Here is a 59,408-nt window from a genome sequence, read left to right on the forward strand (position 1 = left end):
ACACAGGGAAAAATGTTTTTCTTTTATTATAAGTCAGTCTCAGGAGGGAAGGAAATACAGTAAAATTTGCCGTAAGCAGTCTCTCGGGGGAACAAGAAAAATTGGCTGCTTAATGGACACAGTCTTCTAATAAATTTGGAGAAGAATTTATTGGATTTTTTTAGGGATATTCAGAGGCTGTTGGTAGACAGAGCTGTCTGATAAAGTTTGTATTTTGTGTAGGTCTCGTGTAATTTTATTAAGGAGAATGTTTGTTCATAAAAGAAGTCTCTTAATAATCAACACTTTGATTTACTAATTGTTCTGCAACAAAAAATCTTGCATAGAGTAACATGCTGAAATATGTGGTTTCCCATGTGATTAGTTGCTGTTTTCTAAATATGTTTGCTATTAAACCTTCAGTATACTTTCCCCTTGAGCTGTATTTCACAGTAAGGCTACTTGAAGGGACTACTAGGTCCCTGCAGGTCTCTGCTTGTACTTTGAACAGCCAAGCATTTTCCAAAAAGGAAAATGTTTTATTAAGCAATAGTGAGGTCAGGCATAAAATGACAGTGGCTTCTGACTGACTGGCTTTATGTGGCTGGGGGAAACTGGACCCTATTCTTGATGAGAAGAAGATGTGGAAGTGATAACCTATACAAAAGTTTTCCTGTGGAGTATTGCTAGGAACTACCATACTGCACTATGTAAGATAAATGACTCAAAGATACTGAGTATAATCAATCTTACACTGTGGATTTTGATCTGTTAATAATATGGAATATGTTTGTAAATAAAACTCTCCGTAGTTACACTGTATATGTCAGGTTCCCCCATGATGCATGGGAGGATTAGGCTTCCAGAGGACCTGTGGTGCATCAAAGTGACTCCAGATTTCATTAATTTAGTCAGGCAGACAATTGCACAGAAGGTTAGTCCTTACTGATAGCCATTTAATATTTTACTAATGGCAGCATATCACTACCATTGGCAAGTCTCAACTGAGGAATAGGTCCCTGTATTCCCTGGTCATAGCAGAGAGAAAACTTGCCCTGTCAGGATTACAGTTCAGGTGTGTAATTAGAGACAAAAGGTACAAGCTGAGAATTCTTGTCAGAGATAGCGTTCTTAAAACTAAAACCCAAGCTATCCGAGTGTGTGAGGATCTCTGCTTTTATTGAAAAATTGAATAACTTCTGATCCTAGGACTCTGCTGAATCTGGCCTGTTGTGTTGCCATAGGCCTGCAAAATGCTGATGTAATAGGCAGTATGAAACACTGGCTGTGTCAAATTTACACCCCATGAATCTGGGACTACATTTGTACCTCCCCTTACCGGCCAGCAAGGAGTGCTTTTCCACTCAGAAGGCAAATAAGGAGATCTCAACACTGATACTTTGCTAGGGTTAAATCCCATTATTTTTAAACTATGGAGAGAAGTCATCACATTGAGATAACAAAAATGGCACTAACTAGAGTAAGAAGTTATTTTCAAATGCTTGCCACCAGCAAGGAGTAGTTGCCCTTTGTAAAAAGAATGAAGATGGTTTTGTGCAGCTTATTCTATAGGGAGGTTACACCTTACACAGACTCAACATTTAATAAATGCCATGTTTTATCTTTAGGCTTCAGACAGTTGTTGTATCTCAGGGGGTATATGAAAGGAGGAAAAAGGCAGTCATTTAACAAGAGCTGATTGGGAATGAGAGGAGGTAGGAGATAGCAAGTGGCAGGAAGTTACAGCCCAGTGTTGCTTTAGACAGTAATACAACATGTTCTTTACATTGTTTTTGACTTCAAGCAAGTTTTCTTGTCTGTATTTCACTAATTTGTTTGCAACCATGAAGCTGTAAGGTTACATATAGGAAAGCCAGACTGTGAAACAGCTTGACTTTCAGAAATCAACCGTGGAGAGATTATGAAAAGTGGATGTAATGCAAAACTGAAATAACACAAAAAAAATCTCCTAAGAAACAATGTGAAACCTGTGGTGCCATTACCCATGGTGGCTACACTGGAGCTGCAGCAGTTTGCCACATGGAGGATACAGCCCACAACTTTTAACTTGGTAATTTCCCTTTAAGGATCAGATAAACAAAAATGTCAATGACCTTGGCAACACGACATGAGTGTCTTAGTTTCACTAGGATGAACTGTTCTTGGAAAAAATTCTCCCCTGTCTGAGTCACAACCAGGTTTTTCCTTCTGGAGTAGGAATGTGTACTGTTCTTCCCTCTTCTCCCTCCCCAGTCAGCAACACAGGCAAATTCCAGCTTGCTAGTCTGGCATTTCAATTTCTGTAGGGTCTTCTCATGTTATGCCAGCATAGAAGGTTTCACATTTTTTGTAACATTATTTCAAAACAGAACTGCTCCAGAGCACCTTGCTGGAGTCCAGTGGCTAGGCTTTGAAAAGGATGGGGTTTTGCCTTTGTTCACAAAATGGATGAAAGTAAATTCTATTTGTTGTGTCGTAACATAAGGAGAGGCCTGTAAGCAATGACTGCAGAAGTCATTATATGTAGGCTTAAGAGTACAGTGGTAGGGGTATTCATGTGAGAAAAAAGATGACGGCTACCATGCCATTTAAATGTTGATTATATTGTGAATAATAGATGTTTTTACCTTCTGTTGAACAAAAGAAGTAAAAATGTATGTATTGTTCAGATCAAACTGCATTTAGTGACTTTCTGTTTGTTTCTTTCTGTCTTTTTTTCCGCAGGCATATAAACTCCCCCCCAGGAAAGAAATCATGCAGGCATTTCACATACTTTTGAGACAGTGAATGCAGATGGCACTGCTTTTTAACCAATGGTGAAGTGTCCAGAGCAGTCAGTGACATGGAGGATGCAGATCTGATGCCTCCCTCAGGTCATAGGAGCTGTGGTTTGAACATTCTGAAGCAAAGATGAGCTCCCTGCTCACGCAGGCTAGGAAGTATTGAGATGGATCTGTTCTCAAGCCCTTGGCCTGACGCTGCTTTGTTATGGAAGCTGGTCATGTTCACCACTAGGTTGGAAAGTCTTTCTGTCCCCGTAGCTGTCAATGCATTTTGAGCAGAGTAGGTTAAGCGTGAATAAACAGAGGTCCTTCCTTCGAATTTGCCTGCCCCAGTGGTAGGACACTGATGCGACAGGTATGTAACGTTTGTTCAAGCCTTTGCCCTGCGTCAGGCTGAAAGGATTTTTGCTAGGGTTTCTGATCTTTTAGTCTGACCTTCAGTAACACCATTTTCCCCAGAACAAAGGAACCATACGCTGGCATGAGCCTATTCTGTATTACACCATTCTGAAATAGCTCTTAGCAGCAGTACACCAGCCAAAAATAATTACGGTGAATTCTCCATTATTTGACAGAAAGAAACAAGCACTTTCCCAGTAGTAGAAAAACATGGATGATGCAAGTACTGGGAGCAGCCATGGAACCAGTTCTCATAAGACTGGCCAGGCCTAGGAGTATCTTTGCACTGCACCCCCTGACACTCCAAACTGGGGGAGGACTTACTCATTCAGACACAGCACCCAACCTGAGCTGATTCTCTGAGTGCACCACATTGCAACAGAGCTAACAAGCTTTCTAGGAATCCAGAGTGCTCTGTAGCATAGTGGGAGCCAGATGATGTTTGATATGGCATGAACACAAGTGCATAAAATCTGCTGGCCTTGTGCTGACAAAGAAGAGCCCCTTGGATGCACCTCCAGAGGGTTCCACAGTACCAGTTTGGCATGCATGGTGCGGAGACAACAGGTCTGGCTCTCCACTGAGATAATCCCAGTCCAAGCCTACGCTATATTCTGTGTAAAAACTGCCACACTACTCCTGCATTCTGCCCCAAGATAATAACTCAAGGAGTCTGGATAGGTTCTTGCAGAGCCAGCTGCACTGTCTTATCTTTTGTGGCACAGTTGATCAGCAGTACAGATCCACTACTCACAAACAGGCAAGTGAGGAATATATGGAGAAATGTGTTATGCTCATGCCACTTGGCTTCTTGATGCTTGCTGTCTTGCCACCTGCAAGGAGGATGTGGGAGTCAAACAGCACTATGTTGTCCATGAAACCTTGATACAATGCTATTGCTCTCTTTTTACCTTTTACAGCATCCTCAAGCACCTTGAAGGCAAAGCTGCAAGAGTCTGCCACTGGCAATCCATGCTCAAAGAGAAGTGGCAGAGGGAATGTTGGGAGATGAGAAGGAAAAAACACATGTGAAAGGAAGATAACATTAATCTAGCTTGAGTATATATCCAAAAGTGCCAGACCTATACACTGTCTTTAGCAGTCAAAGAACTTCCATGTTTTATTAATAGACTCAAAACTTTACATCATGGTATTGTACTTACAGTGTAACTGATGCCAAGCCAATAAGAACATGAGCCCCATTCTCACCTCTAAATAAATATTGAAGTTGAAAATGCAAATGAGTCACAGTCTTTTTACACTTGGCAGCTACCTATTACAAGGTGGTTGTTAATATTTTTGTTCTTTGTAATACAAGCAACCTCAAGATGAAGTAATAGTAGTGAGTTACAATGAGGTCTGAGCTACACTGCAAGCTTCTTTAGTAACGCAAAAAAACCCCAAACAAATGCAGTATTTGTCATTAAAAAAAATATAAAACAAACCACAGGGATATGATTTGCAAAATTTTCAGCTGGATTTCCAAACAATGTAGAGTAAACTTTTCTAAATTATTTGACCATGCAATGTTCTTTAAAAATAACCTCACATGCCCTGTTTAATCTGTATTGACAGCACTCAAATCACAGTGCACAGTGAAGCTAAAGGGAAATGGCTGAGCAAACAACTCATTCTCAGTTCTCAGAAGACAGTAGGATTGAGCATAGTCTTGCTTTTTCATGAATATGTGTAATTTAAAAAATAGGTTTAATTTATAGGCAGTATCTCACTTTTCCTTTCCGAAGCAGGTAACAAAAATTCCACTCTTCTAATGGCTCATGAAAGTTCCTGTTTAATTCTTTAATACCCAAAAGTACTGTTCATATACAGTCAGAAGCAGAGTATAGAAGTCTGTGTAGAATTAAGAATGAGAAAAACTATGAGGAGGTAGACACAGAAATGTGGTGTCCATACAGCTTGTGAACAATTCAACAAAAGGCAACTATGAATTCCTGCCTGGAGTATCTAGATAAAACTATAGGTCCCTGCAGCCAAGTACAGAAAAAAAGCAGAGCAAACAAACAAAATCCCAAACTGCCTGCAAAATGAAGTGAAATACTGTTCTAAATCCTTTATTTTTTGTTATTAATGTTACTGTTTGTGTCTCCCTCCTGCAGCTCTTGGCAAACACTGAACTTAAAATACTTGGAAAAGCAGTTGGTTCTTCCCACCTCATCCATGCTTTTTCTTAACCCCCAAAATCATTAAACATTGTGGTGCTCACCAAAATCCTGTTTACTAACACTGCTTTGTTATGTGGGTATTTTCAAGTTTTTAAAGGAACTCTTTGTTCCTACACAGCGAAGTCTCCTCGTGTCATGCTGCAGCCAAGTTAGCCAAGGTGCTGATAGCCCCCTGCAGTGAAGGAACGTAAGGAGAGAGAAAAACTGGGGGAAACAGAGCACTTTTTTCAACCGTCAACATTTATTTAAATGTAATCATGAAATTTGGCTGTTCCTTGGGCCATGTGGTGTCTGCCCATTCTGCAGGGTGGGGCTGGAATTACCGCTGGCATGAATTTGTTTGGCCTCTTATTTTCCTAACCCTTCAGAGCCACACAAGGGGAAAACAAGAGGCCACATAAGTACATTCAAGGGCTAAATGTTTGTCTGGCGTGCTTGCATCATACAGGACTTGGAAGGGCCGAGGAAATCCTCTGAGCTTAGGGAATGTGAAGTGAGCTGCTTAGTTTAAAATGCAGACAGAGGGCTGAAGAGGATACAGGAAGGGAAAATACTCATGCAGGTACTGAGAGGGGTCAATATGTGGGGATCACCTTCAGAGGAGAAAATGGGTAAAAGATTAACTTCATTGTCTTCCATTATTGTGGCTTTAAATCCACTTATAGCAAGAAGATTAATGGGGTTTTTTGTACCCTGAGGCTTCCCCTCCTACAGGAAAGGGATATGCCCCTTCATTTCATCTAGCTCTCTGATTTTCAGAAGCCTTTTGTGGCCGCTTTTATTCCCCTGCAGACCCTCTGGTTTCTCCTGTAGTATCTTGGCCCCTACCTTCTCAGAAACCTCATTGTACAGCCCTCACCTCATCCCTCTGCAGCTCCCCTCCTCGTGCTCAGCCAGATCAGTAGTGTTCCTCACTTCTCCAGATCAGGCTGTTAGGAAAAGAAGGGTGGAGCTGCTGCTCCTGCTTCTCAGCAGGCAGGAAAGATGACTTAAGCAGGTGATGCCAATTAGAAATGGCCCCCACGGTATGTCTTCAACTCCTCTGCTTCTCTCCAGCAGCAAAAAGCGAGCAGAAAATCATGAGAAGGATGGAAGATCCTAGACAACTTGTGGGCCATGGTGCTATCTAGAGAGGCTGAGAGAAACCTAGAAGATAACTGAAAGGATGTAGCAGAAATACTGAAGTGTTGGAAGTGTTTTTCGCAGGGGTGAATTACGAGTTCAACAAGGTTCTTCCAGTTACAGGTTACTCACATATATTGAATAGTAAATTAATACATGCCTGAAGAAAACAGGCATCTAGAAGAGTATCCCTGACAAAGAAGGATGGTAAGTGTAGATGTCTGAGAAAAGGAACGTATGACTGAAATAGATGACTAGCTGAGAAAGGAGAGAGAAAATGCTCAAACAGTACAGCCGGGCAATGAAGACAAAAGGGAGAGCATGCTGAAAAAGGAAATGAGATGAAAAGCAAACTGGGGGAAAAGACAAAAGAGGATGAAGAAGGAAGTTGGCACTGGCAGGTTTGCCACAAGAGAAGAAAACAGCATTAGGAGAGTCAAGTGTTAGGAGGATATAGAGTATAAATGGAAAGTGATAAAGAAAAAGTTGAGAGACAAAGAAAGATTACAAAATGGAAAAGGAAAGAGGAGACAGACAGAAGAAAGGGAGATAGTGACCAATGTGAGAGTGACAGATGCTTACACTTATTATTAATACAAAGGGACTGCTGATTTTGCAAACTAAGCACTCTCTGCTTCTCAGACGAGGGCTCTGCTTGGCCTCTTTCAGAATATAAATCCACGTTCTCAGGAAAGGCCTCGGCGGATGTTTTACATGTTTGGCATATGTTTACTTCGGTGCCTTGACAGACTGCACATTGGAGGCCTTCAAGTGTTTTCAGACCCATCTGAAGACTGGAGAATCTCTGACTTTCATCCCTGCTTGGTTGAGTGCAGAGAGATTTTAGATCCCATGTCACATTTATGATATGCAGCTGTTGTCTTAGTGACATCTTGGCTTAGAAGTACGGGATAAAAACTGGTCTGAGTGCAGTTCTTGTCTTTTTTGGCTGTAATTAAATTCTGGATCTTGCTTAAGAGGGATTTTTAAGGAAGAACTGGAAATCAGTCCTTTCTGCTGGCTTTACTCCTGGCTTATTTAATTTCCAATGCAGTTAATGGATGGAAAAAGGCAAAGGATAGGGAATCACTTGTAGCTGGTCTACCTGGAGACCCATTTTGGGGGGGATACTGTGAAGAAATTGGAAGTGAGAGGCTGGTAGTTAAAAAAAAAAAAAATCTTTAACATGTAACTGCAAATGGAAATGGCAGGGGTTTAAGTCACTGAGGCTTAAATCCCTGTGGGGACCACTTAGGAAGAATTACTTGACTCATAGATTTTAAAGCCAGAAGGGATCAACAGATTGTTAGTTTGACCTACTGTGTAACATGGACCATAGTATTTCATCCAGCTAATTTTGCAGCTAGCCTAAAGCTTTTCTTTCCTAAAGTCACGTGGACTTGATTTGAAGATTAGAGGGGATGAAGAATTCCATGCATCCGTTAACAGTTTGTCCTCTGGTAGTTTATTCCTTGTTGGTTTAAATCTGTTTGTTTTCTATTTAACTCCACTTTATACAGCTTCAGCCTCTTTTTTTGTTGTTGTTTTGTTAAGCTTTTTCTGCTGTATTGGAGGCCTTCATTACCTATTATTTTCTTGATGTGAAAAATGCTTATGAAGTGAAGGGTGTATGCTAGGTACAAAAGATATGTGAAAGAAAGGACATCCTCTGTCCAGACTGCAGTAATAGAAGTGACTGGAAGGGTGAACAGCTGTTCTCAAGAAAATTGCCTCATTCTGAAGTATACCACATGTAGCTGGGCTCCCCTGCAGCTGATGTGTTGCTGTTCCAGTTTGCATCTAGGTATCCAGCTAGCAGGCTGGGGACGCGGGCTCATCGACAGCTCTGCAGTACGGTAGGAGGGTAGAGCAGGCTGCCCTGGAGACAAGGTGATTCCAGCTCTTGGGACAGCTTTTGGCAACAATAGCTGCCTATGTGGGATGTAACGAGAAGTGAGAGAGAGTGAAATGGCAGACTGCATGAGGCCGCAATGAGTCAGCCACTCCGAGGGGGCTGGAAGAAATGTATAGTCTGTATAGATGAGCACTGGGCTGCCCTGAGCTAGAGGCGAGGAGTTTGGATTTCTGCAAATCCAATTCATCTGATGTTCTTGGCAGTCAGGAGAGGAAACTTGCAGCAGAGAGCTCTGGTGTGTGAGGAGTGATGACTCTCAGCCTGCCTTCTGGGAAGGCAGGCCAATAAACGTGGTTACCACGTACTGCAACAACAGTCCTGAAGAGGGAGTGTAAACTAATAGTAGTGTCCAGGGCAATATAAATTGCCTCCTTTGTTATGGAGTGAGCAGTGTATGACTAAAGGCTAAAGCACTGCACAACCATTCACAGGAAAAATTTACGTATAGATGTCTCTCATAACTAATGATTTTACCCCTTTTTGCCAAAAGAGATTTTCAATGCGTTAGTGAAATTCTTCTTCATGCAAGATTTTTTCTGGGAAGTTCATCATCTCACAATCTTCATGCTGCAATTTATTCTTCTGTTGCTTCTTCTAAATACTGGGTTTGTTCTTCTTCTGTCCAAACATGAGGATCCTTTCCACCCCCTTATTGTGTTTTGGAGTTTCAAAATTCAGTCTCAGAATTTCTCTTTCTCCTGTTAATGGTACTAATTCAGGGGATCTGACATTTCTCCTACCAATCTCTGTTACTAAGAAGTATTATCAGAGGTATTGTAGGAGCATAACTGTGAGGTAATAGAGTTTTGGGGAAAAAAAGCACTAGGTATTTTCAGGTGGTCACACAGTGAAATGTCATTAACGCTGTGTAATTTGCTTGGAGTAGTCCAGCCTTGGCATGTGTGGCAGTATTTCACTGTGTGAAAAATTATTGTTGCTTCAGCTGCAGCCATATCCATCTCCCCAGGAAGACTTCCAGCTTCAAAGGGAAATCTGGTTGTACATGTTTGAACTGTGTTTTTAGCTGCAACATAATCTTTTCTGTCTTCTGGCTGTCCATTAGAAATGGTAATGAAAACATGGCACATGGTCCTTTCAGCCTCAGTGTAACCTTTCTCTTTCTCGGGAAAGAAAAGTTCCTCAACCCAGAGGGTGATTCAGTTACTGACATCCTTTCAGATGCTTTAAAGGTATGCTTTGTTGGAGGGTCTGCATGCTAATCTGTAGAGTAAAGCAAAATGATGGCACCCACAAAGGCAATGTCAAAAAATAAATACGTTGGTCCCCTAACTAATGCCTTCACAACAACTGAATCACATGAAACATAGATAGATTTCATGGGCTGAATAGTCAAGTTCTTAAATCTTCAGTTAGCAAAATGTTGTCATAAGAAAGTCTTCAGTGAACCTAACATTGCTGCTTAACACACAGGAGAAAAGAAACACTGGTAATGGAAAAGCCATATAACAAACATTTCTGAACTTTCAGAAAGCAAGCTAGAATGTAAAAATAATGGACTTCCCTCATTTATTTTCTCTCCATGAGCAAATGAGCTGTAATAAACAGTAAAAATAAAGAAGTCCTAGCAATTGATGACCTCTCACCTCCACCCCATCCAAGTTGCTTTTTGAGGCATTTTTCATACTCTTGGTTTGTTTATTGTTCCTCTGCTGCTTCCAAATTGACCTTCAGATAGGATCCCACCCAGCGTTTTGCAGGAAGCGAAATAGGGCAACTGAAGCAAAAGAGTTATTAGCTGGAATGATGGTTACAAAAATATGTGCAAAGTAATTATATCAGGGCTGTTCCTGTCTTGCTCAGATACAAATATTTTGACTGATGTTTGTCTCAGACCCTTTGGGAAATTTTCAGACATATTGATATCCTATGATAAATTTCTGTATTATTTCTTATATTTTCTCATGGCTTTTCTATGACCCTTCCTGTTGCTCCAGGATGCCCTCTTTGAAAAACATTAAGTTTTATTATTATTGTTATTATTGATTAAGTAATAAGGAAAAATAATAATAAAAAAAGAGTAGACTATATTCTTCTCCGTATAAATTGTCCCTAATTGCATATATACATGAAATGTAAATTACTTCATATAATAAAGCCTGTTCTAGGGAGTGTCTTGTCCATTATGTGATTTAGTCTGGCTTAAAGAAGATACACAATGGAAAGCAATTTAATTCTGCTGTTTTTCCTTCTCTGGTATCCGGGGTTCGGCTGGGATAATTTTCACAAGAAGCTGGGACATGGGACACCCGGGACAGCTGATCTGAACTAGCCAGGGGGATATTCGATACCATATGATGTCATGCTCAGTATATAACTGGGGGAGCTGGCTAGGGGGGAGGAAGGAATGTGGCTCGGGAACAGGCTGAGCATTGGGTGCTGGGTGGTGAGCAATTGCATGGTGCATTACTCGCTTTATACATTCTTTTATGAGTATTATTATTACTTCCTCTCTCCTTGTGTTATCCCATTAAACTGTCCTTATCTCAGCCCATGAAGTTTTACCTTTTTCTTCCGATTCTCCTCCCCATCCCACCATGGGGGAGGAGGGAGCAAGTGGCCTCATGGTGCTTTGTTGCTGGCTGGGCTGAAACCACGGCATCTGGTAAAAGTAACTCCTGTGTGTTTTGTTTGTATTTTACCTAATCAGCAAGGGTTGATGATGGAGTACTGGAAAGATACAAACCAAAAGGGATTAAAGGCAATTTGGTACCATGCAATTTAAAATAGCACAAAGATCTGTACCAGTAAGCTGCAGTAAAACACATGTATGGCATATGTAATATAGCAAGCATTTTTCAGGGTTGTCCATTTCTGTTTTTCAAGTGTCTAAACATCTGCACACATGCAAGCATACATCCATACATCCATAAAATGCCAACCAGGAACTTAGCTGGAACACTGTCACCAATTTTTAATATATTGTTAGTATGAATGGATCTATGTAAAACTCTACCAAGTTTTATCTCCGTAGTAACTTATTCAAAGATTAGTCTATTTTATTGACTGTTTTTGTAACATAAATATATTCCATCACCTCGATGAGAACTTTTTTAAGGATTGGGGGGGGGGGGCGCTTTTAAATTGGAGTTGAATTATCATTTAGTTTGTTCCATATTTCTAATGATGTGAAGGCACTTTTGTTTTTTCAAAGGAAAAAATGGTGAGCTTTTCTTTTTTCTAATAATCTTGTACTGTGAATACTTCCCTTGCCATTTCCAGACATTTGCAGTGGTATCTGGGACAGCTCATGTGGAAACAACAGTCTCACCTGTCTACCACTCACACAGGTTCCACCTAAAATCTTACAATGGAGAAAAATACTTTTGTATCTTCTGAAGACAGTGAGGTGAATGTAAGTGGTCACAAAATGCAAGCATACTTTTATTTCTTCTTGTAACTTTTCTGTTAGATCTGTGAAGCAAAGGGTAACTTTAATCTTAGTAATTCCTGGATTTTGACCCTGTAACTGCAGTATTTAGTATTTATTTACCTGTCTGTCACATGTAGTCATCACGGTTTTGTATACCTCAAGTAACTTGAAGCTAACAGTCCTGGGTGACAGAATCAGTGCTGAAGGTGAAATAAATTTTTCATGTATTTTTTCTGGCATCAAAACATCCTGCAAATACTGGCAGAAAGCCAGTCTGTGACTAAATTGCATTAAAAGGTGGGAGCTCTGTGTCACGCTGACAATAAATTTTGTGCAATACAAATTGTGTTTAACCCCTAAGGCTAGGTGAAGGTTAAATGCCATTTCCTTGTAATCCAAGTGTTATTCTTTTGATAAACACCTTTTGCCATATGTAGCATAAAGTTGAATTAATTGTTTGGCATACCGGTACTGCAGTGTCAGAACGCCTAACCTACTATCTCTTTTCTCCATTACACACTGGTATTTTGCCATGCAACTCATTCAGATCAGATTTTACTTCTCTGAAAGACTTTTGTCATTTTCCTTTTTGCATCTCAGGCTTGGAAATTAATGTGATTTAGAGAACTTGATAAAACTGTCAGGGGAGACGGTCAAGGAATGTGATGTTGTAAAAACAGGTAGTTGATAGGTTTGCTTCATGTCAGCCTTAGCAGCATACCTGCCACACCAAAAATTTCAGTGTGAAACAGATACTAGAATTTACTTGCAGATCTCTGCTGCTTAACAGAATGCAAGACATGGCCCTTGCCAACACTATAAGCAAATGATGCCTGTTGTGCATTTTAAGGTTTTCAGGAACCAGCAACTGAAGTTTGTTAATGCAGAAAGGGGTCAAATGGAAGCAGCACCGTGGGCTCGTGCTTGGCGCTGCAGCAGAGAACACTTGCCGTGGGAATGTTTGAACCAGTGGTGTTTTCTTGTCGCAATTATTTGTCGTTGTTTCTGTGAGATTAATTTCCGTGGAAAATATGAAGCTTGCAGAAGTTAAATTTGGAAAAATGTTGAAACAATTTGGTCAAAAGCTGTGAAATTTTGAGTGAGAACAGTGCCTGTGTAGGAGATGGAATTGGGGATCCTTATGCTCTTCCTCTTCTCTGTCGCCTGGGCTTTCTGACGAGGCCATTCGTCCCTTTTCACCTGGTCAAGACGGGACGGGGTTTGTGAGAGCAGACCCTGCCCATGCACGCGGAGCCTGACCGGCGGCCCTTCCCATGGACCAACTTGCCGGTGTTAGGCTAACCGAGTAGACTTTCCCACCCCACACATACTTCTGCCGCTTGCCTGGCAGGACAACACGCGTTTTGCCCCAAAAGCTGGTGAGTCCAGGCCCATCCCCCCCGCCCCGCCCCAGCCGCGTCCTTCCAGCCAGAACCAGCGGGGGCGGGACCCGAGCGCCAGGGCCCCGGGGGCGGAGCTGCCTCCGCCCTGCCGAGCACGGGCTCCCCCCGCCTCCCTGTGACCGAACCATGGCGCCGGCCAATCGGCGCCCGGGCAGCCGGCAGGGAATTTGCATGCGTTGACGCGTTGCCGTGGCAACCGCGGAGCGCGGGAGCGGAGGGGAGCCGTCGCCCTGGGCCGCTCACCAGAGAGACCCCGCCAGGGCTCCGGCCGGAAGTAAAAACAAAGTAAAGCAGGGGTGGCGGGGGGGGGGGACCTAAAGCGTTCCAGGGGTGTTCGCCTAACTTTGCTGTTCGACCCTTTTCTTCCATACAGGGCAAACTGAACCGAGACGCAACATCAGAGATGCCCAGATCTTGTGAAAATTAGGAATTTTTTGAGCCACTCTTTGGAGCGAAGGTAATGTTTAGGAAGACATTACGGACGCGATGCCTGGAGCGTTGAGTCTGAATAAGGCTGGGGAGTTTTTGAGGGCAGGACGGGGGAGGAGTGGCCGGGAGAGGCGGCACTGTGGTCTTCCCAAGCCCAGGCAACGCTCCTGCTTCGCCAACCGGCACGGCCAGTTGGAGTCCTCTGAGCTCGGATCCCAGTTTTTCTGGTTTTCAGCTGATTTCCTTGTGAAACTCAGCTGACGGTACTGATAACGCGCCTGGCCTGAACCTCCGTAAGCCAAGGACTAAATAACACAGTCCTGTGTCCCCGACCTCATCCCATTGCATCAGTGCTTGACACCAAAGCACCCGATGGCCGGATTCCTACAGAGCTCAGAGGCCTGGTTATCTATAAGTAAAAAGGTCGGTGAGCAAAGATTTGAATGACTTTCTCCCCTCAGACCAGCTAGCTGCTAATAAATGGGTGTGTAATAGTGCTTACTGCAGGAATAATGCACTTATTCTCTGGAATGCACTTCTGCAGAGATTTGCCTGGCAAAACCAGTGTGTGAGTAAACAGCATTTGCCAGGTCAGATGTTCTGACTTCGCAATACCCCCCTTCACTTCTCTTGGGAAGTGGGCCAATTTCATTTATGTGTGTGTTTTAAGGGGCAGGAGAATACAATTAGAATCATCATGGGCAACCCTTTGGATGTTGAAAGCTAGAAATGTTACTCTGTGTGGAATATAACCCTACCTGGCACATAATTACCCATTGTCCTGTATAACAGAAATTACCTCTTTCAGTTCTATTCCTGGAAAATACGTGGTGCTCAACAATAATGAGAAGGTTTACTATAAAAGCTAGAATTTTTTTTTTTTTGCTTGGAAAGCACAAGTGAAACAGAGAACTTTGCTGTCATTTCCAATTGGTTTATCTTAAAGCGGATTACAAAATTTCTTCTTAAGATACTCTCAGTGAACTAATTGCTCAAGTTATAAATTAACACCATTGACTTCATTAAAATGATGGGGTTTTTTTTAAATTAAATTAACTTTTCTATTTACTTAATTCCTTAGGACATCGTTCGACAATAGGATGCACTGGTTTCTTCCAACCAGGTGAAATTAGGGTTACACAATAAAAAGCTCAGACATACATGGGTTTTTATATGTCTCTTCATTTAACCCACATTATCTGGGGAAGTTTCAGGTTTCTCTTCCACATGTATTTCTACTGGTTTGTGGAATTTAATAATATTCTGTTAACTAAAGAATTATAAAACAGGAATCAGGACAATATAGAGAGGTACATAGATAACAGCTTCAAATATAAATTGAGAAAAAGACCACCACTGAACATAACAAATTACAGAATCACCAGGGCCCAGTGGTACCAGGTGAAACTTCATGAATTTTATCAGCTATGTCCTCTCACATCAGTTATAAATTACTGTTGATCTAATCTGGAGGAGAAAAACAATAATGTAAAAGAATGATGTTTTTAAGATTTGTTACCAACAAGAGCCTTAAAAATTAATGTTCTCCTACCAGTAGCCACTATCAGCCTTGTGCGATAAATGCCCTTAAGCCTCATGCTGGATATGATGAGTGTTTTGATAGTCCTCCTAGCATGCTGTTTTCTATAACAGAAATTTAGTAGGTGGCCATTTTCTTTTTGTGTCACTACATAATGAATGTTCTGCAAAGTATTAGAATGTGCTGTATTCTTCATGCAAGATACAACGAGCAGTATTTAATAACTTCTTGTTAGGTTTACCAACAATTCACAAAAGAAATGGGATGTCCATTGTTTCATTGTTCTAGCCATTTTCCACTTCAACTCATTTCATCTGCTTGTCTAGATTCCGTCTGTTGGTTCTTTGTTATTGTGGCTTTCTGCTTACCATTTAGTTTTCTTGTTGCTTTCAATAGCTGGTGTATCTTACTGAGCATAGGAATTGCCATGATAATCAGATTATCTAGCTGAATATCCTGTTCATAACAAAAGTACCAAAAACCTTAGTTTGGTCAGCAGTCAAAAAAACTTAACCTTAGTCACTTGTCAGCAGGAGCACTTTCTTTCTATTGAAAAATTATTAAGGTTGATTTACACTGTAAAAGATGAGAACATTTACCCCTTCTGATTATTTTATCTTGCATAATGTAACTGTGTTAATGCAGATTATTGAGAAAGGTGTCTTTCCTGCACTGAATCACTCTACACTTTTAGTGACAGGCTCTCAGTACATGTACATTGTCATCCTTCCTCTGATTTCCATTGACTTGTGTCAGTTTGAACAGGCTGACATGCCTGGCTTCTATTTTTTGTATCAAATGGACTCATAAATGATTACTCATTTATCCATCCACCTATTTTTCTGCCTAAAAGATCATTGTACTTTCTTGAAATTATTGCACAAATTGCATACTAACCCTCAAAATCACTGGGAATTGGCCAGATTCTGCACACATCAGTCCCAGAAATGGAAATGTTGAACAAAGACACCTGAGCTAGGAAGTACATGTAGCTCACTTTGAGCTCTGTAAACTTACTTGCTTCCATGTCTGCTTGTTCTCATACTCCTGTGCTGTGGGCAGGGTGAACATACCCAGTCTATTTATTATTTGATGCATATCTGATATGCCCTCTATGATTTGCATAATGTTAAATATCACAGATCTACTGCAGTTACTGATGATGATTTCTTTAAGAATGTGATGCACAGTATCCCCAGTGTCACCCAAACTGGGAATACATCTATGCTGATTTTTGCACAAGAGTAAATGTGGAGGCAGTGTAACATTGTTAATTTAAGATAGGAGATGAGTGTGTTAAATGATTGTATGTGAATAAAACTAAGGTAATCTTCACCCTGATAAGTTGTAATGCATCACTCAGTACAATATGAAAAGCAAGAATGTTGTTTATAGAGCATAAAGGACATCTAAGAGAGAATGGCATTGTAGGAGCAGGTCCAGAATTTTGAATTTTGGAATTCTGACAAATTACATTTTTTTCAACTAAAAATGTTTCACTTTTTCCATATATTTTACCTAGTAGAAGTCATAATTCCTTCATATAAAGTTATGTTTTCAATCAAATCAAAGGAATTATTTCTTATGTTTGGGCAGAGGAGGACATAGTAATGCAAAAGAACTGATAGGTCACTAGAACCAGTCTCTAGCATTCTCTGGCAACACTGACAAAAACTTAAATCAAATAAAGTTAATTAAATAAAATAATTACTGCATAATTATACATAGGGTCTCCTCAAATGCCAAGTATACAATGACTGCCATTGACATCAGTGAATTTTGGACTGACCCATAAAGTTCTAGGTAGGAAGAGAATCAGATCCAAAGAAAGATATGGGCATTTAAATAGGTCAGAGTAAAATTACAAAAATCTTTGCCCAGGTTGATTTTCTCATCACAGCAAACACCTTAAATAGTTCTTTATCAGAATCATATAGAAACCTCAGAGTTGTATATTTTCCTTTTCTTACATCCTAATGAACCTTTGCGCGCGCGCATGCACACACACACACACACACACACACACACACACACATGTGATTTCTCTCTTATTCTTGTCTAATTGATAGCAGTACATCTTTGAAGAAAGTTTAAGTTTTGTCTAACAGACACTTTAAACAGTGGGAAAAATGTTTGTTAGAAAATTCCCAGACAGTTCTAGACCATTTGTATACATCAGAAAACAGTGGCTTTTTAACCTGGTATATTTGGGTTTGAGTATTCTTGCCTTGTCCTTTTAGCTGGCCACATCCATGTTTAATAAAGGCGTAACCACCAGCCTCTGGGCTCCAGATAGTATGGGGGAGAACGTACTGCTATACGTGCAGCTGATCCTCTGATGGAACAAGCTTCATACTTGGATGTTTCTGAGTGTGCATTACTCATAAGACATTTAAGCCAGGCTGCTGTGATGTTAGATTTTACAGACTCACAAAATCTTGAAGCTGCCAGAAGTGGGGGTACATGCCAGTATTTGTGTGTTCAGAGCTTGCAAATCCTTTCTTGAGAAGACAGGAGGATGCATAAAAACATGGATTGTGCTCAGCTATGACAAGATAAAGCATCCTGATGTAGAAAACTATGGATTTCCTACATCTCAGTGGTCTTTATTTAAGTTTAATCAAATAATAGATTATTCTTTTCACATGACCGAAGGAAAAGATTAGTCTTTAGGACTAATCAAAGGAGACTCCTCCAGCCAGGAACCGTGGAGAAAAAGCAGTACTGAGCTGGAAAAATGTGAGGCTTTTAATGTGTGGTTAATCTGGTAAAAATATTTTTGGAAACATAAGAATGTTTTTTCCTTTTATCTTTCAGTGAAAAACAGATCCAACAGTAAGATACTACAAATTATCCAGCATTTTTGTCCAACTTATATTTGAGTACTTTCTCTTAACAGATTTCTAAAATTATTTATAATTGAGCAGTACAAAACAACATTTAGCACAAGAGAAAATAGAGCTTAAGATGTTGGTTTAATTTCATTTGCTTTCCCTTAAAGAATAATGGGAAGCCTCATAGAAAACATTTTATTTGGAAAGAGCCTGAAGCAAGGCTTTTTGGCATTCAACACAGGATGTCAGTTTTGTCCTTTTTGACACCTCTTTTATTCATAAATATAATGAAAACCCAGTAAAAGGGAGAAAAAAGACTTACCTTTACCTTGTCTATAAAGTTAGGGATCAGACCTAGAAAATCCTGTGACCGGATTGTTCTAGTGTTGGGGCACTGGAAAATCTGGATGAACTTCCTTATCTTTCTGCCTTGCTATGTTATGCTCAGCGCATCACTTCATCTCTCTCTTTCTGTATCTTTTCTCCTCTTAGACTGAGTTGTTCTCCTTTGTCTTTATACACAGTCCAACCCAGACTGAGAAACCAGGATCTCTGGGTACTATTGTAGTGCAAGAAGTTGTTGCTTATTGCTTCTGATTTAAAGCTATCTGAGACAGCTATAATTTGTGTAAAAATAAGTTAGGTATTACAATTGCAATAACTTTTCTTTCATGAATCACCTTTAGTAAATGACCCACCTAACAATAACTGTGATGTCACCAACGGAGAACTTGTGACTTCCAGCACTGAGTGATGAACAGGCAGAATGAGTATACAGCATCAAGTACAGTATTGCAAGCAACCAAAGGCAAAACTTCTCAGAGCGAAGTGGGGGTTTGCATAAATAAAGGCTTACCCAGCCAGGAACCCTTGAATCCAAGATACTGGATTAATCAGTATCTTTTGCAAGCTAAAATTAGTTTATTCTTTTTTGACACTGACAGCCTGATCTGTAGCTGGGCTTCCACCAGAGTGTTGTATTTGGATACCACCATTTTGGAGCTATATGTTTCCGCCTTCATTTAATGTATCTCTGTGGCCTGTCATAGACTTCCTCAGGCAGAGCAACCCACACAGACATTCTCATAACTCTGTTACACAAGTCTTGATTTTGTAAGCACTGTCCAATTATAGATGACCTCTCCAAAGAGCCTCCTGGATGTAAGCCACTGCCACCTCAAGCAAGTGCTTCATATAAATCCTTTTCATAGCTTTATCAAGCAGTGTTTTAAAAATAGTAAAGGAATCAGTTGTTCCCACTATTTGTTTTGCTTGTTTATGGTCCTCCCTCCTAAATCCAGATGTGAAAATTGTCTCTGCCTTTAGAGGGATTCAAGCATGTCTAAGGGGTATTCCTTTGAGATGTATAAGCTTGAAAGCTCTTTGACCTTTGTTTTAGCTTTGTGTTTATCTGGTGCAAGGATTTATCTTGTCCCTTTCTGTGCTGGCAGATGGGAACAGTGACAGTAAGCCAGCCATACAGTTTAAATGGAGTTTACAGAGATTCAGCCGCACATGGAGAGGCTGTGATACCAGTCAACATTCATAAACTGTATATAAACACATTCTCCAAATTGTCACAACTGTTCCTTTATTTTGTCCATTGAATAAGCATGGCTGTGTCCTGGCAGCAGGAGGCTTCATGCAATGTGTTCTTCCACAAGGTAAACTCTGTTTTTTTCAGCTGGGAGGTCTCCATGTGGAATTCTAGCTAAGTCAAAAGCAGTAGTGTTGAGGATTCATTGGAAACAGCCAATTTAATCCCCCAGCTAGCACAAGTATGTTTTGTTCAATTTGGTCAAGGAATCCAGGCTTATAAAATGACCTTATAATGGGTTTTGAGGAATTGTTTACATGAAAGAATCAGGAGAGATGAAAAACAGAGAGGGTCACTCTTCAGAAATGGGCTGCATACAGGAAATAGGAAACGTATGTGTCAACTTTGCTTCCAAGTTCCAACACTGACATGAAAGAAGACATAAAGAAGGCCATTTCAGGGAAGAAGTTTTCACTTGCCTGTATACGTTCATTCACACATGGCAGCTAAGAGACGGCAGCATTACTGAAGCATGGATAATAATGCTATTGTTGCAATTTCTGGTTAGGATAAGCTTAAAAACACTGTGCAAGAGTTCCAGTTCCCTCTTCAGGACAAGGAGATAAGAGATGTACTGAGCTATTTGCACTCTTGTCATTCTGTTCTATTTTAGGTGAAGTGAAGCTCTCAGCCTGATGCTGAACCAGCCGTAGTATTTCACTTGCTTTTAATTAAACTGAACTCATCCATTAGTTGCAAATGCCCTGTCACTGCAGTTCATGAGATTGTTTTTTAAGTATTGTACTCAGTGGAACTGCAGAGGAGAGGAATGTTTTCCCACAGCTATATGCAATGATCAACTGTACCTTCCCACTTTATTAAATAACATGTTGCAACATTTTTAAAAGAAAAAAGTAAGGAAGTTTTATGTTTTGAAATGTTAAATCCCAATCCTGATTTACTTCCACTTCTTTACCACTGAGCTTGAGAAAAGAAGATTTGAACTGCTCATATGCCTTTTCATTTCACACTGAATTTATAGGAAGTTTCCAAATAATAACGGTCAACTTGGCAGGAATAAATGTAGACCAAATGGTGTAATCCCCACAAGGAAGCATAATTCTCTTATGAAGTATTTACAATAGCAAGCTTGGAAATCCAACAATAGGCTATATTGTTAATAGGTTGTTTATAGCATCTTTTATTGACTGATTCATTCTTAATGGTAACAGATTTAGTCACATAACATTCTTCATGTGGCAGGCAGTTCGATGTCCACTGTTGCTTTAAGAATTCTCTCAGGTAGCAGAAAGTATCGTTCTGACACAAATCAATAAATAGGACGTAAATAGGACCTTGCAAAGTTCAGAAGTTTCCTGAAATGTAGCTGAACTTTCTGATGCTCCCTTCCTGTGACCCTCCAATAACCCTTATCTTCCCTGCCTTCATGACCCTTTAATGTTTCCCTGGCTCTCCACTCCCTTCGTCCTCCTAAAGAGCTTGGCTACTTCCCAACTTGGATTCATTCAATAGGCCACCCTCCTTGGAAACTCTCCCAGTCTTTGAAAGGGCCTTGCAGTAGAGTAGCCTCAATGCTAGTTTGCAAATTTAAATTTCACATACTGTTGAACCATTCACCTAACTGAAGCACATGCATGACCTGGTCAACACTGGCAAACTCCTACAGTGGCAAGTTGTGGTACAAAGTGATCAGCCTCCTGTGAAGTTAAGATCAGAAAATTTAGGCCTTCTAAAAGGAAAACACGGGAAAGGCTTTGGGGTTTGTTGCACATATAGCTTTTGTAATACTTTCTACACAGTTAACAAAGATTTTTGCATTAAGGGAACATTGCTGGTGAGGGCAAAAATTATTTCTTTAAAATGAGATATCACCAGTTTGAAGCCAGCTAGCTGCCCAAGTATTAATTGTTGCTGTCCAAACTGCTTGTAACCTCTGTTTCTTTGTTAGTTTGTAGTATGCTTTTCCACTGGATATTTCACAATTATACATTGTGTAGGAGCCAGGGAAAAAAAAGTTCTTTTGACATCTGAAACAAAAATTCCAGTACTACAGTTTTGTGTATCCTTTAACATACATTATACACTTATCTGATAGCTTCAGCCATGGGAAGATGCTACAACCTTGTACTTTACTATATTTTTCCACAGACTGCAGTTATCTAATAGAGTTTTAGAGGAGATGTTAACTTTGAGTGCTAAGTATAATGTCCCTCAAGAATTTTATTTTTAACAGCTAACTGCAACATACTTGTTTGCAGAGATTTGTTCCAGTACAAATCACAGATTGGCTCTGACGGTCTTCACATCTTCCAATTTGTGTACAAACAAATCTGAGCTTCACAGGAGATTTTGTAAAATGAGAAAATGTCACATGTGTCCCTGGAATATGCAACCTTGTGAATATTTAGGCAAGCAGGGTGAACACAGCAATCTAAACATCTTTGTGTGCCTGGCAAGAGGATGATTAATCATGTGAACCTGGTGACAACTTGTTTTTTCACTGTTACCCGTGGCCTGAAGGTATCCCCTAGAATATTTATGACAGACTAGAATCAGCTTAGTGCTTCTCAGTGGCAAAGACAAAGTTTAAGTTTGTCATCTCAAGGGTAATGACAAAACTGTGTCCTTGCCCGTGGGTGTAGTAGAACTCAGCCCCTGGGTTCAGAGGTGGGTGTGATAAGGATGAAAAGGCTGTTGAGTGGGAGCAAAGTCTCCCAGGGTGACATGACAAAAGAGCAGTTCAGAGCAAATCCAGGTTGGTTGGTGGCAGCAGAGAAAGTGACCTGAGATGAGTCAGTGGGATCTCTGGGTACATAAGTTTGGGAGTTAGGAACCCCCTAAAAGTTTGGCAAGATTAAGGTAAAGTTTGGAATATTCGGTAAGGGCAAGGTGACTCTTAAGTCAAAGGAAGAGCTGCCAACCCCAGAGCAGTGGCCATAATGCCTTGACCTTATCCTTGGAGGAAAAATAAGCAATAATCAGCTGTTTCTTCTATTATAGATGAAGTAGATAATGGTGACCTTGCTGTCTTTGGCAGTCACCTGTCTATGCAACCTCTTGCTTGCTTATAACTAAAGCTAGCCTGCTGGTTATTCTGTATTCTTGCACTAAACCATAGCATCTGCCGTAACATGCTTACAGTCTGAATTTTATTTTCCGATCCTTGGAGAGCCAGCACAAAAGATTGTCTGTGTGAGAAATGAACATTTAAGTGATACAACACAATGTTGTTTGTATACTGTGATAGACTGCAAATTGAAAAACTGAAATATGTTTAGCACTGTCTTCTTTAGACTAAACAAACACAGTGACCTTAGCTTCTCCTCATGTGGCATGTGCTTCAACACTCAAAGCATCTCTGTAGCCCTTATTGATAAACTTGCTCCATTTTATTAATCTCTCTTCTGTACTGGGAGAATCAAGACTGCTCAAAGAATTTGAGGTACCACCTCACAAGTGCTGAGTAAAGAGGCCTAATAATTTCCTTCAACCTACAGACTGGGAACGTTTTCCTTGCTGACTGTCCCTTTGGAGATTGGACATTAACATCCTTCTACTAAGGGACTTATTTTCATTTCTCTTCAGACAGGGAAATTTTGTTTAACTATCAACATAAATGGCTTAGAAATTAAAGACTGTGTCAGAAATACCAGTTCTGTCAATAATTGAAAATAAAGCATATTGATTATACTTAAAACCCCATGCATTTCAGCAGCTTCAGTTTGTGCAAACCCATCTTTTTTTCATGTCCTTCATGACTTTACACCCTCTGGGACTAGAATTTCAGATTTACATTGTTCAGCTGATCATTAGGAGTAGGATATATTTTATGTTATTTGCCTGTTATTTAAAAATATAACAGAGTAGTAAGGTAAACTGATCCTTGTGGTAAACCACTGGTTGGTAATCTTAACCAGAGAGATGGTGCTTATTAATATGTACTGATTTAATTTGTTTCAGGAACATGTAAGACCAAAAGGCAAAACGAAAATACACAGAAACCCTGTTTCCCTACTGAAATGCCCAATAGGTGCAGTTTTCCAGCTTTGAAATCCCTGGTATATTCCAGCCCATGAAACTGGATTAAGAAGATGGAGCATCATGCTGAATAACAGACTTTCCCAAGCCCTTTATGTGTAGGAGAGAGAGAAGTATCTTGAAATGTTGTACCCTTCATGGAAACAAATGTCAAGAAAAAGAATGTGAACAAAGCCTGTAACGCTCTGCCAAGTGCTGGAGAGGCACCTGCTAGTGTCTCTAACATCTTGCCTTCAGAGAAGGTTTCACCATCTAAAGTGTCAGATCTTCCCAGAATTTTGCCCAAAGTAGTACCTCTAGAAGTTGGATCCCAGAAAAGGTGACCAGGTACTGCAATAATGTCAAAACGGTCAGACTCTTCAAATATGTCTTGGACGCCACTGAATCTGCCTGTCATCCCACCAAGAAGACCTTGCTTCAGGGTATGCTATATCTGTGGCAGAGAATTTTGGTCACAGTCTATTTCTATACATGAACCCCAGTGCCTAGAGAAGTGGCATATTGAAAATGATCAGCTACCAAGGCATCTCAGAAGAGTGGAGCCCAGGAAACCTGAGGTCCTTACTGGTGGTTCCTGTATGCTTACTGAAAATGAGGCAGCTTATCAGAGTGCTCAAGCCCAGCTCCTGCCCTGTGGAAACTGTGGCTGAACCTTCCTTCCTGACCATCTCGTGCACTAAAATTGTTGCAGAGGAGGTGGCAGCAGTGTGGGTGTGTCAAGCTCTGCCCCCCATAAATATGGTAAAGGCCCAGGCTCTGGGTCTGACTCAGCAAATGATGATCCTTCAAAGACCCATCAAGGAAAGAGTGGGGCTGCACCAGCTGTATTAGACAAGGTAAAATGCTAAGCACGTGCTGTGTGAAAGGGTGTGGATGCATTTTGATGCTAGGCACTCTAGGGGAGACTGGGTTCCCATCAAATTTAAAATCACTCTCCTTCGGAAGGATCTTTTGGCTTCATGCAAATGTTTCTCTGCTGAATAGTAGGCAAAGGAAAGGGGAATACAGTGTTGTTGTGGTTTAACCCCAGCCAGCAACTAAGCACCATGCAGCCGCACACTCACTTGCCTCCCAACCAGTGGGATGGGGGAGAAAATCAGGAAAAGACGTAAAACTCATGGGTTGAGATAAGAACAGTTTAATAGAACAGAAAAGAAGAAACTAATAATGATAATGATAACACTAATAAAATGACATCAGTAATAATAAAAGGATTGGAATATACAAATGATGCACAGTGCAATTGCTAACCCCCCACTGACTGACTCCCAGTTAATCCCTGAGTGGCGATCCCCCACCCCCACTCCCCCCAGTTTATACACTAGATGTGACGTCACATGGTATGGAATACCCCTTTGGCCAGTTTGGGTCAGCTGCCCTGGCTGCGTCCCGTCCCAACTTCTTGTGCCCCTCCAGCTTTCTCGCTGGCTGGGCATGAGAAGCTGAAAAATCCTTGACTTAGACTAAATATTACTTAGCAACAACTGAAAACATCAGTGTTATCAACATTCTTCTCATACTGAACTCAAAACATAGCACTGTACCAGCTACTAGGAAGACAGTTAACTCTATCCCAGCTGAAACCAGGACAAGTGTGCGCTATTTCTTTCGGGTTTCCTGTTGAAAGGGAGTAGTTGGGTTGTCATATTCTGTGGTCCTATGAGGATTATGTCCCCAAAAGGGAGCACTGCATGCTGTAGTTCCATAGGAAATTCTGTTGAGCACCTTAGGCAAGCTTTGAATGTTATATGTTTTAGCAGGTATTAGGTATTTTTATTTAGGTAACAAGAAATACAGCATTTCGTTATCCGGTAAGCACTCCAGTGATTTTAATTTTTTACCATTATTCATAGCCTTGGCATGGAACATGAGTTTACCGAGGACTGCATGTTCAAAGGCAGCAACTCAGAGTATAATAACAACAAAATAAATAAGACTGCACATTTCTTTCCACTGAATTTGATTCAAGATCCAAGAATAAAGAAGCTGATTCACATTATCCAAAAGCTACACAAAGTTTTGGAAAATGGCATATTTTTTCTGCATTTGTTTCTGCAAAGCTGTGTTTTGGCCAGGACTTTTGTAAAAGGATAGATGTCTAAATTTAGGCCCAGTGTCTAAAATAAAAGGTTTTTTGTTTTTTTTTTTAATGGGGGTTGGAATCCTGGTGGCCTACATTAGTTTTGAAAATGGGATTTAGCTTTCTCAGTCATCAAAGGAATGCAATGCTATGCAAAGCATTTCTAAAAATGTTTTAAAAGTCAAAGCATGCTGTATTTCAGTTTTCCAGCTGCTGAATAAAATGGAGATAATAACACTACCCTAACAAACATGAGAATAAAGACAATGTGAGGCATTTTTATAGTATGCTGTTTGAGGCCACTAATTGATAGATATTGGCAAATTAGGTCCACTCCTCAGGTCTTTTATTAGCAAATTTCAAATAACCCACAAACAGTTCTAAGTGCTGCACAGGTGCATCTATAGCTACAGGAAAGGAGATGTTCTTCTTGTGTTACACTACATTTTGCCATTTTCCAAAGAACTGGCATTGCTGTAAAGGTGATTGTTCAATGAAAGGCATGGGTGTGAAGCAAAGAGTTTTGTCCATCACACAGAATTCTGTATGTTTAGCAAAAAACGGGGGGCAGGAGGGAATGTCTACAGTTATAATGTCATAAAAAAACAAGTTTAGAGTGTGGTTTGGCATTGAGAGTGACTCTGTAAAAATCTTGCCCTCTTGCACAACATATCTGCTCCCTGTGTGGATTCAGTCACATCTGCTGACTTGTTGAACAACAACATTATTACCACTTTTTACTTCTGTGAGCTCTGCAGAGCCAGAATGTAATGTGTTCGAATCTGTTCTTCCTTCCGTGTGAACGACAGGTTTCCTCATTTACTTCCAAGCAGTTACAGTTCATCAGCTGCAGCAGAACTAATGAGGCTGTACAGCTTGCAGTTTGTAATTGACTCTGAAGGACTTTATTATTAACGATGACATTCAGGAAGGGATGATGGATTTTACCTGTCTGAGGTCCTTTATTTTATTATTTTTAGAGCTGTCCTTTTGTACAGAGGTATGCATTAAAGGCAGAGATAGGAATGAAAATAGTGAAAGAAATATCCTGTGGATCCCAGGGGCTATTCAGGATTGGCAAACTGCACCTAAGAAGTGGTCAAAGAAAACCTCTTTTCCATAGGTTTAAATTCTCTGTGTGAGGGTCTCCACTTCCAGTGGAAAGTTTTGAAAGGTCCACACATTGGAGGATGTTGAAAAGCACTAAGCTCACAGAAGGACTGCAGATTCACTATGAACAAGGAGAAGGTCTGGGTGTCCTTTCCAGTCTTCATCTTCTTCCAACATGCGGTTTTAATTTTGCTCATCTCACCAGTTACTCAGCTGCTTATTAATTCTGTTAAAAAATACCAACAGTGGAGTGAAATGGCAATCTGCTTTGGTACTGGCAGGAAAGCTTTTGGGGCAGTCCATGTCTCACTTAACAGACCTGCTCACTGTGACAGTGAATTATTTAAGCAGCTGTTTAAAGTCCTGATTCAGCAAAACATCAGAGGGAAGGAATAACTGAAAAAAACCCCAACCCTTATATAAATGTATTTAAGAACTGTAATGCTACTGTCAAATTAATTTATGCAATGAAAGATATCCTAAATTTAAAAGCTGGATTTTCCTCATTTTAAAAATAAAGATCTGACTGATTTAGTGGTACACCATGTGAAGGGCATTGTAACTTTAAAACTGCAAGCACTTTTGCCTGCATGTGTCTGTCCTAGAGCTCTGTCTCCCTTAGCAAGTGCAGGATCAATTAGACCAGTATCATCACTGACAAACACTCAGTTTAGCATTAAATGCCTTTAGAGCTGGAGACTCAACAGCCTCCATAAGCCATCTCTTCCACTAACTGCCCTTGCTTTCAGAATGCATGAACACATCTGAGTTAATCAAGTCTGGCTATGTAAAACAAACAACAGCCTGTGCTTGAGAGACTCTCAAGGATCACATCAGCTCAGAAATTCTGTTCTGGATTCTGCTGTGATAGCCCAGACAGTGGAATTGATGTCTGGAACTACTGAAACTCAGACTTGCACTAGAGCAGGGTGTGTTTTTTATTCTTTCATAGACCAAAATGTCTGCTACATGTAAGTGAGTATTAATGACTTGCTGTGGGTATGTGTTACAGTTTTTTTGACAGCAGATAACACTGATACTAAAATCCTATCAGACGTGTCACTAGCATCTGGTGCTGCCATCTGCTGTTTTCTTCTTATCAAGTTAACTACCTAAAAATAAGATTTCAGTGATCTTCCTTTACTGTATTGTAATACATTTTAACACAGCATAAGTCTTGAACACTTGTGGAACAACAAAATGTTGATGTTGTATCTTGCTCTAGCATAAAGTCATCTAGTCACTTGGTAAAATGAAAACTTCAGATGCTGTGTAATTCTAATGAAGGTAGGAAGTCAATGATAATCTTTGTTTGCCTCAGTTGCAGCAGTTTTGAGCATCTAAGGAGAATATTGAGAAGTATATTTGCAAATATAGAAAGTTAGAGGAGATTGGACAGTGAATGGATGGTTTGAATGAACTTACTGAGTATTATCATTGGGAATGATTGAACTTCTTGCCTTTCTGCTTTTACACAGATGCCATGTTCATTATACTGATGTATTTCTTTTAAAAGATAGCACATCAGGAGTAAAATGGGATATTCTAGTGCTTCCAGTGGAGTAAAATCTTTAACTACCTGCATCACCTGGCAGAATTACCTTGCTGTTCAAGGAAACTTCATACACAGGCATATGACCAGTCCTAACGTGAGTCTGCTGTTGTGTCGGGGCAGTGGCTGAAAGCACTCCAGAAGGCTGTGAAATGCACCTTTGGATGGTCATGAAAGCCATGCCACAGCTTGTCCCTGTCCCTTATGCAAAATGCCTCTTACTTTCCAGAGAGGAATGTGTGGAAAGGCCTGTTTTCATACAACATGATGCTCTTGCTAAGTATTTGTACCAATCTTATCCTGAACCTCTGTACCTTGGGTGATTCAAGCCTGTGACGAGAGCTCTGGCCTGGAGCAGGAGGCCTCCTCTCCTCCCATTAAAATACATGGATAATTAAACAAATAAGAAAGGCAAGGGTGCGTGCAGTCCTGGATGATAAATATTTATGGAGGGGAGTTTGGGAGTCAGTCTTATTGGGTGTGCTTAAGAAGAAATTAAAAGCTTTGTGCAGTATGGGAGGATTTGACCTCACGTAACACCATAACAGCAGCCTGGGGCTAACCTCAAGTAATGTCAGGTCTATTGAAAATACATAGTTGCATAGACCTCTGAGCTAAATAACTTCATTCATGGTCACACAGACATACTTAGCAGTCTTGGAGAAAAAAGAAAATACTGAGACACCAAAGGAAAGCCTAACTGCACTGTTAGGTATTTGTAGGTATTTTTATAACAACACATATCCTCAGGAACAGACCTTCCCTACAACCCTTTTTAAAAGTGAAAAACAAAGCAGTGAGCAGACAGCCTAGCCACTGGCCTGTGAGTAGTTTGGGTTGGAAAATTGTGGTGATTCCAAAAATAGTTTAGTTTCAAACTGCAGGCCTCCAGATGTGACATTTGGGGTAGGCACACTCTGAAGAGAAAAAGAAATGAAGGATAAATATCATCATCAATAGAAATTCCAAATAAAGCTTATCATACCTCAGATTCCACAGTTAAGCAATAAAAGAGATGTTACTACCAATTGTAAGGATATTCTCCTTCAGGTTTTATTTTTCAGCTTTTTAACATGTGCATATTTGCAGAGGATTTGTGTATATAATTTGATGTGTGGTGATGGTTCAAACTCACTACATTTCTGGAAAAAATAATTCCATCTTTAGAGTGATCTGATTCCTTTTAATTAATTCTGGTCTCTGCTATTGTTTCTGTAGCATTTTTAATTGTGGAAGTTACAAAACAGAGACATTTCTACTTGAACAGATTTCTTAAACATTTTTTTCACTGAATAGGATTTAGTTATGAATCAATCCCAATTGATAACTTTGGAAAAAAGAATCCTCTATTTAGCTGGAGGCCTGGATTTGCTCAGTTGCAATACAAACTCAACCTACAAATGCTCTGTCAGGATCTGGAGTGATCACAGTACTGCTTATTCAGTCTTTAGGTTTTCACGTGAGACTACCAAAAAGACCATCTCAGAACTGTGGAAGTGCAGATTGCACTGGATGGAGATCACTAATTTCTGTCTTGCAGGTCTCTGGCAGCTGTTCAGTAGAAGGACATCACAATGACTTTAGAACAAGTGTAATGGATTTGAATAAAGCAGTCAGCGATAAAAGATTATCTCCATTCACTAGGGAAATATTTTTAAGACAAAAAACTATTTGATTTTAACAATGGAATTTCTGTGTGTCTTTAAATTTATTGGGAGTATTTAATTTTTAAGTGATTTTTCACCTGTCTTATATCAGGACTTTAAGTGCCCTTGAAGCTATGCATTTGTTTTTGTTATACTGCCCCATACAGTGGCAATGATTGTGACACTGCAGGCTAAGTAAGCGTGATTTTCATTTGTATGAATGGCAGGAACATAGTTAATGAAAACTAGAGAGGAATATGTGTTCCCAATGTTTTTATACCTAGCATTTTTTTAGAAAACCATTTCTAAAAATGCTATAAGCAGACCCGTAACAAGCATGCACACTGAAATGAGTTCCCTGACCTGAAGGGTTTAGACTATAGTATCCTTATCTAAAGGTCTCCAGAGCCTACCAAGAAACATACACTGCCTTCAAAAGACTCCATATCTGGACCCAGAGTCTTATCTCCAAATCAGACAAGGTCTAGCTCAAGAGCTGAAGTAAAGAAGTATGCAAAAATTGATGATGAAAAACTAGAGGCCATTCTTAAAACAGCTGTTGCTATATTCAGCTATGAATAGGAAGAGAAGTTTATATATATGTATGTATATATATAAATATATATATATATATAATACCTTGTTATCAAAGATGGCTAAGAAAATTCCATTTGAAAGTTAAGAGGACGAAAATGTCCTTGGAAAGACTGTCTTTGGAAAAGTGGTATTTCAATTCACTGTGAGAACTTTCCAGATGAAGTCCAACTTTTCCCAGCAAAAATACACTTTGTAGAGTAGTATTTCTTCATGTAATTGAGTTTACATGTGTGATAGAGGAAAGAAAGCTTATGCAGATTGTTCACTAATGACATTTTCAGACTGTAGCATAAATGCGAGAAGAGCTGCCCAGAATTTCTTGAATACACTGATGGGCTGACAGAGGGAGTCATAAATACTGGAACAGGTTATGCTTTGTCTTACACAGCAGCAGAGGAAAAAATGAAATCCCCACCTCCCTTGTTTGAATGAGAAAGGCTTCCTGTGTTTGGTCTGGCATGGCTGTCCCTCTACCTTTAGGAGGGCAGGGAATAGCTCGTCTCTTACTAGTATTCCACAGTCAGGAGTGCAGGAAGTGCTGGCAGTTGTGAGACCCATCAGTGTGCCTCAAAGTGCTGTCTCTGCAGGACGTTTTTACACTACTCCTGGAGCAGGACTGGTACTGACACCACGCCTAGCTCAGGATGTGCCTAAGGACACAGTCGAGTCCATAATCTGCAATACCACAGTAATTATATATTTTTCAAGCTTAGAATATGTATTTGTGGGGCTTGGGGTTGAGGGTTTTTTTCTTCTGTTGAGCTGTTTTTCTCTGCGAACAAAAGCAGATCTGCAGTGGAGAGACAATGACTTGCTTAGAGTCCAGTTCTGCCCTTGCTGCAGTCACTGGCAGAGCTCACGCTGAGGCCTTCAGGAAAAACAAGCAACACTTCCTATTTTGCCCTCCTATCCTGAAATATCCTAAATCGGTTTTAATCCTTCAGGGCCAAGAATTCCACCAGCTGACTGATCTGTGACAGAGCTAACACAGGGTTAGGGACCACAATGACACGGTTGTGACAGCTGCCCCCACTGTCAACTTACAAGAGATGCTAAGGCTGGACACAGCACTATAGCTGTGTTCTGCCTGAAGATGGGGTGTTTCTGCAACTGCACTACACATCAGCAGCTCAACTGAGGAAGCTTTTGTTGCTCTTTTCCATGTTACTTCTCTTTGGTAGATAAAAAAAAGGTCTCAACATTTAAGACGGACGCCGTCTGCAGCAACCTGATCAAGCAGAGTAGTTGTTTCTGCACGTGAAGACTCAGCATTTCCATGAACTTGATAGTGTGAAAATAAAAGAGCTAAAACCTACATCACTAGGTATTAATTAAGTGACACACATGGATTTTCAGCCCTGTATCTGCAGAAGGAACCTATCTGCTCCAGGAGGCCAGTTAATGAGGCAATATCTCTTACAAGCTTCAGACTTAATGCAGACAAAACAAACTGATAGAAACAGTTACACTGATTTCACAGATATGAATTGCTGTCTTAATCTACATGATTGTTTTCATCCAAAGTTGTTTTGATTGAAAATTGTTGTCAAAACCAATATTTATTCTTCTTCACAATTGTTATTTGCAGGCACAAGCGATAAGACGGCCACGAGCAGTGATTTGTTACATATGTGGCCGTGAGTATGGAACAAAATCTATTAGTATCCATGAGCCACAATGCCTGAAAAATTGGCACCAGGGGAATGACATGCTACCGAAGCACTTGAAAAGGCCAGAGCCCAAAAAGCCTGAAGTCAGTCCCATACAAGGTAAGCTACAGATGAAATGAGGAAATGGAAGGAAGAAAAAAAAGGATTTTAAGCAGTAGCTTAATGGTTTGCAAGTACTTCTTTCTCCATTTTACTCTGAAGAGAAGGTAGCCATCATGGCTTCTTTTAAGCTTTCTGTTAAGTATCTGTTCTCCTTTTGAGCTGCATCCATGAAGTAAGAGTAGTTGTTGCCTTCTGGGACATGCGTCCTTGGACAGTCCTCTTTATATGTCAGTATGTTATGAATCAAAACAGAAAAAGATTAGCAACCTGCTTCACAGCTACATCGGTACCTTTTGACAATGTTCAATGCTGTAGAAAGGCATATTTTAAAAGGGGCAAAAGCATCCAAGGATAATGCGCAATCTTGACACCTACAGTCATTAAAATAAAATACGCTTCAGGCAACAAAGGCATAGATACTTCAGCGAGGTTTTACACCTATAGCGTTAGTTATAAAAAAAGCCTGACACTAGCACTTAGCAGTGGTAAACAGCGAGTGGCCTCAAAAATAGGAGTTCTGTGGTAAAATAAGAAATATAATACAGGATACATGATGACTGGTACAAAATATGGTATTTTTAAAACCTACCTATAACATATACTGTAATTTCAAGGTTTTATTAAAATATATTTATAGATAAAAATGCAGTATCTTCTACAAAGAACATCCAGGGGATGTTATTTATCCCTTTTTATTTACAAGTTAGAAGCTGTCTTTGTGAGACATTAAAATATAAACACAGTGGGAAAAAAAATATATGTAGTATAAAATAAACATTTTATTTCTGCCACTTATGTGTATTTGTGCTGTGGGTTCTGTTCTGTAAGATGCCCAGATCCCACTTCTTCAAATCAATCAAGATTGATGATCCCCAGCACCCCACAGAGCTGGGCTCCCATATATATCCCAGGGGTGTGTGCTCACTGTAGGACCAAAAGGAAATCTTATCTGCACTTTGCCTGGAAGCTGCTCCCAGGACTTCCCCATTCCGACATAAACTTATTTCACCATTTCAGCTGAATGCTTTCCCTGGCCCTGCCAGCTGGTCTGAGCTACTATGGGCCAAGTTTGGACCACTTGCTCACAGGCAGTTAATTCACCCACTTTTCTTTTATATTCCCCATGATTTCCTGCAGCTTCCCCTAATGTCTGGAAAAGTAGACAAATTCTCCTACAACTCACTGTGAAAGAGTCATACACTAGATCAGTTTACAGCAGTACAAAGAAATATGTCCCCAGAAGACACACACAGAAGAGAGCAGGATCACTGAGAACACTAACCAGCTGTTCAAAATAATAATAATTGCAGCTCAAATAATATCAAATCAGGACTTGGTTAACAGATGCCAAGCAGCAGAGTTGAATCTGCAGTAAAAGATAGGTTCAAAAGACATTTTCGTTGTATTTGATCTTTTTGTTGTTAAGCTCTTTTTAATTATTACATGTTGTGTGGTAAAAAAGATGGAGAAAATGAGAATTCCATCTGAAAGAGGAGGATGCAAAAGGACAAATCAGGTTATTTTGAAATACACTATTCTTATTTTGAAGGAGTGAAAGCAGAAACACAACCACTCTTTGAGAGAACAATCCAGCAGAAGGCTCCCAGATATGAATCAGAAAATTGTCTCATTTATGCAATGAGTCATATCAGGCGCCGCACATCTCCTATGAGGTGTTGTGTGCCCACAGTTCCCCAGGGGACACTGACCTGCTTCCAGCATCTGTCCCTAAATGCCTGCTGATGCAAGTCTGATCAGTTCTGTAGCTTGAGCTAAAATTGTTGTTCCCCCTGCAGTTGCCTCATGCTCCTGGCCTTGAGAAAATAATCTCAGTGTTGTTCTTTTTCTGTAAGACTGACTCTTGATCATCTGGTAAATGCTATAACTGACCTTGAGACCACATACACGTACTGCATGTCTCATAGTTTCTCAACTTAGGGAGGAGGGATTACCCCTGTTGTTGAATGGAACAGGCAATGTTCAAAAAAAGCTCAGAAATATTAACTGCTTACATAAAACTTTTTATAACTTACATAAATCTTTTTCTGAAAACTCAAGTGTCACAGGAAGACAAGCACTGCCCTGATTACACAGTGTTTTGTTTGTGGAATGCCTAACACATGCCTGCAAGGAGAAAGTCATCTCTCTCTCTCTTTTTTTTTATATTCCATAAACTTTCCAAAGTACAGAAAATACACATTCATTTCCTGCAAGCAAAGGGGATATTTGTCTCAGCCAAGAAAAGAAACACTACTTGGTTGCTCTTCTAACAAAAAGAACATTAGGAACAGGCATATTAAGAGATCTAAAGCTTATTGTGGTTATATGAACCATTGGATATGAATCATATTAAAACTGTATGGGTCTTTAATGAAGAGCTCTATCATGTGCCAATGACAGAAACCATGGAATATTTTTAAATGCAAAAATCCTTTTCTTTTACAAATTGTCTGCTGCTAACACTTCAAAGACAAAACCAGTTCTTAAGTCTTTTTCTGTATTGTCATACCTTTTGAGAAGGGTAGAGCAAATACATATTCAAATTGAGCCATGTAGATTTTTTTTGCATGCACTTTAAATGAAAACTCTTAAGATCTAAATCCAGGTATTAAGCAACTACCTGGCCTTTTTGGAAATCATTTTGAAACAACAATATGTGAAAGTTCATTTCAAGATGAAAGTCCATTTCAAGATGATAGTAAACAAAATTATTTTCATACTCAAATAAAATCTTGAAAATACATCTGATGTGAGTGTTTGAAGAATGCTCCTGAGCTTTCAGAGCAGTCACTCTTCCCACAGTGGAAAATAACTGAGGGTAAGACTGGGTTAGTGTTTAGATGACAATGGATGCATCAGTGCAATGACCTCACTGGAAGCTGTGGCTTAAAAGAGCTGTAGGTTTTGTCTGTAAGGTTTTAGGCTTACCTAAGCTTTACTCCACTTCTTGGCAAAACTTGCATAGACTTTAACAGAAATAAAATTGGGCCCCTCGTCCAGAGCAGTACAAAGAGCATATTCTCAAGTACGATATGCCTCCTGCCCATTGCCTTGGTCAGATAACACATGCTCATTAAACAGAACTTGAAGTAAAGCCAAAAAGTGAAATTTGCTGATAATAGTATGTATGTAAAGATGTTAATAATTAGCTGAGAATGCATATCGTAATACAGAGCATGATGTTTTCTCTGTACTCTCATACAATACAAAATGATTCAGTTTTTGAAGTTAATTTAATTCAACCCCTGGGACAAAAAGCAGAGTCTTTTTATATATTTTTTACTCTTTTGCTTCTTTCTTTTCTTTCTTTTTCATTTGCAAAAGCAATATGGTTTGGTTAAACTGAAAGGCTCAGTCAACAGGTATTTCCTGAAAATATTTTCCATAAAGAGTTGAATGTGGGTCTCCAGAATGAAAGCTGATACTTTCTTTTTTTAATTTTCCAGCCAAAGGTTTCTATGATCTTGATTCTTTAAATGAGGCTGCCTGGATCAGTGCCCAGAACCAGCTAGTTCCATGTGATATTTGTGGGCGTACTTTTCTTCCAGACAGACTAATCGTCCACCAGCTGTCCTGTAAACCGAAACCTGCAACGTGAAGTGGATGTAACACACATACGTACATATGCATGCATGCTCACGCACACATACACGTGTGTGTATGTGTGTGCATGAATACACACACATGCACCCATACCCTTCAGCCAAACCATGAGAGAAATAAAATCCAGCTGGAGAGCCATGGGCATCAAAACTGTAGTGTGTTGTCAGACCACGTGATCCAAAAGCCTCCAGAGTAAAATCAGAAGTGTCTACTGAAAGTGGCTAGTGTAAGGTCAAATATGGTGATTTTTTTTTTTTCAGCCTAGCAGTAGCAAAAATGCCTCCTCATTTCTGTCATTCAGGTAGCATCTTGAAATCTCAGTGGAAGCAAAGCCAGAGTGATGTTGATCAGGAAAATTAATTCTTTGAAAATTTTGTTTCCCTTCTACCTAAGACTTATCTAGTTACTGTAAGGACCTCCAGCTAAACTTGACTAATCAAAGAAACCAAGTAGCTCCTTTGAGTTTGTTCTATTGGGGGTTTTTTTGTGTCCATGTCCATCTTTGGCACAAGACTATTCACTGACTCCCACTCAGATCTTAAATCCGTGGAGCACTCCAGTGTTCACATCCTTGTGGGACAGTGCAGCTCATGAAGCCCTTGACTGCTAAAAGTGAAACGTTCCCATATAAAGGGATCCAGCCATGGGGTGGAAGCAGAGACTGGCTGTTTTTAGAAAACACCCCAAAAGTGCCCTTTTCTTGGAGCATTTCTTGCCTAAGAATGATACTGACCATGTGATTTATCCTCAGCTCAATAAACTGATCATGCCAAAAATTTTATAAGTCAGAGGAGCACCTTTTTGTTATGAACTTGGTAAAAACCCCCATATTTTTATGTCAAGACAAAACAAGCATGGTGTGTTAGATTGGCTGAAATAAAATACCACCTCCCCTCTGTGCCAAATGTGACCGTAATAGAGTGCCAGTATGGGCAAGAAGGGTAGATATTATACAAGAAAGCAGTGGGGAAGGTGTTTAAATGTGCTATTTTGAAAAATGCTGTTATGTTACATAGCAGAATCAGTGCCAAAACACATCAGTGAATACGTTAAACTCATGAAGGAAGTAATACTCACTCTAACAAGGTACAGCAGAGAGCACTTTTTATTATTCTTTTACTTACTCTGAAGAGGTTTATTAAGTAATCTGAGTTTATTCAAAAGGTATGACAAAATCCAATACAAGTTGTTAACCAGCAATATAGGCTTCCTGATATCATGAAAGAAACTGTACCTCATCTATGTTTTCACCTTCAGGCTTTAGGCCTGGAGCTGGCTGTTACATACTATGTGACCAACACGACTTTTCTCAGAGCATTCACACTTACTATTGTACTTACAAATCAGATGAAGTGGATGTCTTCATATACACTAAAATGAAATATGGGTACCAGCAACTTCTCTCTTCCAAGCTATCAAGCTGTGTGATTTGTGGTGTAAGTGAAGTAAGAAGTAATATCATTGTACTGCTATTAGGGGAACGCTCCTGGCTCCAGCCCTGGCAGGCAGTTAATTCAGACTGGGAGAGGTACCAGCATTCTTTGGTGAAAATAATTTCCAAAACAATCAATGGCACCTTAGCAGCCCTTTCATCTTCAGAATGAGAATTGTATTGTCTGAAGATAGATATCTTCAGGAGTCAAAGGTTCAGTTTCTGTTCTACAGTGCAAAACTGTGTAAACCCTGCAGATTGATTCTTGTTAGTGTCTCCAACGTAAGGAGAGTTGCTGGTAGAGCTGGACCAGTGCCATCCCTCCTCCTTTTGGCTAGGAGGAAGCATGTGGCCTGAGGAAAGAAGAAGGGCTTTGGTTTGTATTTACTAGACTGGCTCCTAGGAGCTGTTGGCAGGCAACATACACTGCAAGACCCTGGAGTCTGTTGTAAGTCACATCAAGTGCTGGCCCACTGACGGGCAGCTTGGTAATTGGAGGATTATGGATGTCATGCAATCTCACCTTTGTGTCCTGCCTTCCTATTCTTGGATCCCTCTTCTTTTTGTCAGACATGATAGCATTTTTTTGGCTACATCTGCTTCACTGGGTCATCAAGATTCATTATAGAGTCACTTCAAGAGCAGAAACATTTTAAAGAAACTAAACAGCCTTTGCAGTCACTGCAGTCTTTGGCATTAAAAATTTAGCCCTGCCTTTTGGTGGGATTCAGATGTCAGAGTCCCTGTGTCACTCTGAAGGTTGGACTCAGAGTCCTGTTGATTTTAGATCTGTCAGAAATTTCACCCAGAAGTTTTTCTGTGTTTCGTTGTCAGCTCTATTCTTGTCTATTTTTTATTTTCTGGATTATTATCCCCAAAAGCAATAAAATTTGCCTGGTGAGCTGAGCAGAGTGTTTATAAACAATCACAAAAGTGCTGATATTAACCATACTTCTACTTCTAGTGTGCTGTTGTGTCTTGCCCAGAAATACCAATGTATGGGAGCTCCTGAAGCCATAAGCCTGAAGTGTGGTTTCTACGTCTGCCTCTGAGGGAGTCAAATGAGGATTTGGCAAATTAAGAGCTGCCTCTGTTATAGGTGGTTGCTGCTGAGCTCTGAACTTAACGTGGGATCTGTGAAATGATGAGCCTTACCTCTCCTCAGAGGCAAGTCAACATCGGGCTGTGAGGGCTGATGGTGAGACCAGAGCATGCAGGAACTAAGCAGGAGGCAACAGCCCTCAGAAAGATCTCAGAGGTTGTAACATCCCCTTCCCTCCATAACATTGTGGGTACAATGATTTTCAAAATATGCAGAAATGTAAAAAACATTGGCATGGGAGTGCATATTGTTCCATTTCAAACACTGACAAGATATCACTGTCACTCACATCTCCAGGTTACTCTGTCACGAGCTTTTCTGCTGAGCTCACCAGCCCTGCTGTTAGTTTGTGCCAATGATGGTCAGTTCTGTAGCAAGATTTATTCACTGGGAGAAACACTGATAGTGCCTTCATGGTTTGCTCTCAACAGAGTTAAAACGAGATCTTTTGAACATTTTTCATTATTGCTTGGCATTTATCATTCTGACGTTTTTGAAGAAGAGGAAAGGGAGATGAGAAATTGAGCTACTTTTCTTCCTTAGTTTTGGTACTTCAGTGATTTGTCACTTAACTTTATCTTGTCCGCTCTTGGCTCATGGTGATTTCTAGTTCAATCCCATGTTTCCTACTGGCACAACACATTCAAAGAGCTGGAAAATGTTTTCCTGTACTTCAAAAACAATGACATTCCATCTAGTTCACCACAAATGTGCTGATAGCAGCTAAAACTATTCCTGGACAAAATATATAGAAAGTCAGAACACAGATTGACAAGCAAAGTTCAATCACATTAAGCAAATGAGCATCCATTTTTAGACTGTAAATAAAATCCCTGACTGATGTTTTAGTTCAGCCAGTTGAACCTACCAGTTCTAATTTAAAAATTAGACATTTTAGAAAAGCAATTCTGAAGATCATAGTCAAACTAGATGAGTTTAGCTGCAGACTTCAAAAATTGGACATTAATGAAAGAACCCATAACTGCAGATAAATATTATGTGTAAAGCGGTATAGTTTAACAACTTGAGAATGTCACAGCCCTTTAGTTACCATACAAGCTTCAAAAGGTCCCACATCTTTAAAAGCAGTAGCAAAAAAATGCCTAGCAGGCCCTAACAAAACAGTTTCATGGACCCTTTTTCTTAAAGACTACCAGCACTTAGTAGACCACAGCTTGAGGAACAAAAAATTTCTAAATGCAATGTCAGTTTCTATCTAAAAGATAGTGAGAACCTGCATAGATCTGTGAATTCTGTCTGTATGGCATAGACCTGGATATATAGCACCATATAGAAATTATGTTTTCAACACTGCCTCCTGACCACTGATAATTCGTATGCTTAAGCTTTAGTTCAGGATTTGTAAACATGAAATTTGATTCTGTACCCACAAAACCAAGTCCCACACTAGCGTATGGGTATAGGATGGAGCCAGAAAAGCTAAGGGATTGATCAGATGTTGACACGTATATGCCTTAATCAAATTAGTTCCTGGAAGTTTTTGTGATGGCACACAAGCTTTCATGACCTATATTTGTTTAACAATAGAATTTCCTAATTGAGAATTAAGTTTGGTTTTATTACCCAGTTCAGGGAGCTGGTGTATGCAGAAGGAATTCTAGAGAGGTTCTTGACTGAATCAGTATTTTCTTTGGGGCTCCTGTCTGCCCAGGTGCTTAGTTTTGCTTCACTGTCAGTGGGATAGGCTTTCCTGAATTCTGTATTTCTGAACTGTGTCAACCAAAGTGGGTTCAAATGAGTTTGCTGTATCTGGAGACATGCCACACTCAGCAGGACAGTGGGATCATGCAAAAGCAGGATTCAACAGGGCTATGAGGTCCACTAGGAAACAAAACCTACAAGCCTGGAAAACCCTCCAAGAAGTTGCCTGAGGGACTGTCTACATTCTTGCATGCTATTACTCTCTTGCTCCTCAGCCAATATCATAACTGACATACACGGAGTATTATTGACTCTAGGGCACACAAGGGTTAGGAACTGATCCTAAATCTATATTTCTTAGAAAACTCCTGGTATTTGCAGTTCAAAAAAAATTGTTACAATCTGCATAGGGCTGAGAAGAGAGACATGACTATAGACCTGGAATATCTACATGACAAGTGAGATTCCAGGAGCTCAGACTATTTAACTTTTCAAAAAAAGATTAAGAAGTGCCTCACTGATGGCCTGTACATACCCAGACTACAGAGCCTTCTTTCCAGAAGAAAAGATTTAACAATCTACAAGGCAGGAATTTGATGCTAGACAAACTCACAAATAAGAAACTCAGAACTTTCAAACAGTGGAGCAGCTTACTGAGATTTGCAGTGGATTGTCTATGGCAGGATTTTTACAAATGTGCTGGTTTGGGCTGGGATAGAGTTAATTTTCTTCGTAGTAGCTGGTATGGGGCTATGTTTTGGATTTGTGTTGGAAACAGTGTTGATAACACAGGGATGTTTTCGTTACTGCTGAGCAGTGCTCACACAGAGTCCAGGCCTTTTCTGCTTCTCACCCCACCCCACCAGCGAGCAGGCTGGGGGTGCACAGGAGGTAGTGGGGGGACACAGCCAGGACAGCTGACCCCAACTGACCAAAGGGATATTCCACACCATATGGCATCATGCTGGGGGAAGAAGAAGGAAGGGGGGGACATTCGGAGTGATGACCTTTGTCTTCCCAAGTCACTGTTACGCGTGATGGAACCCTGCTTTCCAGGAGATAGCTGAACAGCTGCCTGCTGATGGGAAGAGGTGAATGAATTCCTTGTTTTGCTTTGCTTGTGCATCGGGATTTTGCTTTAGCTATTAAACAGTCTCCATCTCAACCCACGAGTTTTCTCACTTTTACCTTTCTGATTCTCTCCCCCATCCCACCGCAGGGGGAGTGAGCGAGCAGCTGTGTGGGGATTAGTTGCCGACTGGGTTTAAACCATGACAACAAAATAAACATGAACTTTTCAACAAAAAAAACTATGCATAGGTCTAATATGAATAAATTCAGGCCAGCCTTGTGTTATAATGTGGAACATTGGACTAGAAGGCTCTTTCAGATTATAATGAAATATAATAATTGACATACAATTTTCAGGACAAAAAGAGTTTGCAAAAGTCTAAGAAATATATTACAAGTAGCCAATGGTATCTCTGAATTAGGTAGTTAGACTTCAAAGGTAGCAATTAAAAAGTAGAAACTGAAAGATGCATGTCTTTTAAAAGTCTTTGCATCTTCAGTAGCCCTATCTCTCCAAGAAGGTAGACCCCATCTGACATGTAAATAATAAGATAAAACTGCTTCTGAAGGCAAGAGCAGTTGACCTGGGGTAGGATTTGTACCTGGATTTGGAAATTTAATCAGACTGCAAAGTCAGATTGGGATAAAAAGGTTCAGAGCAGCGGTGAGAGAGATCTCTGGACACAAAATTTCGAGATACAGTCTGAAATGGAAGATAAGCTGCCAGTCTGGTCAGAAAGAGGAGACTGATTTCAAAACAAGTAAGTGCTGTGCCTTATTTGCTTTCTCTGGCACCTTAAAGGGAGAAAGATTTAGCTAGGTTAGCTCATAGGACTTGTAAATCTAAATGGTTAGGAAACTGGCTCTTTCAGGTTAGTTTCACACTAACATTTTTGTAATACATCCAATTCAAAACAAGTTATACTTACTGCTGTCTATTTATACCAGGTTTGAAGGCTGGAAAGATGTAAAAAAAGGGTACCGCCAGATGCAGCTTGTGATAAAAGCAGATTTCCAAGACTTCCTTCTCCAGTCTACTCCAGTGTCCTTCCAAGCTCCTTCTCCAGTCTACTCCCTCTTTGCACAAGTGCTGGGTTTGTTGGCATCTAGGAGGCACTCAAGATATTTCAGGAGCAAGATCAGAGCACAGACTATGGTGCCAGACCTTGGTAGTGATGCAGTCCATTAGGCAATGGGTAGTTTACTTATAAAAGAGAACCCCATGGGCCCCACGCAGCCCAGACTCAGCTGAGTATAAAAAATGCCATAAAAAAGCCACCATAGCCTTCCTTGTAGTTGTCTTCCTCCCTGCATCCCCTCCTCCACCATTTAGCCTTATTTGATGCATTCGGACAGAGGTATCTTCTCCGAATACCTCTTGGAGAAGTTGCATTTCGCAGTATATTGCCATGAGGTTGCAAAATAGGTGCAGCATGGAAGAAGCGGGAGTCATAAACACGGATCACACTGCACACTCTATGTTATGAAGTGGTAAGCTGGATGCACTGAAATAATATAGCAGAGCCACACAGAGGGTTTTTAATCCCTTAATATGTAATTTTTACATTATATCACTAGGAAAATAAGATTTAAAAAGAACACACAGCTTGAAAAACACAGTTGTGGCTGTGAGAATAAAGAGGGTCAGTCTGTTCAGCTTATCGAAGGGAAGACAGAAAGGCTGTTTGATCTGTCATGCATGCCATATTTCAGCTCTGAATTGTTAAAAAACAAACCAAGTTCAAGGGTAGAAATGAGCACTTAAAATCGCAGAATTCCAGTTCTGCATACTTAACCTTGACATGTCCAGGATCCTGTGCATGTTTTACAAACTCATCTCACTTAGGTAACACAACTGAGTAGATACCAGATTCCTCACTGATGTGGCACTAAAAATACCCTGTACAATTTTCAGAATACCTGGTTTAGGAAAACTTATACTTCTGAAAAGACAAGGGAGGACACCCAAGCCAGCTTAACTCAGCCTTTGTGAAACAGCCAACGGAAAGTGTCTGCAGGTCCTCTGGTGGTTTCCATACCTTATGGTCTGTGAAACTGACCTGAATGCCGGGGAGACTAGCCCCAGCCAGTTGGTAAAAATGTGACTATGGTATGAAGTGGTCTGGACAGGCAATTTCTTTCAAGGGAGGTAAGAGGCCTTTCTACTTCACCTGTGAGTCTGTGGTCAAAGGAGATAGGTGCTTACATACCTCAAGAGATCCATCTGTGTTTAAATAGAGAACTGTAAGCTGCCTAAATGATGGAGTGAGCTGTTGGCTTGTGCAAAGGTTTATCACATGTTAGGAAGGAGCTGAAGATGGTCTGTGGACTTGATTATGAATAAGTGACAAGTATAATGTTAGGCAGCATGGTATTTCTAAGAGTGAAGAATGAAGGGAACTCCGATTGAGTAGAGTTCACAGCAAGGATATATATATTATGGATGTCTTGAGGTTTCTTATTAGAACTAAGAAAATGTTTCTGGAGTTGTATCAGAGCTATAGGTTGATTTCTTCCTGACTGTGACCCTCTCAGATTTTGGTAGACTCTGCTATTCTAAGGAAAACCTGTGTGCACAGAAGAGGAGGTAGTAGCATATGTCCCGAGGTCCCTGGTCAGTTACTCCACACCAGGAATGCTAGTGCTAACTTCCATGTCCGGGGTGCACGCTGAACGTCAGTGCATTCCAGGCAAGCCTATGGGTTTCACAGTACTCCAAAAAGCTCAAGGAGAAGGACTCTCATCCTTAATAGATGGCATTTCTTTATAACACAGTTCCAGCAATCCAGCCTGAGGTACAGGGAAAGATCAACTCATAGTTATCTGAAGCCAAAGTTTAACACAACACAGCACTTAGTCTGTTTTCTCTGCTTCTTGAGAGCTTCCTTAGTCCAGTTTATAGCCTCCATCTGTCTGTATCATCCACCATTTGAGTCCTGCAGTTGTTTTCATGCCCAAAACCTGATTACAACACCTCTCTTCACAGATGGTTGTTTTGCTGGTGACTTGGTTGGCTCACTTATGGGATAGACTTCCATATTTTTTTTTCAAATTTACTTTTCATCATGTATTTTCATTCCTTTGAATAAAATTGCATAGAAAATTCTGCACCGTACAACTATACTGATACAGCTAATTAGTTTAAAACAACCATATGAAATAGCTATTTCTTGGCATCCAACAGCTGCAGTACCATACCAGTAAAATGAACCAGCCCTTGCAGAACCATTTAGAGATTATTTTTTATTGACAAAATCAGCATGAAGGTATATCAAAGCTTTGCTCCCCTCATTAGTGAAAACTATCAGGAAAACCCAGCTTAGCTGGCATTGGGAGTGGCGGTCTCCAATGCAAGCAAGATGTTTGTCACGAATAAAGAGCATAGCAGGAAAAGGATGACAGTTGTTGAGAGCAGAGTTCCAGTACATACCCATTGCTTTTCCACACTGTGGTTATATAGATGTTTCTGACCAGTTCCGCTTGGGCCAATGAGGAGGTTTAGGACTTTCTGAGGAAAAGCTGTAACTGAAGCTGACCAACAACATGGCTATGTTACAGTCTGCAGCATTGCATTCAAATGTCCAGCTAATTTCAACTTAGCAAGATCTGACCTTGAAAGCAGTGTAATGATGATGGTCCAAATAGGCTAATATATTCTGTTTGCAGGCAGATTTTGCAGCATGTGTGATGTTCCTTGCTGTTAAGGTAAAGTTCTGAACTGCACCTGCCTGAACTCCTTAAAATTCCCCAGGTATTTCCACTCACGTTGTATATCTCAGTGTGCATCACCTTAAGTCTAGGAGCAATAGCAAGCTAGGACCCTTTGGAGAATGCCAAACATATATGTAAAACATTTTTTTCAATTACATATTTTCCCAGAAAAACTTGGTTAAACATTTGTAAATCCTCTGACCTGTGGGGGTGGGAGAAACAAAACGATTACACAAATGAAAACTGAACATTTTTAGGCTTGGAACTTTTGCTAGGTTTAGGAAGTTGTTTGTTTGTCCCTGTTCAATAGCATAATGGTGAAGGGAGCAAAATCAGTTTAGGATAAAAAATAGAGGACGGAACCATTTCTACAACTTTGGTTTTGAGTTTCAAAAATATCTTTTCCCACCTTATTTTTATTTTCTTCCAAAGAATTTTCAGATTCAAAAATTCCCCAAATATATTGTCTCCTTAGACTTAATTTCATTTGTTTCCTAAAAGCTATTTTTGTGGAAGAAGGAATATTATTACAGAACATATGACACTTTAATGGCAAAGTCCCACGTGTAGCAGTTTTCTACTAATCTGTACTCTCATGATTTTTCTAAATCTAAAGAGAGAAAAGGTGTTTGGAAAACACTTTGTTTGCTGCAAACTTGTCACCAGTTTTGGCCATCACTTACATCTACACCGAGTTTGCTGCAACATCTTGTAGATGAGCTGCATTGCATAAAACAATACTAAATGATAACTGCATTGACACAGTTGATTAGAGTTTGAAACTGATATAATCTCACAGTAGCATGCATAGCACTCTACAATTTTTGTATAACCACAGAAGTGACCAAAATATTCAGGATAGAGGAGGTGTAAATTATTCTAGAAAAAAGATTCAAGTACTTGCTGTTACTCTGTCTTCCTAGTATTAGATACTGCAATGTAGCAAGAACACCCCGCTATTCAACATGTCAAATATATTTTGTCTCTTCTTGTAAAAAGATACTTTCACATGTGCTAAGAGTTGCCAAACATGCACCTTAAAAATGGATTTACTTAGATTTTAACAAAAAACAGTTTGAAAAATTAATAACTTTTGTGAAAAAGAGTTGATGTTTGGGGATTAGCCCAAGTATAAAATAGTGAGAAGTAGTCTGCTGGAGCCATTAACACTGATGGGTTTGGGTTTTCTTCTGTGACTCTGTCTGTACATTTAACTTTATATAATTGACCACTCTGTATCTGCAAGAGGCATTTGAAAAACAACGCACATTGGCGTCAGACCTTGTTGATCTGCCTTGTTTGCTCATGAATCAACAAAGCCCAGCAGGTGGCAATATAAGCACTTCTCGTAATTTGAAATCATTAAACTCCTGTCGTCCAATAGCATTATTATGATTTAGTCATTTATAGCTCTAACTTGCATGGAAAATAAGCCTCAATACTGAAGGTGATTTTATTCACTAAAATAATGCAAATTCCATGTGTGAGAGTCTGGCATTCTTTCCATCTTTGGATCCTTCTTGTGTCTTTGGGATTTACCAAGTACTATTACATTCATCTCAGGTTGAACAGCATGTCTTGCAGTTGCTGAGAGCAGATTACATCTAGAAACATACCTCAGACATTTTCTTTATTTCTGTAAGTTGACAGAGTGAGCTCTGATCAGAGATTTCTCCTGAAATGCTGTTCTAAGCGGGTTTTACATGAGTCACATGAAGTAAATAGTCTCATCTGGTTAAGGTTTCAAAAGGTTTGCTCTATCTGCGATTAATCAACTTCCTTCAAAAGCTCAGGATGACTTCAAGGTCAAGTCTCCTAATAGTTAACTGGTTGCCAGTTACTTTTGTACATGAATGTATACTGTTTAGAGATGAGTGAAAATACTTGAGATCAGAGTAGAATGTTTTACTTCTAAACAGACTCAAACAAAGAGCTCATGGAAAAAGGCATGTGTAGGTTACAAAGGATATACTTAAAGAAGGTGTTTCTAGCTATAAGCTGCTTTCATAAAGTGACCTGAATATCTGTATATGCTTAGAGAAATATATCAAGAAAGTGAGCCTAGTGGACATCAAGTTTTCTTCCGGGCTTCTGGGTATGAAGTAACTGGAGAGTCCCCAAGGGTGAAATTAAGAACCAAAAGTGCTGGAGAGCCTCTGGGAACTCTGCAAGGACTGCAAAGAGATCTGACAGACTCTAATAACTGTAATACTTTGCACTCCCATTGCACCTTCCATTCAGAGCTCTGCAAGTACTTTAAAACCAGCCATTAGTTAAGGCTTACAGCCTTTGCCAGGCAAGGCTCATTAATGCCATTTTAAAGTTGGGGAACAGATTGCCAGAGTGCAATGTTACAAATCAGTCCTGTTTTCTTCTGACCTCCAAGAAATGGACCCTGACTAAGCTGTTTGCTAGGAACTTGAGGTTTGCCAGAAGCCTGATCTTCTGAACTATACCAGGCAATCTAGAAATTAATTTTTTTTTTTAATATTGCAAGACCAATTCTAGAATAAGTCAGATGCAGATAAACCAATCTGTCTAGGTAAAATCATTGCATTTTCTGTAATGTTGAGGAGAAACAGGTCTCTGCAAATGAGGTCCCAAACAGGGATTATGGAGAATAGAACTGGTTGTTTCTGCTCACAGTGGTACAGTTGCTTGAGAAATGTGTGGAGCAACCTGTTCAATGACAGGTCCTTTATTCCTGTTATACTCACATAATACCTACTATTCACACTTATGTCATGTATCTGGAGTGAAAGATGCCTTCACCGCAGACAAACCATGTGTGAATGAGAGACTAGTTCACTCCAAGCACTCCTCTTGACTCCTGGATGCCCTTACATCTCAAGAAGGAATCCTTCAATAATTTCTCAACCCACCCATGTGCCAGGGAAGCCAGGAGCTCTCCTTATGCTATATGAGAACAATTCAGAGGATGCTATAAATACCTACATCTGACACGCTGCACAGCAATTTTCTTAACATTTTGCCCTTAGCTTTCTCTTTTGCTTCTAATTATGGGAAATTTTTTTTTTCCTATTTTGCTCTTTCCTTTTCAAAAAAAAAAAAAAAGAAAGAAAGAAAAAAAGAAAACCCAACCAAACCCAAAACAACAATAAAACCCAACCAAAACCCAAACACTGCTGTCTCAGGCCCAGGCCCAGTCCTAGTCGCACATGAAGTCCAGAGGAGATCATTGTCTGCCTTCTGGCCAGGCTATGCCAGGAGAGGGCTCAAGGTTTTAGAGTTAACAGGTCTTCCCAGAGGCAGCATCAGGAACCTGAGCAGGTTGCTTCAGCTGACTACGACAAGAGCTGAGGCCCTGTCAGTGAAAGAGATGAAGACCATTGTTTTTCTAAGTAAGTCAAACTGTCTGACAGCCCCTCATGTGAAGAGACCACAGTCTGACAAGCCAAAGCCTCCTGCCAGCACAACGTCACCGTGCTACTCATGGTCTGTGACTCTCTGGCCTTGAGATGCGTGGAAGAAAAGCACCAGAACTCTGGCCCACCATCACCATCTGGGTTTGATGAAAACAACTCAGAGGCAAGGCCACCCAGTAAGAGCTGGGCATGGACACCTCCCTTTCCCCAGCTATCTAATGTTACGTGGACTCTCGGCCACCAGGAAGGAGCCCCACCACATTGGTGAGGATGCAGCTTGGCTAACACGTGTTTCAACCTGGGGAAAGAGGAGGTGGGAGGTGGGTGAGAGAAGAAACACATTTGGGGTGTGCTGGGTGGAGTATGGGAACTGTCAGCAGCTTCCAACGCTTTCCCACATCACTCCTCCCTGCTGTGTACCACCCACAGCCTGCACGGAGGAGCTTGCTGGCTTAGTGGCAGCTTCCCATGCCCAGAACTGCCACTACTGCATTGCTGCTTGCCTCCCCCGAGCCCCGAGTGATGCACACAGTGACAGCGACGATTTCCATTGTACGCAGGTCTCCCTGACAGCCCTTACAGGCGTCCACAGCCTGCCGCAGACCTGGCACTGATCCCACACACAGGAGACTGCACAGTGAGCAGTCGCAAGGGATAGGATGAATGTCTCTAAGAGAGATCCGGCTTCCTGAGTTTTGAAATATATCGCAGGATCACAAAGTCCACCATTTACTCTTCTAAGAAGGGGAAATCCAAGTCATGCTCATCAGAGTAGTGTCATAGGGCTCAAATTTCTCATGCCCAACCTACATTTGTTTAAAAACCTGGGTGTCTATTGAAAAAAAAAGGCATATTAGTAATGCAGGCAAGGACATGAGCCTTTTGGGTTCTACCACGTATTGATTTTATCTTCTCACTACATTCTTTGAGCCCTTTCTGTTTCATCTCTTCTTTCCTCCCTTCTATTTTCATTTATTATCTATCTATCTGACCATGTCTATGTTAGCTTGCTTTAAGTTTCAGCAGACATACTTTAAACGTTGCCAAATCTTGATGGGGAGAGTTTCACTGTATATGCTCTACCACAGACTTAGAATTTTTGTGGATCAGAAACTTGGTGGAATATCATATTTGCAAAAGGAAAAAAAAAAAAAAAAAAGAAAGAGAGAGACCAAAGCCTGAACCTTGGTCTTGTTTACATCAGAGAATACAGTGAAATTATTTTTGATTTCTGTGTGTGTAACTGAGACCAGGCTTTGGCTGTAGCCATGTATTCTGTCAAAGGCAGGAGACCACAGTCACCTTTAGGATAATGGTCAATTATAACCATCAGGCTGCCTTTCCTGTGCAGGTGGTGCAATGTCATATCATGTGTTTATTCTCCCCAAGTACCTAACTTACTAGATCTGCTATGAGCTGTTCTGTAATGAGGAAGAAACTAATGGTCAAAATCAGTGATAAGCCACAGAGTTCAAGTCCAGTCTGGACCGTTGTAAGAGCTGGGGCTGGGAAGGAAGGTTTGGTTATAAGGTTTCAGCTCATCTAATTAATGTGGAGCAGAAATGGATTGGGGGAAGATGTCTGGCACCTGCAAATGTCTGCAGGTGTTCAGCACCAATTTAGGTTCGGCCCAGTGTGAGTATTCACAAGTGTAAAAAGAAATTGGACTATTCCCCACACATGCATGCAGGATTACAGAGAGCAGCAGGAATAGCATTTACAGTATCCTCCTGACCCTGAATTCACCTCATCCTTTTTCAGTACATAAACTACTGTAAATATCGGATGTGACATACTGCAGTTTGATGCAAGCCAGTACAAAATTGCACATGGTTCATTTAAAGAAATACCTCCTCTTTTAGCAACTGGATAGAATCAAAGATGATCACATTTCCACTGCTTCCTGTATGCACCTGACATTTGCTTCTACAAGTTCTCAGTTCCTACTAGAAACACAGTACGTCTTGTGCACTAATGCCAAGGAGAAGAAAATGTTTGCATTGTACTGAAGCATAAAGATGGTTTATTTTTATCCTGGCAATGCAATTGATCTCTTAATACCTGCAGCAAACCCTAAGCTGAGCATTATTTTAGGGGGTGGTGAGAGATACATTTAAAGTTAAAAGGCAGCCTTCCCAATCTCTCTCCCATTTCCTTACTGAAGACAGGAATGGAGGATGTCATTCCTGTGATGTGTTAGAAGACAGGGAGGGCCAGTACAGGTCCCCACAGACTCTGCTTGCAGGAATATAGACACAAACTTCTAAAAAATCTGAGCATGTACAGTGAGAACCCCTGAACCTGGCTTTGGAGAAGAAGAACATGCTGGATACTGGATTAGTGTCTAGCTAGAAGAAGCAACTGTTAGATACTGGATTAGTGGTAATTCCCAACAGTCCTCCTTTCTCTACAGTGTCTCAGGATGCCAGGAAGAGCAGCTGCAGCTGTAGGAGACAGGTGTGCGTTAACCAACTTCACTTCTGAAAGCTGTCACCAGTTTTCAGTGGGGAGAATGGCTGGCCTCTGTTTCCATGCCAGAGTCTTCTCTAGGGAGATTACATTTTTCTTACTCACCAGGTGTCCAAATAACTAATACCCACCTCAATCTGCTGTGTCAACCTTGTCCTGATGCTAAAGCCAGTATGTCAGTTTCAGCCGGGTTTTTTTTCTCATCACACACATCAGCCAGGCTCTGTCTCCAACAGTCAGATGCTCTCCACGTGCTCTTGTGATGACCTAGCACTGGAACAGAGCCTTCAGGTCGGGTTTCTAACTTGGAGACAAAAGAAAGGGCTATAAAATTTGAAAGTAATTCTGAAAAAGAACTAATAAATATTTTAAAATGAAATGTATCCTCTTCCTCAACAAGAATGTTGACTATACGTGACCTAACCAGTAAAAAATACATTTGAGAACAAAACCTATCCTCTAATGTGGAGATGAATACTTCTAACTCCATCATTAGGGTTCCTGAAGAAAGAACATGTCCATAAATATAATGGGCAATGTTAGGGTTTTACAAGTGATAACCAGTTAAATATTTTGCAAAGGATCAACTGAGGAGACCAGAAATTGAGAATACTGAATTACCAGTTAGCTTTTGCCAAATGCTTGCCTTTTATCTTTGTCCATATCACAGGCTTTGAATTCCAGTCTCTGTATCTGTGAAATGTTCTAGGAATAATAGTACTTAACAAAGTGCAGGTACTATGCAGCATTGATGTATTTAATATCTGCAGGTTATATGGAAATCTTTACGTGAAATACTTTTGAATACACAAAAGTATTATTTCCTGTTCTCTAACTCATGCCTAAGAAACATTTTTTTCTTTACAGTCATAGAAATTTTCCCCTAAAGTGTATATTTTTATTATTCAATCATTACTAAACACCAGTAAATATCTAAAGGGAAAATCACCCAACTTCCAGACTTAATAAATACACCCCTATAAATAAGCTAATCCACAACAGTAGTGTATACCTCTGTGTCTTTGTGTAGGTGTGTCTATTAGGCAAAGAAGAGGAGGAACCAAAGATTACTTCAGAAATTAACTGCGGAGATGAAATATGTATGGTAGGATTTTGTTTCAGCATCTCCAAGGTTGTTTATTGTATAGTTAATTTACTACATTTTCACAAAGTATGAAGTGTGCTCACAATTATGGGTGCAACACAAATGTGTCATTCTTTAAGAGTTGATATATAGTACCAGGAAACACCACAAGAATGGATTTTATCAACAACAAGGACTGGGCGAACCTGGCAAGTTGCAAGGTATCAGTACCCAAAGGTTATCATTCCCTAGTGGATTAATTTTTACAATACCAACTCCATTTTATTTTTGCTCTGTTGGAACATGAGCTATATGCTGTTGCTGGGAAGGGATACCATAGTTTGAAAACAAGGACAAAAGCTCCATGGCAAGCAAAAGACTGTTTGCTAAGACTCAGTTTTGGTTGTTTGGAGCACTCCAGAAGGGTCTGATCTCAGCTCTGTCACTAGTGTGCCATGTAACTTTACAGAAATGTAGTGCTTCAGTTTCCAAGTCAGATACTACTACTTAGCCTTCCCAGTGATGTTATTCCACTGTCTCAGGCATGATGTTAATGAGGGGAATTGCAGAAGTTCAGTTTACAGTGCTGCTGTTGTTAGTCACGAAGCATAACAAATTAAAGTCCAACCTCTTTCTAGTGCCACTGAAATGACCTTTTCCATTCTTTAGGGCCTTGAATTTTATCTTTGTATCTGTTGTGCCTTTGTGTAAATCAGTCTTTGTAGCCAAAAAAATGTAAAGCTAAAATCCTCACCCTAGAAGCCAATAAAAACATTGTCATTGATTTTGTTGGAGCCAAAAGATTCTGGGACATTTACCTGACATATAATTAAGTTGTACTGTATTAGTTGATTATTCTGTGAACATTAAAATAATCTGTGTTTCTAGCAGAGAAGTAGCCATCATTTTCTTCTGTGGCATGGAGTTGCAAAATAGTCTTAGCTCATTACACAAAAAGGTTATGATCTGTTAGCAATAAAAGCTTAAGTGAAGCAACTCTCTAGACCTCCAAAACAATACCCATAATTTGGGTATTTCTGAAGGCTCAAATTCTTTTTTCTGTAGGTCCAGATTTCTTGCCATATCATTTCAACCAGTCTTTTAAAAATTGCTGTAATTATCTTACCTCTAAAAGACAATTTATTTAGCTTGATGGATGGCTTGATGTAAAATTTTTTGCCTAAGTGAATACTTTGTTCCTGTAAGCCACAAATTCAAATCCTAACAGCATCAATTCACCGACTCTTTTCAAATCAAATCAGAATTTCATGCCCTTTTATTTGTTAGAAGATGATGAGTTATATTAATTATTCTCTGGCATTTTATGCAAGAGATTTTTCAGTACTTTTGATCAATTTTTCTTTCTTCTCTTTATTGCCTAACATATTTCATGTGCATTAGTTTTCTCTCCTTCATGGCAGAGGAAAAAAACAACTAACTGGTGATGCTGCACAGCTATAATCCCTAAAGTGTTTTGTAATAAAACACAAACAAAAGAGTCACTGCTATGTGAAATAAATGTAAAATACTGGTCTGTATTAAAATGGTTTTGTGGCACAATAAGAAGCTTCAAAAAGAACATTTTTAAAAGGCAAAACAAGAAAAGGGGTGGTAAAAGATTATCTCAGCATTCTCTCAATGCACTAGTGTCCTGTATGACTCATGCCAGCCTGTAAAATACAGTTCTGATTTCATCCTTTTTATTAGGCTTTTTTATAATCCTAATTTACCAGTGCATATAGGAATTGTATTCCTTAAAGCCTTGGAAAAGAATAAGAGTTGTTTTCCTTTTATGCTTACACAGTGTTTATGCTGTCTTGGAATGTTTATCCAAAGCATACTTGTTTCCAAAGTATAATGGCACTTGGTCCTTCCTTCAGTGAAGTGGGCAAACCAAACAGCATCATTTTTCAAGGAAGCAGCATCAACAAAAGTAAAAATATAAACATTCTGTGGGAAGTACCTGATTTCACTGTTCGGTCATTCTGACTAAATATTCCTTTCTTCTGATTTGAATTTATGCCCACTAAGACCTCAGTTCTGCAGTGCTCTGTGTTCAGACACCAACCCACAAGCAAATGTTAGCACAGCAGAAGTCATGGCATCCTTTTTCTCTGTATGCAGTATTGTGCACCTACATTAGTCTGTCATATTTGAAACAGCCCATTTACAGTATATGAATAAGAAGTTTTGTAACTGTGAATAATGTCTGTATTTTGCAAACTTTCAACAACAATTATATGGAAAATAATTCACAATAAGAAATTACTTTTTTGTTGTCATTGATTTGGAAACAATTTCCAAGATTGCTAGATGAGAATTTATATTATTGCCATGACCCTCATTTTAGCTATAAGGCATATGCAGTTACCTTTACTCCAGCTAGTGTCTTCTCCTTGAGTGCCAATGGCATTTTGTATGAACAGAATCAGACTTACTGTATAAGACAGCAGGACAGGACAGTAAAACCTGTCTTGCAGCTCCTTTCTGCCAAAGTACTGATACAAAATGGCTCTAAAGCTGCTGTAGCTTATGACAGAAGCCCAGCCTCTGGTAGTTCAGAACGATAGTCAAGGCTTGATATCATCATAGCCTGAATAGACCTAAAATAGATGAACCAAAAAAAGACAAATATATTTCGAGTTTTCTTGCAAGCCCCGCCCCCCCCCCCCCCCCCCCATCATACTCGGTATTTAATATTTCAGGGTGTGTTTTGTGGTTAAAAAACCACAAACCAAACTGAAACCCACACTTGTCAGAAACAATGGATTTCCATTTTGGAGCACTTTTTAAAAAATAATAAACAGGAAAAGATATGACAGACTGGGCTGGCTGACAGCATCCTTTTTTAATGGTAGCTCAATGCTGGAAAAGGGTTTGTGAACAATCTTATTTTGATGTCTTCCACTTCGCATAAAGCACAAAATAGTTGTTGGAAGACAAAAGTTCTTCCCCCAAGAGAATGTCAAAGGCATCCATCAACACAAACAGCATCTGTGTTCTCCTTCACAAAGGAAACATTTCATCAATGTGAATGGTCTCTCTTAGGAGGAGATGAACTTTCTCATTTGGCTAATCCTTTCTGAGCTGAACCTGAACTCAAATCTATTTGCTGCCTGAATACTGTCAAGCTGAACTCGTCAACCATTTTCAGGATGAGCTATATCATACTTGAGGGAAAAGGACGGTACTACTCACTTAGTGCCACACAGTTTAAATTGTGACACTGCAACCACTGACCAAATCTCCAGAATTTGTCCTACTAGCCAGTAACAGCAGCAGCCAGGCTGGCTGTGCTTACAGGATGCTGGAAAGGCACAATGAACCTTGGAAATGGGGAGCAAACAAAGGATAGAAAAGTACTTCACTTTTTGTTTTTCCTTCTGATTTTGCATGACCTCAAACGTAGTTGAAAACCTATGATTTTCCTTTTTTATTATTATATTATTACATATGCAGTGCACGGATAAAGTGGATGTTTAAAATATCAAGGTCCATCTTTTCTTTCATTTCCTGTGTTCAGGGCTTCAGTAAGTCTCTAACATAAGAGCCAGAACAACAGCTTACTGCTTCTTTCTCTCAAAACAAAGGAAATTAATGAAGGTCTTGATTAAGCCCTGCCTGCCAGCCAGCAGAGCCTTTGCCTATGCCCACGGGTAGGGGGAAGCCCAGCTGGGAGGCTGCCTCACACAGGAATAGGTGGGCAGCTGCAGACCTGGGCAACAGACACACAGCACTGACCTGGGGCAAGAGAGCAGCCAGGGTGTCAGGCACAGCTGCGCTGAGGATCCTGAGCCCTCATCAAGCTGGTGGGCATAATGAGCACCTTCCACCCTTCCCTCCCCACCAGCAGCAGCAGCATCTGACAGAGCCAGAGAAGCCCAGAACAAGTCCTCCTTGTGGCCTCCAACACCTGGTTTTAGGAGGTAAGGGAGCTCAGGGCAAAGGAAAGTCTCAGTTTACCAGCAGGAAGTTGTTACTGTTGCTGCATGCTTCCCATACCATCCACCTGCTCTTCTTCTGCTCTCACCCTTTCCACCTCGATCTATGGGTCTGTCCCTCTGTTGGCTGCACAGTCAGATTTCTGGTCTGTGCTGGGTCAGAGGCACCAAAACATGGCAAATAACAACAATACAATTATGTAGTGAGTAACACAAAATGGAAGTAAAAGCTACTTCAGCTTGCCCTGATATAACCAGGCACTGTAGATATTCCACATGCAAGTACCATAATGATTGGCATTAAAAGTATCTCAGGGTGTCATTTTATATAGTGTATATACTGAAATAGCCAGCCAGACCAGGGTGAATTAAGGATCTCGTTTTGCCTTTTTATGTTTAAAAGAGACAATTAACTTTAATTGATGTAGTTTTTCCTTACTTTTGAACATAGCATCTACAGTAAAACAAAAACAACTCTTATTGTCCTTGTACAACTTCCAAAATCCAAAAAGGATCAGTTATATCCGTAGGAAGCAAAGCCCCTGCTATTGACACCATATCCTGCCTGCAGCTTCTTTGGATCTGATACATCTGTGGAGCCATTAGCAGTGTGTGCCTTTTATGAGACATTGCCTCTGATATTATTATCAGACTCTCCAGACATGGTATCATGAGAGCGCTGTCAGTGTGGTGCTGTGATACAGTATGTCACTGACTTTTTCAATAATGTAGCTGAAACTGTCACAAGAAATAGCTTAGTGGGTGGTATGTGAGTGCACACAGCTTGTGTAATGGGGGAGTTGTTTAAAGTAGTGAAAAGCATCATTTCATAGTAATAACTAAGGGACATAGTCTGCATTTCTTTTATTGTTGCCAATGGCAGCTTCCTTTATCCAAAGAGATTAAAATATGCTTTTAAGTGCTTGCAAAGCCCTGGAATGTGTGGTTTACAACAGTATTAAGAACCAACCTATAATTACAAATAGACATGGCACTAGTAATTTATTTGGTAAGCTTCTGAAATGCTGACTGTTTCATTCCTTCTTATAGATTCAATTTAGGTTGTACAAAAGCAGGCAAAGCAGAAGGTCATGGTTTCTCTCCTGCCTCTCCTTCCCCTAGGAATTCAAACAAAGTGTGTTATTTCTGGACGCAGTCTGGATCTGAATGTTTCGTTTCCTTCAGAATCCACGGTACCAAAGCATGCCTGGCTGTCTAACCCAAGCCAATGCTGGTCCATTGCTTTTTATTTTATACTCTTATTGGCAGGGGTTATCCACTTTATAACAATGATGTCTGCAGACAAAGAAAGAGGTCAACAAGGTAACTTTAAAAAGATTGGGAATTCCTTATAGACACTGCCTAGCTGGATAAGTCCTCTCTTGGTAGAAAGCCTTGCCACTTTGCAAGCATTAGAAAAGTCTAGACACTGATTGCTTTCCCTGCACCATGTGAAAAGACTTTAGCAGAGACTAGCCAGGAGAGAATGGAGGCCTTTGTCTTTACAGTTCATTTGAGGTACTTGCTCAACCACTCATGTGAGACTGAAATGTACCCATCACCTACAACCACAGGACTAGCCCTCAAAACAGGGCTTAAAGAGTTAAACTGGGAATACTGCCTTACATGAATAAACTGGCAACTGATTTACAAGTCAGCTCAAGTCAGGTTTTTTAAAGTAATCAAATTTTCAGTAGTATATCGAACATTAAGAAGTGAAATCCAGTTGGGCTTCTTTTAAATCAAGGTTCATGCAAAACCCATGCAAATTTGTTGTGACAAAAGCAACTTGTAATTTTTCATCAGATTGTTGTTATACAAATGGCATTGATTCTTGTATTTAATCAAGCTGTGTAAAGAAAAGGAGTCAGGAGGGTTGGCCAACTGTGCTTTCCTGAAAGAACTTAGAAAATGTTCTTTTCATTGCATATGTTGACCCACTTATTTCATAAATGACATATTCAGAAGTGGAATCCCTGAGATTAGGTATTATGGCAATGGCAGAAAATTATGCTGAAAAGGCAACCTTGTGCCAAGAAAGCATAATTTGAGAATTTCAGGTTCAAAAGTTACATCAGAATTCTTAAAGTCAGTCCTAAATAATGAAAGAGATGATTTCAGGATTGCCATTTTGGAAAGAAGTAGGTACTAGCTGGATCTGTTGCTATTATGCTTTTTCACCACTTTCTTCATCATGGTCCTTATAATTCCTGAAATGACGTTAGTCAGAACTCTGACTCCTTCAAAATATTTTTCCTTTAAGCATGAGAATTTGTCTTTACCAAATATTATGACAAGAAAAATGGTAATAAAATTGTATGATCTGTTTTAATTAGTGTTTACAATAAGGTTAAAGTGTCATGATGTGGTATGCTAAAAGTAGCAGGTGGAAATGGAAGGTGCTTATAATGCTTATTATAGAAAGGAAGCTAGAAGTCTGTCTTCTTATGCAGGTGCAAACCCCACTGCTTGTGCCCCAAGCTGGATGGTGACGGGTCTGTTCCAATCTGGAAGTGATTTTAGTAGTGGTAGTCAAGTGCTCCAACTAATTCAGCAGGGCCAGCTGAGTTTTGCTGAAAAGCAAACATATTATCTCAGGCCCACTGCCATGCTAAAGCACCATATAGCTTCAGCTATCCATCGTAACCAGAGAAAGTATTGGTCTCCTTGCAGCCTCTCGTACAGGCATGCTCTCAGAGTCAAACTCAGAAATTTAGTCCTAATTTTGCCATTCATTTGGTATTTTTAACTTCAAGAAATTGCAACTATTCCATCACAGATTTTCCCAGGAGTAAGAAAGGACAGAAGCCAATTGAATACTGGAAAGGGTTTACAGAGAATAATTTAGGTTGGAAGTGAGTTCTGGAGGTGGACATGAGGATATTTCTAGGCTTGCCAACTCTTAAGAAAATGCTGCTTTAAGTTGGACATACAGACAGATAGGTATATATACCCCTATTTTAAGGAGAAGAAGCAGCAGAAAGAGCAGAAAGTTTCAGTGAAGCAACCATGTGCTAACCTACATAGGAATAGGAAAAGAGTTTACCCCAGCCTCTGGCCAGAGGCATGGTACTGAAAAGACGAATCAAGAGACACATAAATTGGTGAGTACTTCACTCAAAAATGACCAAACATCTTCAGAACAGGGTACCCATTTTCATGAATGCGACAAGAGAAAAGTTAATTTACATTTTTTCTCTCTGTATTTTTTTAAATCTTGTTTTCAGTGATTCTTGGCTTTCCGTCTCTCTCAGTTGAGAGGCAGAAAGGTGCTTTTGATTCTGGTAACCACATCATCAGACAGCATATAGTACACCTGCAGAAAAGGAAAAGGAAAAGCATGTTGTATTCTTTCTGGTACTTCCTTACCTCTGTTTTGTCTCACTTAAATGTTCTAGCCCTCTCTGTGAATACAAAAGAATGGACTGGTCGCATAACTCAAACACCCAACTGTCACTGTCAAATGCTTATAGCAGTCTTTTAGAGGACAATTCACAGGTAAGCTGTTGGCTTTAGTATATCCCTACAAATCATTTTACATTAGTTACTGGCTGAATAATGGGCATATTCACATAGGGTTTTTAACGGTAAATTCACACTAACAAAAAAGAGCTGA

General features: G+C 40.1%; 1 protein-coding gene and 2 long non-coding RNA genes across 4 annotated transcripts; 1 reads left to right on the forward strand and 2 right to left on the reverse strand.

The window, feature by feature from the left end:
• The first annotated feature begins 23,711 nt into the window (after positions 1 to 23,711).
• On the forward strand, positions 23,712 to 35,929 carry LOC121232676 (zinc finger protein 474). Its single transcript, XM_041120862.1, has 4 exons — positions 23,712 to 23,893; positions 24,257 to 24,410; positions 32,148 to 32,328; positions 35,778 to 35,929. Exons 1-4 carry the CDS (start codon positions 23,712 to 23,714, stop codon positions 35,927 to 35,929), a joined length of 669 nt encoding a protein of 222 aa, XP_040976796.1.
• On the reverse strand, positions 27,006 to 30,717 carry LOC121232706. The gene is made up of 2 exons (XR_005931641.1): positions 30,602 to 30,717; positions 27,006 to 29,233 (listed from the first exon to the last, which is right to left on the reverse strand). It is a non-coding gene; the product is annotated as an uncharacterized LOC121232706 (long non-coding RNA).
• A 14,737-nt stretch (positions 35,930 to 50,666) lies between the features above and the next one.
• On the reverse strand, positions 50,667 to 54,504 carry LOC121232708. 2 transcript variants are annotated; one of them, XR_005931643.1, is made up of 4 exons: positions 54,223 to 54,504; positions 53,652 to 53,725; positions 50,873 to 51,040; positions 50,667 to 50,742 (listed from the first exon to the last, which is right to left on the reverse strand). It is a non-coding gene; the product is annotated as an uncharacterized LOC121232708 (long non-coding RNA). The 2 variants fall into 2 exon arrangements; XR_005931644.1 differs by having other exon boundaries at positions 50,873 to 51,071.
• Positions 54,505 to 59,408: the final 4,904 nt, after the last annotated feature.

This window comes from Aquila chrysaetos, chromosome Z, assembly GCF_900496995.4.
Source record: "Aquila chrysaetos chrysaetos chromosome Z, bAquChr1.4, whole genome shotgun sequence".
Classification (NCBI taxonomy): Eukaryota; Metazoa; Chordata; class Aves; order Accipitriformes; family Accipitridae; genus Aquila; species Aquila chrysaetos.

What these genes read in the sequence shown, in the direction of transcription:
- LOC121232676 (XM_041120862.1), top strand. Translation starts at nt 23,712, where the DNA reads ATGGAAACAAATGTCAAGAAAAAGAATGTGAACAAAGCCTGTAACGCT. An exon ending in GAAGTTGGATCCCAGAAAAG is followed by an intron (nt 23,894 to 24,256) that starts GTGACCAGGTAC and finishes CGTGCACTAAAA; the next exon opens with TTGTTGCAGAGGAGGTGGCA. An exon ending in CACCAGCTGTATTAGACAAG is followed by an intron (nt 24,411 to 32,147) that starts GTAAAATGCTAA and finishes TGTTATTTGCAG; the next exon opens with GCACAAGCGATAAGACGGCC.